General features: G+C 33.2%; 4 protein-coding genes and 1 long non-coding RNA gene across 8 annotated transcripts in view; 3 read left to right on the top strand and 2 right to left on the bottom strand.

Annotated features, from left to right (window-relative positions):
• Positions 1-2,569, top strand: part of LOC106381698 (receptor-like protein kinase 7) — a 16,236-nt gene extending 13,667 nt beyond the window's left edge. Inside the window, exons 1-2 of one of the 2 annotated variants that reach the window (XR_007319541.1) lie at positions 1-1,871; positions 2,029-2,569. The exon at positions 1-1,871 is cut by the window's left edge and continues 8,997 nt beyond it. Coding sequence is in view for 1 of the 2 variants with exons in the window: in XM_048747851.1 (XP_048603808.1) it covers positions 2,029-2,387 (359 nt within the window). In the remaining variant the exon portion in view is untranslated. The remainder of the gene's footprint in view (positions 1,872-2,028) is intronic. The other variant, XM_048747851.1, reaches the window with a different exon arrangement.
• Positions 2,570-17,734: 15,165 nt separating this feature from the next.
• Positions 17,735-20,553, top strand: LOC125581813. 2 transcript variants are annotated; one of them, XR_007319540.1, is made up of 6 exons: positions 17,735-18,066; positions 18,300-18,357; positions 18,550-18,648; positions 18,724-19,055; positions 19,160-19,257; positions 19,354-20,553. It is a non-coding gene; the product is annotated as an uncharacterized LOC125581813 (long non-coding RNA). The 2 variants fall into 2 exon arrangements; XR_007319539.1 differs by having other exon boundaries at positions 17,738-18,066; positions 18,550-19,055.
• A 9,081-nt stretch (positions 20,554-29,634) lies between these two features.
• On the top strand, positions 29,635-31,082 carry LOC125575701 (cytochrome c6, chloroplastic-like). The gene is made up of 6 exons (XM_048747850.1): positions 29,635-29,972; positions 30,071-30,203; positions 30,321-30,418; positions 30,505-30,536; positions 30,666-30,729; positions 30,795-31,082. The coding sequence occupies exons 1-6, from the start codon at positions 29,910-29,912 to the stop codon at positions 30,927-30,929; spliced, it is 525 nt and encodes a 174-aa protein (XP_048603807.1). The 5' UTR covers positions 29,635-29,909; the 3' UTR covers positions 30,930-31,082.
• A 618-nt stretch (positions 31,083-31,700) lies between these two features.
• LOC106381694 (glutathionyl-hydroquinone reductase YqjG-like) lies at positions 31,701-33,597 on the bottom strand. Of its 2 annotated transcripts, XM_013821619.3 has the most exons (6): positions 33,384-33,597; positions 33,032-33,246; positions 32,769-32,945; positions 32,445-32,669; positions 32,228-32,356; positions 31,701-32,145 (listed from the first exon to the last, which is right to left on the bottom strand). In XM_013821619.3, exons 2-6 carry the CDS (start codon positions 33,242-33,244, stop codon positions 31,912-31,914), a joined length of 978 nt encoding a protein of 325 aa, XP_013677073.2. In that variant the 5' UTR covers positions 33,245-33,246; positions 33,384-33,597; the 3' UTR covers positions 31,701-31,911. The 2 variants fall into 2 exon arrangements, with proteins under 2 accessions (XP_013677073.2, XP_022552384.2); XM_022696663.2 differs by lacking the exon at positions 33,384-33,597 and having other exon boundaries at positions 33,032-33,370.
• A 13,594-nt stretch (positions 33,598-47,191) lies between these two features.
• On the bottom strand, positions 47,192-51,732 carry LOC125581812 (transcription repressor KAN1-like). Its single transcript, XM_048747849.1, has 4 exons — positions 48,668-51,732; positions 48,450-48,559; positions 48,287-48,373; positions 47,192-48,148 (listed from the first exon to the last, which is right to left on the bottom strand). Exons 1-4 carry the CDS (start codon positions 48,747-48,749, stop codon positions 47,957-47,959), a joined length of 471 nt encoding a protein of 156 aa, XP_048603806.1. The 5' UTR covers positions 48,750-51,732; the 3' UTR covers positions 47,192-47,956.
• Positions 51,733-72,089: the final 20,357 nt, after the last annotated feature.

Below are 72,089 nucleotides of genomic sequence, written 5' to 3'. Positions count from 1 at the left end.
CCTCCCATAACACCTTCCTCTCTTCAACCGCATTACTAGCATATATGAAAGTGCAGAAAAAAACATCTTCATTCTGCAAACCCACAGAGCAAGTAATAAACTGATCTGACTTGTAAACCGGAGTCATCCTCACCGAGTCTCTCCAGAGTAGCCAAATCCTCCCCCCCTGACTGTATTCGTAATTTACCATCACTGACCAATCACTAAAAACCGAACTTAGTATCTTCCCTGCTCTCCCTTCCTTCACCCTTGTTTCTAGCACACACCCAAACAACATATCACTTCCACGGATCCATTCTTTTACAACGGAATGCTTCAACAACTTATTAAATCCGCGCACATTCCAAAAGAACCCAGCCATACTTAGTTTTGATGACGAGAAGACCTTTTAGTCCCTGGATTTTCATCCCGAGCTTTAGCCTTCTGCCCTTTTTTCCTTCCCCGTTGACCCATTACTTTATTTTTTCCTCTACTTTTTTCTAACAAACCATCCTCAATCTTATCTTCCTCCAAGATTTCCTCTATCACATCCACATTACCTTACTCCTCAATAATTTCTTTCCCTTCCTCTACTGTTTCTCCATCCTCTTCTTCATTAGTGCTCAAAATACTATACTTTGACGAGGATATATGTATCTCACTCCCTATTTGCTTCGGGGTACTTGGTTGTGAACGACCAATTCTCCCCTGTGGCACTTTAGCCCAGTCATCCCCAGTATCATCGCTTATCTCCTCCTTGTTTCTCTCTGGCTGAACTTCTCCTCTTAAAGGTGATGCTTCCCCAGAATCCCCAACACTAACTCCAGCACTGACTCCAGCACTTTCCTCCTTATGTTCTTCCCCATCCTTTCTGACATTATCATCCTTTAGATCAGGAGCAGTTTCCTTTTCTTTTCCCTTTTTACCCATAGCACACACCTTCTCTGAGTGTCCCCATTTGTCACAATGTTTACACTTAGAGAGAAGCCATGGATAATCAAACTCCACTGTAAACTCCTCACCTCTACTTGTAAAACTCATCTCCTTTGGCAAAACTTTTGTAACATCCACTTTTACAAAAATCTTCGCCACTTCAAAGCTAGTACAGGCAAGTGTCTCCGGATGAAGCTTAACTGGGAAACCCACTGGACTCGCCAGGAGACTCAGGCCCTCCCAAGAGAACAAATGCAATGGAACCTTTGTAAGATTGATCCACGTGGGTATCGTATCCTCCTCTTGCTTCTCTTCTTCAGAACGTGGTGTCCATTTACTGACAATCATCGGAATCCCCACAATGTTCCACATCCCACGCCTGATAATCTTCTCCCTTGCTTTAGGATTCGAAACCTTGAACCTCATCATCGTTTCATTAACTTCATAGACCTTTGCTGCTAGATCCCCATATTTCCAGATCTTATTGAGAACCATATGGACTTTTGCTACGTGAGGAGCTTGATCCAAAAACTTCCCAACTAAAAAATCATCCCAAATCGGAGTCGATTTAGTGATTACCTCTTCCGGAATCTCCACAGTTTGTTTCCCCCCTTTTTCCAAGATCTCAACATCGTATTTCTTCAGAGATTTCTTATCCTGCGCCACAACAGCCCAACTTTGATCCATTTTCTTCTCCCCCAACACCTTATCCTCATTCCAAGACTTCCCCCCCCCCCCCCGATTCCCCTCCCGGAGAACCCGGTAAATCCGGCGGATCCGCCGTCGCCATCGAACCAACGAAACCGTCGTCAATATCGCACTCAGAATCGCCCTTTCTCTCTCTAAGGTCGGCGATTTTGGGTTGGCTCGTGTGCTGTTTGACGCATCCGATGATCGTCATCACGCTTCTATAAGCTCCACACATGTCTTGAAAGGCTCCATTGGTTATATTCCTCCAGGTTAGTAACTTATTTTTAAATCTTAAGAGAAACCTACATATGCTAAACTCGTTTACTCATTGTTTTCAATATTTTTTATTTTACTCCTTTTTAAATATTTTATTTTCTAAAGCTGATGTGTTATTTTCTTTTTGATGTGGTATTGTTATATATGCAGAGTATGGGATTGGAGAAAAGCCATCACAAGCAGGAGATGTGTATGGCTTTGGAGTGATGTTGTTAGAGCTCTCGAGTGGAAAAAGCCCAATGGACGAGTTCTTCGAAGGAGATCAAAACCTAATATCTTGGATAAGTTATGGGTTTCAAGGTAATGCAATTATGGAAGTGATTGATCCTAAACTTAAGAGACTCATCGATGTTTCTGGGGCACAACTTCATGCAAAACTTGACTGCCTTAAGAAGACTATTGAAGTTGGCTTGGCTTGTACTGCGTATGCAGCTGGAGAACGGATGAACATGAGAGACGTGCTACGTTTATTGAAAGAGGCCAAGGGCATGCTTATCAAGGGAAACTAATTGATTATATTTTTCTATTAGTTATTTTAAGTGAATATATAAGTTTTCTTTTGTCGGGAATATATGTTTATCTTATCTCTGTAGTTACAAGTTTTGTTTCATAAGGTTTGTAATTTTGTAGTAAAAACTTGTTGCTTGTAATTTTCTGAAAATAAAGATATTGAATAGCAGTAGTACTAGGATGAGATCCGTGTTTTGCACGGGATGAGATTTTTTTTTTTTTATATCAGCAACATAAATAGAATCATTTAGACTCTGCAAACCATACTGGTAGCTCCGCATTCATATGGACAACAATAGACTATTGTTTTCTTGCACTGCGTGCAAGGCTGTCCGTCCTTGAATTCTGCGTACGTGGTACATGAATGAGCTCTGAGCTGTGAAAACCTATCTTCAAAATCTTTATATCTTCTAAGTAACTTGCAAAGGCTGGCCATTCTTCTGGTCCCGAAACCATCTTCACCAACTGAGAACAATCTGTTGCAAATGTAAATGTAAACTGTCTTAGATTCCTCATACACTCCATTGCCCAAATAAACGCTTCTATCTCTGAATGAAGTGGCGATTGACTCGCTCTTGTATTCCTCGCTCCCATTATATCATTTAAACCTTCCGGTGTACTATGCCACTCTTGTCCGGAATGTAAATTCTGATTTTTCCATGATCCATCCGTAAAACACCATCGACCTAGGATATCCGGTACTATTGCTTGTACTGGTAATCGAGTTTGCTCGATTCCTTGTGTTAGTGATACCTGGGATGAGATTAAGTAAACAATATATAATAGATATTGTATTGAAAAGCAATTTTTATATCTGATTGTTTATAATGTACAATTCCCTATCAAAGCGAATGATATTTGATTTTTGATTAAATACTTAGTTTACTTATGAGTCGCCCAAACCTTATTCCGAAAAGTAAGGGACCAAAAATATTAAAATACTTAGTGATACTGTTTTATGATCATTTGTATTTTGTTATTATAAAATTTGAAGTTATTGCTCTCAAATTTTTAATGTGGATTTTTAACATTTATAGTAGTTATAGTTATTTTAAAAATTCAAAATATTACATATACGAAAAAATCTAATTTATAGCTTAATCATCGACTTCTTTCTGTTAGATAATCAACCGAAATATATGAGGTAATTAGGAGTGAAGAATATATCAACACCGTCTCAGTATATTCTGACTATGTCTCGGAATTAATCAAAGAAGTGAAGACCACATTTTGAGACGGTGTTGATATCTTCTTCACTCCTTTTTACCTCATATATATATATTAATCAAAGAAGTGAAGACCACAACATAAATACATTCAGGTTATACAAAGAGAAAAAAAAAGTAAGTTGTGTTTAGTGTTAATTTCTCTTTGTAAGAAAGTAACTTAATAACAACCCGAAATCTCTTGCTCAACAGAAGCAACGTCTGTCTGAAAGGAAAATTTAGGTTACGTTAGGATCTGATAGTAATAACAGTGTACAAATCAGCTTTGATTGAGCTTACTTTCCATTTAAAAATCCATATATAGTCCATAATCACTCCGTAGATTCCTTTATGGGATATTCCATCAAAGACTCTTTGTTGGGTATGGGCCTAACCCTCCCAAAAGGCCTACAAGATAATTGTTCTAACACCTGATCACAACAAAGAGACTCGGCTCGACTCGCGAGCTAGCGACCGGCTCGACTCTGGACTGCTTTAAGCCAACAAAGCGAAAACCGGAAGTAGTCGACTCGATGACTCGAGTTAACGGCCCGACATCCTGGCCCAGCCGTCGAAGAGGCCCACTAGGTCAAGACGAATTAGGTCAACAAGGAACCATCTATAAAAGGAGGAAGATAGGCAACGATTGAGGGATCCGCAAATTATTACATTCGCTTTCGGCTAGGTCTAGGGTTTTACATCTTGACATACGCCGAACTTGTACGGTCCGACGAACCAGCTTTCGCCGAACTAATTTCATCGTTCTTTTCCCCTTTTTGTAACACCATTTCGACTCTTTGGTCTAATAAAACACGTCTTTGTCTTGACCCACCGACGAGAACTCGTCTCTCTCTCTTTACTAGTTTGTCGACAGATCTTAGTTCAAACAGTTGGTGCCCACCGTGGGGCAGACAAAGTAGCGCCAGTAAAAAGATCATGGCTCGATCTGACTCGCCACCCGACGACGAGTCATCTACAACCGAAGGCGCCCCGATAGCGGAAGCGTTCGCAGATACCATACTCGAGAGGATGGCGCAGCAATACGCCATTCAGAAGACGACGAACGAGCAACTAGCCGCTATCGCCGCAATCTTAGCTCCCTTGGCCGGGAACTCAGCAGATCCAGCCACGACGGTTCGGAAACAGCTGTTCGACACCTATCGAACAGCCGGCGTCGAGACCACGGCCAATACAAATGCCGTCCAGGACCAAACACCCGGCGGTATAGATCTCGTAACTGTCCAGGAACTCGCTGAGCTTAAGCAGTCGTTCCTGGACATGAAAGACATGATGCTCGAAGGACCCACCTCGGCGCCGTTAATCGAACGTGTCCTCACAAAAACCCTAAAAGCCCCGTTCTCCCAGCGAATCACCGACGTACGGTACCGACCAGCAGAGAAAATCCGCCTTCCGACCTTCGTCGGAAAGGCAGACCCGACTGACCATATCACCGCTTTCAATATCGCGATGGGTCTAACTAACTTTTCCAATGAGAAAAACGACGCTGGCTATTGTCGGCTCTTCATCGAGAGTCTTCAAGGACCTGCCCTCGGGTGGTTCACTGGATTGGACCGAGATTCCATCAACGATTTTCACGACCTGTCGGCCGCTTTCCTCAAGCAGTACATCATGTTCACGAGACAAGGAGCGACCCTATCCGACCTATGGAATCTATCTCAGGGAGCAAACCAGAGCCTCCGCGACTACATGGAAAAGTTCAAAGCTGTCGCTTCAAAAGTGCATGTCCCCGATAGCATCGCCGTTGATGCGCTGATGAACACCCTCTACTTCAAGTCCCTGTTTCGCGAGGATCTCTATTGAAACCCCACCAAGTCGCTTCAGGATGCTATCGCTAGATCGAACAACTTTATCCGAATGGAAGAAGACACATCAGCGATACTCAAGAAAATGAATGCGACCGCTAAACCGACAGCTCCAAAAGCTTATGAGGCACGCCAAGAGCCTCGACAGCACGCCACAGGCAACAAATCCACCAGCAGAATAACTTCTTCTATGTCGTCGAAGATAAAAACCCCTCGGGATCGACTGTCGTCGTGCGCGAGAAGGGTTGGAACGTCTGGGAAAATGACGAGAAGTCGCAAACCCCAGCGGCGCCTTCAACTTCGAATCCTGGCATGATCGAGCAAAACCTATGGTGCAGCTACCATAAGTCCAAAGCGCACGATACGAGAAATTGCAGGCATCTAGTTGATGCCCTCTTCTCATCCTACGAAAACGGAACAGCAAACGTTGAGTTTTTCAAGCCTAGGCTAAACAACACCAAGAGCTGGAGCAAGAACAAAGAAAAGAAAGCTCAGAAGAATCAAGACAAGGCCAGATCCCGACCCAGACGCGCCGAAGATGACAAGCCAGAAGAGCAAGACGAAGACGAGGGCGAAGCACAAGTCGAAGAAGAGCAACCTCGTAATCATCGACGTGTCCAAGTCATCCTCGCACGACCGAGTTCCTACTCAGACCGAGTTCCTCCTCCCGATTAGGCGTATCCATATTCGTTGTATCCATCATAGCTTCGCGGTGAATTGTCTCGAAAACAGAAGGGGAGTTCGACTCGACGACTCGCGCATGACTCGATTCGGTCGCCCTCGCCACCGCCTTCCCTTTCTGTTCTCTGGAAAGCCTACCGCCCGACGAGATTCTCAAAATCTAAGACTAAGAAGCTAGAGAGAGAAGCAGAGAGAAGGAGAGAGAAAATACCTGAGTCGGATGAAGAATGAAGAAAATGAGAGGCGAGAGGGTATATTTATAAGGGGGGAGGCACCTCACACCCCGAGGCGTCATCATTAGACCCAGATGGGCCTAGATGGGCCCATTTTGGCGCGTGGAGCTCACCACATCTCGCGACGGTTCGACTTCTCGAGGTAAACCAAGACCGATTTAGATCGAGATCGGCGGTCATGACCAAAACCAAGGAAAACCGTCGGTTCAAACCAAACCGACGAAATAACGGATCGCAAGCAAGCTGCTCGCGTAGTCGAGGAGTCGAGCGAGATCGCGAGTCCCGAACAATTGTCTTGCAAACCTTACTTCCAAATTCGCTGAGTCGGCTACGCTATTCACCAGCGAACTGGGGGGACTTACTGTTGGGTATGGACCTGACCCTCCCAAAAGGCCCACAAGATAATTGTCCTAACACCTGATCACAACAAAGAGACTCGGCTCGTCGACTCGCGAGCTAGCGACCGGCTCGACTCTGGACTGCTTGTAGCCGACGAAGCGAAAACCGGAAGTAGTCGGCTCGATGACTCGAGTTAACGGCCCGAGATCCCAGCCCAGCCATCGAAAAGGTCCACTAGGTCAAGACGAATTAGGTCAACAAGGAACCATCTATAAAAGGAGGAAGAGAGACAACGATTGAGGGATCCGCAAATTATTACAATCGCTTTTGGCTAGGTCTAGGGTTTTACATCTTGACATTTGCCGAACTTGTACGGTCCGACAAACCAGCTTTCGCCGGACTAATTCCATCGTTCTTTTCCTCTTTTTGTAACACCATTTCGACTCTTTGATCTAATAAAACACGTCTTTGTTTTGACCCACCGACAAGAACTCGTCTCTCTCTTTACTAGTTTGTCGACAGATCTAGGTTCAAACACTCTTTGCAAACACGTCTTCTAACAGAGACATTGATCACTACTCTAGGAACATAAATTTTATCTTTCAATCTGACTTCATATATTTTATGGGTGTTAAACGTTATCTATAGGTCAGCGGTAATTTGGAAGCATTTGTCAGTATTCTACATGCAACAGTAAACCATAGAAAACTCTTCTGCTAAAGGTACCTAGAAATTCTCTGTTTGGATAGTAAGTAGTATTGAGACTCGTTGGACACAAAAGATTCATTTTAATAATTAAAACCAAAAAAAATGACATCCTAAGACCAACGTATATTGCTAAAACTCAAACACAATAAAGAAGAGAAAACATCATAAAAGACCACTCTCTGTACTATGAAACTATCACAATAATAAATATTCTTGGTCATTTTCAAATCTAATAAGAGACTTTGTAATTATTAAATAAAAAGATAAATACATCCTAAAGCAAAATATATTGCTAAATCTCAAACACCATAAAATACATATTTTCCGGTTAAAGTGCCCAAAACTCTTCTCGTCAACGTACCTACCATTACTATGAATTAAAGATGGATATATCTTTTCTAGGATCATATGTATGTAGTATTGAAAGTGGTCAGATATAAAAAAGAGGCTTTATAATAATTAAAAAAAAAAAACAACTGTCATCGTAAGAAAACATCAAAAACTCAAAGTCGAAAATAGAACTCGACATATTTAAGAAACGACTACAGCTTTTATATTAAAATTTAAAACCTGTTTGGTATCCAAGACCTCTGATATTGTTATCCTTGGAGTATGAATAAAGAAGTCATCCTTCTCCGAGATCATTGATGTTTTAGTAAGAGGTTTAGATTCCACAATAGCCAAAGGAAAACATTCCTTTCGCAACCTATAAAATCATATTTCTTTATCAAAAAAAAAAAAAACCTATAAAATCATATACAGGGTGCAAGGGTCATACTCAGAACAATAATAATATAATTTTATAAGAACGATTATGAATTAGGATGAATCTATAATATTATTTGAGAAGTGAATTTGCTGATTTGTTATATTCTCCATATTTTAGGCAATTTTGCTTATTTTTAATGTTTTTATAGGTTTTAGTTAAGTCAATGATTTATTATTAGTTTTTACCTGAATCACTAATTTATTAATTTAAAAAATATCTGTAATAAATTTTACATATAATTAAAAACGAATTTTAATTCAATAATATTAAATTTATATGTTATATTAAATATTTAGTTAATTTTCTTATTTGTCATATTTTATTAGGTTTTAAGTTTTTATATAGGTAATTGATTTATTATTATTTTTAACCGAGAACTTATTAATTTGCACAAAACCCGTAATGAATTTATAATGAAACACAAATTTTATTTTAATAATATTAAATTTATATTTTATATTAAATAATTAATTATAAACTAATATAATAAAATTGTGAAAATATATTTTAAAAATTAAGAGAATTCTTATATATATTATGTTGCTATCTGAAAACACTATTTTTTATTATAAAGTTAAAAAATTAAGATATAAAACAATTAATAATTAACTATTAGTCAAACAACAATATTCATATAAAGATATTTTCTAGCTATTTTTAATATATGAGTGTTTTAAAACCCTTTAACACAATAATAAATATATACTTTGATGAACGTTTTTTGACATATATTAATAATTTGATGTTTGATTTAACTATTTAAAATCATAAATAATAACTTAACTTGTGATTGAGTTTAAAACAAATTTTCTTTTAATTACTTTTAACTAAAACCAGTTTAAGTTTAATCCGTGAAACATTATGGCTTCAATTGGTGACCATTAGAAGAATAGAAAAAAATGAACAAAATGAAAAATAAAATTTCATTCGAGGAATTGAAAAAATAAAATAAAATATGGATTTTGTTCAATTTGTTCCTTATCAAAATTGCATGAAAAAATTTTTCCTTATAAATTCATTCCTCCATAGGGAATTTAGAGGGAAAAAGATGGAATCCACCTTTCAATAATTTGACTAAAATTTTAACATAACTGGTATAAATTTTGAGGAACAAAGAATTCACTATAATTTTTTTCCTTCAACATGATCACCAATTTGAGTTTTATTATGCCGATTTTTGAATTAATAAAACATAAATTAACAAGTATTTGTAAGATAATTATGTCCGCACATGCGGATGAATATATGATAATTACACTTGGATCAACTAAGACCATTTCAATAATCTCTCCACCTTGCGCTAAATATTGTTTCCATGGGCGAATTTGATCTTCACCTTAGCACATAGATTTGTAAGGTTTCAAATCTGAAACTCGATTAAAAGCTGTCATCGAATACATATGAAATAGGGATTTGTTCGTGCTGTGTTTGTTTGATAGTGAGACTTATGTCGTGTTTTATAGAAATATAATTCCCTAGGGTTAAGGTTTTTTGGAATAAACTTAGACTAGGTAATAATCCGCGCCATGCGCGGAGTGAAATAATTGATTAGATTATTTATTTTACATTATAATAAAAAATTTGTCGTATAGATTTTCAAGGGATGGGCATTCAGATATCCGTTCGGATCCAGTTGATCTATTCAAATTTCAAATTTTTAGATTTAGAAATTTAAATATGATTCGGATATTTACAAATTTTGGTTTGAATTTGGTTTAGATTTGGTTCAAACATCGTAGGTTCAATCGGTTCAAGTTTGGGTACCAATTTTAATAATGTAATGTTTTAACAAAAATCCAAATGTGCTTAATCCTCAAAATTCAAAATTCAAAATACTAAAAAACATAAAATTTGAATAATGTAAGACTAAATAATTAAAATTACATAAAAATAATTCAATTTAAATATTTAGATAGAGAAAAATATATATTTTCAGTATTTTGACCCATTTTATTTTAGATATTTTCATATTAATGAATATCTAATAGATATAAAATTTCAAATAACTAATATATTTAAGTATATAATTATGTTTTAGATATTTTTGGTATCCAAAATATTCCAGTTAAACTTTTAGATCCATTTGAATACTTAATAAATTTTAGTTTTAGTTTGTGTTTAGTATTATTTTCAAATCAAGTTCGGTTCGGTTCTTCGGATCCAAATATTTTACCCAGACTTACTTTCTCCTACTGATATAAAGAAAAATAAATAAATGTAAAATTAATATGTTGGGCTTATTTTTACATACAATACATATTTATTGGACCATACTTTAAGAATACCAATAAAAATAATTGGGCGTCGTGTCAATATTTTTGGGCATGTTACAAAATTAACGTAGTTTAGAACCAATAACATGTACTTTCTTACAAAAAAAATATTGGTAAATATAATAAAAACATGATAAAATCGAGTGAAATAGGTTAGATTTGCGTCGAAAATAGTGTGATCACTTCATTTGGTACATGAATTCTGTTTTTCAATCGATTTCGAGAATTTTCTTTTCTTTTAAAGCTTTTTGATTTCTGATTTTTTTTCTAACAATATGATTATGTTTCTAATTCTTGGTTTGATATGAAAACTCTGTAAAAAAAATAATACTTGGCTAAACTAAAGATCCAACTTTGTGTGTGATATTTTTCACCTCAGTTTCCTTAATTCATAACTAATCACAATTATTTGTTGCTTTCGTATGCATAAACCTCAACCAAGGCAAAGTTCGGAAAAATCCGAAACTTTCAATTTCTAAAAACATTCTAATTCCATCATTTTAGTTGATGTGAATCTTAATGATTTTGTAATTTATTTCTTTTAACAATGATATTATTCAGTTCTTGTCCGGACATAACGTCAATTCACTAATACAAACATTCAAAATCCGAAAACTATAAATGATGTGATTAAAAGAAATTAGTATGTGAACACATTAAATTGTCTGCGATAAAGTTAAGAAAATTAGTATGTGAACACATTAATTGCTAAATGCCTACGAAGATGACACGTAAGCATTCTAAAATTGAAATGATCGTGAGGATGACACGTGTCAATGTGTGTGTGAACACATTTATTGCAAATGCTTCTCTTTTAATATATAAGAGATTCTATTACTTCTTAGACTACGTTACTTGGGGAATAAATTATATTAACTTTAAGAGTAAACTAGATCTCGACCCGCGCAACCGCGTAAATTTCTATTTTCATTTATTTTTATATAAATATTTTGTTTTCTCTCGAGTTTTCAAAGGACTGTATTACGGGAATGTTTCACCCCTGTAACTGATTCGCTCATATTCCCCGTCATATGGCTGGATGAATATTATCTCTGCTAGATCTCTGGTTTGTAAAGGACTAATTAAAAGGGTTGGATCAAGGTCCTCTATTTCGGTATGAAATGATCTCTGGCTCCCATCCACTCGTCCGAGACCAGCTAACAAAAACTTTCATAATAGTTACCCAGACCTCACGGTGGATTCTCTCATTAATTCGGAATCCCGAACATGGAATTTACAGGCAATTAGGAATTTGGTGGATCCACAAGATGAAAAAATAATTGAGAGTATACCATTGAGTAGAAATCAGATGGAAGATAGGAATGGATGACACTTCACCAAAAATGGGAAATACACGGTACAATCAGGGTATCAAGTAGAAATGATTTAACCGGATAAGGAGAAACCACCTGAATTTTATGGTCCCAATGTAGATATTCTCAAAGCATTTTGCTGGAAAGTGAGGTGTCCTCCAAAGTTAAAGCATTTTCTATGGCAGTTGCTGTCCGGTTGTATAGCGGTAAAGAAAAACCTTAAAGCGAGAGGGATACAAGGAGACACTTGATGTGCCCGGTGTGGAGACCCGAAGGAATCAATAAACCATGTGTTTTTCGAATGTCTTCCAGCACGTCAAGTGTGGGCACTATCTAGGATCCCATCAAATCCAAACCTTTTCCCAGTTGGCTCTCTTTTTGCTAATATGGACCATCTATTTTGGAGAGTTAACCCAAAAATGGAGGATCATCAGTTTGCCTGGATATTATGGTATATTTGGAAGGGCTGAAACAACAAAGTGTTCAGTAACCTTGATGTTGATCCGAGGGAAACGCTTCGATTAGCAGAAGTTGAATCAAAACTGTGGACTGATGCACTGTTATTAATAATCATAGGTTGGCTCCTGAAGTACATGTAAGGCCGGATTTAGGAACCACAGGAAGATGGTGTGTCACAAACGGTTCTTGGAAATATAAGGACCTATTTTCAGGACAAGGATGGTTGAGTACGTTACCAGGGTTTGATGGTTTATTAGGAGCAAGGAATGTAAGGGCATGCCTCTCACCTCTTCATTCGAAGATAGAGACTTTAATTTGGGCAATGGAATGTATGAAAAACTTAAGGCAGTTTCAGGTTACGTTTGCAATGGATTATTCTCAATTGGTGAAGATGGTTTTCTGAACCAGATGAATGACCAGCATTTGAAAGCTACCTGGAAGATATTAAGCTTTTGCGACGAAGTTTCGTCAACTCAGATATTATTCATGTTCATAGGGCGGAGAACATAAGGGCGGATAGCTTGGCACACGTAGTACTCAGAAACAACCGTCTTTCGTCGTGCATATGGACGCAGAGTTGCCACATTGGTTTACAGAGTCTACATGAGTCTGTAAATATTTGCTGTTAAAATAATAATAATAATAATAATAATATATATCTGTCTATCAATTTTTAAAACACAATAAGTTTACGGTATATTTTTCATTGAATAGATTGTTTTCAACTTTCACATGTATTTGTATCTTCTTCTATATATATATTTTCAGATTATTATTTCATTATTAAAATCGTAACAATATGTATAAAAATTAGTAAAATATTGTTTTGTTGTCATATTCAAAGATATTGTAACATTTCACAAAATTAGAAAGTTTTTTAAAAAATAAATTTTTCGCTTCATAGATTTATATTATCGAGTAAATAATAAAACATTTATTTTTGTTTAATTTTTAAAATAAACTATATAGTTTAAAATTTGTTTTCATTGGTTCAAGGTAGTAAAGATTAATCATTGTTAGACAATATGATTTTTGTTATTTAAAAAAATCTTTATAATTTTAAAAGTTAACATCGACAAATATTTAAATAATTAGCATATGGATGTATAGTATTACAACATTAAATTATATCTATTTAATTTATAATATCTATAAATCCAATGGATCATCTATTGTTTAAATTCAATTATTGATAGTCCAATAAAAAATTTTGTCAAAAAAAAGTACAACGACCAAAACACCTAGCCCTGACATTTCTCGCCCCCAACAAACCATCAACAATATAGTATATAACGAATATACATTATGATTTAAACAAAATTAAAAATATTTTAAAATTATTGAATAGATCCATTAAGTTCATTTTTTAAAAAAAAATCACACATGAATCAAAGTTGTGACTTCTGTTTTAATATATAAGATAAGTAAAATTAGATTTGAATGACAAATAAAAATTAAATTTTCTGATATTGTTATCATTATTATATATTTTGATTTGTCAATCAAGCCAAATAAAATGCACACCAAGTATAACGAAAATTATAACTTTCTTTATTTGTAATACGCGACCTATATATGTAAATTATTAATGGTAATATTGCCTAACAATACGCAACTAAACCGGATGGATGATTTTGTCGGTTACACAAAAGCAATCCTTTGAATTAAAAAACGGAAATTTCATAACAATAGAGCCGTCACCACTTTTAGTTGAGTGAACCAAACATAACCAAAGAAAATACTTCGGTTCACACTAAACCATGTTTAGAATTATCGATATGCAGTTAGTTAATCCAGAACACAGTATGAACATAGTGGAATTCTTAAACAAACTACAGTGATTTGTCTTGTAATTTTAACCCTTACAGTGATTTGTCAATCAAGCCAAATAAAATGCACACCAAGTATAACAAAAACTAGATACGTATCCGCGGTAAAGCGAGAATATTATTTGGCAGCTAATCTTCAAAATATATTATTGGGATTGGATTATATGATTTTCAAATTTATGGTTTATAATTTGTGTTATATAATATGTGGATAAAATATAGTTTTGTCTTTGTTTTGTTTTCTTGACACATATATAATATATTTTATTTACATGTAAATAATTAATTTGTGTTTAATATGTGTTGTACATAATGTTACCTTATATAATGTATAATGTTTAATGTGCAGTAATTAATTGGTTTGGCCTATAAGAAAATTAACCTATACAATATTTTTTATTCTTTACATAATCAGATTTCTTTACATTTTAAAATTTGTGATTATCAAAGTGTTACTGAAAATTATATATGATTAATTGTGATGTATACATCTATTATATTAAACATTATAATTAAAATTTATCATAAAAATTAATATGTAAATTTTATTAAATATATCACAAAATTTTAAGAAAAATAATTATTTACACGTTTTTTTTGTTAAAACCATAATGTAAAGAACTTTGGCCCATGTCATAATAATCGATAGACTTTTAGATATTTGGCCTCTTTATCCGTTTGATGGTTTGAACACAATCTCATATTCTTATTAAATTTTAGAATTTTACAATATTCTCTGAAATAAAAAATTAACTTTTTAATATAACAGAATAAGGTAAATAAATGAAAATGAATTAGGTAGATAAAAAGTTTTTTTTTTTTTAGTTGACATGTTAGTTTAGATTTGATCTTATCGATTCTTAAGTTGGTTAGAATATTCTGAATAAATTAATGTATTTAGATATTTATTGAATACATTTAAATAGCTAAATTACAAAATACAATATATATAGATACACTATAAATTATAGCTAATCTGATATATTTGTATGAATTGTATGTTGCGCAACAAACAAAAGTCAAAACCTAAGTAACGTAACCGGTGAACTGGATGTAATATTATATGATTTAAGTTATTTTAAACATATTGTGTTAATAATGGAAGTTTAATGTAATTCTAACAAAAGAGAAAGTGATATTGGTTTGGATGTCATCGTCTAGACTATATTTGCGAAATGATTTTGCCACATGTTCTCTCTACAATCAATTTTACAAAACAAATATAACATAGCTACTGAAATTGATGATAAGGCTTCCAGAAAAATATGACATAGATAATTTCATTTAATGTTAATTTATATTTTTGGCAAACTTATTAGAATATGGTAATAATTCATATATTACATTTAATATTAATATTTTTTTTTGGTAAACTTTTTTTTAAATATGGTAATAGCTCATACATCATCTATAAAATAAATATATTCATATATAACATTTAAAATTTCGAAATATTATTATTTTGTATAAATATACAATTTGTATTACTAAAGTTTTTAAAAATTTCTACAATTTTTAAAAAATTTAAATATCTAATCGTAAGATCATTAGTTTCTTATATATCTACAAATTTTATAAATATTGTTTAGGCTAAATTTTTGATAATTATACAATTTTATATCATTTTATTAGTTTTATACAAATTGTTTTAATATATATCAAATCTATATTAAATATTAGTAAGAAAATAGTAAAATCTATAATTTTTAATAAAATTTATCTATACTATTATTTGCGAAGTAAATTTTCGGAATCGAGCTCTCACGTTAAAAGTTAGAGTAGTTAATATCGTTTATACCGTTAATGAATAAAATGTATAAATAAATTAAAAGCTAAAATGAAATTTTAATTTATTTGATTAGATAATTGATTCAAATTAATAATAGTAAGAATTATCCAAAATCTGAAAGTATAATTTTTAAAAAGAGATAATTTATATATATATATATATATATATGTATATATATATATATTGTATTGTTATCTGAAAAAGTCTTTTAGTGAAAATTTAAAAACATAAGTTATATAACTAAATATTAATCAAACAAAATTATTAATTATGTAATTAAAAATAGAATATTGAGTTATCCAAAAACTAATAATATAATTTACAAAAAAATATAATATCTATATATATATTGTATTATTATCTGAAAAAATATTTTAGTAAGAAGTTAAAAAAACATATATTATATAATTAAATATTAATCAAATTATTATTTTTAATTATATAATTAAAAATAGAATATTGAGTTATTTTAAGATTTATTTTAGTGTAATGAATATAGGGTACAAAGAACTTTTCAAAAATTTATGAAAATGTTTAAGCTTGCGTCGCGGGCAAAACACCTAGTATCTTCTTATATAAAGGAGTGTTTTACTCCCTCCTCATTGTGACACATAGGATTCCAGCTAGGAAAGTCGTGCATCCAACAGCTGACACGTGTCCTCTATCCAAAACTAGGTGTTTCATTAAACTAAAGGAAAATGATTTTGTAGGCTTATGTTAATCATTTATATTATTAACAGAGAAGTAACCATTTGAAAATATTCTTACTTCATTAATTAAATTCCCTTATTTTTGCTTGCCTTTTTCAGTTGTATTTATGAAATATCCTAAAACGAATAAAACTGCATAATATATTACTTGTCTTTTCAGTTACATTAATGAAATATGCTTAAATAAATTTAAACTTCCTATTTTATTGTTTGTTTTTTTCAGTTACCTTAATGAAATATCCTTACAAAAATCTGGACATAATGTCATTTAATCAACCAAAAAGACTCATGGGTTATCCTTACGTGCATAATTTTAATAATGGAGATTTTTTAAAATGTTCATCATTAAAATGTTACCTAAAACATGCAGCACTAATAATATAACATGCATCAATAAAACTAGAATTTGACTCACACAATTATACGGATATTATTTTCAGTTGATTTAATTTAAAAATAATTATTTATTCAAAAAATATTTAAGAATGACTATGTTTTAAAAAATTATATGGTATTATTTGCTCATAACTCATTTGTCATTTGACAAATTGTTAGAAAGAAAATTTTAGCATAATATAACTCAGTTGTCATTTGCTAAATTTATGGTTTTTATTTATATTTTTTATTATTTAATTATAATATTTTTCATTTTATTTTTGAAAGATAAATGAATTTTCTTTCAAAAAATATTTTTGTAAATGTATTTTTAAAAAAATAATAAATTAAAATTGTTATTATCATTGAATATCATTATTTTTGACATAATTTGAGTTTTCGTTTACGTCAAAACTTATCATATTTTAGGATAATTTTAATTTAAAATGTAATTTTCATATTTTTCAAACAAATTCTAAAAATATTTTTTAAATATTTTGTTATAATTGTTAAAAAAAATATTGAGTTGCATTTCAAATAAAAAGGTAAAGATATTAAAATATTCTAATTAAAATATGTAAAATTTAATATAGTTTTAAGGAAATGGTCAAAATAAAAAAAATTACACATAAAATAATCATGATTTTTGTTAACTGGGCGGATCATTATTTATATGATATCGCACACGAAAGATAAATTTCTGTTTTTAAAATTATCTAATTAACTCTATACTCATTTTTTTTATATGATATCACACATTCGTAAAAAAAATAGATAGTTTAAGATTCAAAAAAAAATATTTACTTAATGAATATAATATGAACGAATATTACAAATATATCATTTAATAAAATAAATAATTAAAAAAACTGAAAATTCATCAGGATCTAGTAAGAATTATAGCCCAAAACCTGAAAAGCCCTTCATTCTTCATCACCTTCACGTGTTCGTGTTCTTTCGAGACCTAAAACAACGATTTTGCGTTTATACAGTCAATGGCGTCCGAGAGGATTGGATGACTGAAATTGAGATGAAGAATCTGTTTGTTTGTTTCCACTCCTGTCGTTTAGCCTTCTACTCTATTTAACAGAAACGGTCCGAGTTACAGATTCAACGTCATTATCGCCTTCTTAACTCCATACACCGACATGAAGTACGATCTAACATTGATTGTAAGTTATCCCTCTGCAAACTAGTTTATTCTATAAAAAGATTAGCTTTTTTTACTTGAACATCATCCTTAGAAAAGCTCTCTTCCAGTTGTTATCACAATCTAAGAAAGTTTAGATTTTTCTTGATTTCTTGCTGTTCTTCTTCAGTTAATTTGTTTGTTTATAATTTATGTTCTTATGATCTTTGTGTTACTGTTGATTTCTTATAACCGGATCGGTTATGATTTTTGCAGGATCTTCCAACTCTTATGCCAGAAGATACAGTTTTGGATGTTCGCAAATTCTTAGTTGGTAAGGAATCCAACACTCAACAGGGTCTTTTGATTTCTATAAGCTCTCCTTATATGTTGTTACATGATGTCTTAAAGTAAATGTTCTTTTTCCTCTAGATGTAAAAAAACCATCCGATTCTCATACATTGCAAAGCCGAAAATGTAATATAGAGACATAAACTCCTTCTTGCTTTTCATCTTCTATTTTTAGGAGAAGTTTTTAAAGGAACATTCTTTGGTGGTCTTTTATGGCGAGAACTCAATATGAATACAGCATAGGACAAGTTGTTCTCTTAGCGGATACGACTTGGTATCCTACTGAGCCTCTGGTTTCTTTGTCAAATTCAGACAACAACATAGAATGTGCTTTTTCTCTCTAAAACAGGCTGCAAGGCAACTTGAATTTCTGGTGGGAAAGAAATCTGGTGGTCCAAACACTTGCAGCCTCTAGGAATAGCGCAGCACCATGATTGCGTCACTGGAACTGCCAAGCAGTATGTAGCAAATGATTATGCCAAAAGACTAGCACTTGCTGCTTCTGAGGTAACAAACGTACTATTCAAAACTTTTCTAGGTAATTGATTTCATCGTTTATTCCCTAGGCAGAATCAGTGGTGAATTATGCGCTGGCACACTTACTGAGCAAGGCACGTACAAAGCCTGACATATCATTAACCCACGTTCAAAGATCCTTCATCATCATTCTTTCATGGTTATGTGCGTAGAACAACTTGCTTAGCTTCAGTTTCTTTTATAGAAAGCAAACTGCTTTGTTAATCATCATTAAAGCTTATATTAACATTTGAAACTTTCTCTTTAAGGTGGGATTAGTATAAACGTGGTTGTGGGAAGTGAAGTAACCACTCTCAAAAGCCTTGAAGAAAGCAGCAGCATTATCATCACAGAGATGCCAATCAATGTATAGTAGATTTAATCTTGATAAAGCAATAAACTTTGTTCTGTCTTTTTATCTTTGATGATTGACTTGGAATGTGATTTTTCTTTTTTTTTGCAGATTTCGAGATCTTATAACTACTCAGGGCTCCTGCGATCTGAAGGATACCATCAAAGTTCGTTTGTTGGCTCTTATGCTTCAAATTATGTTACAGGAGCTTCTCCGTAGCGATCAAAAGTTTGTGTTAAGCTACAGAAGATGATCACTGGTCTACAAATCTGCGTTTTTTTAAGTGGAGACAAAGGGAGTTGAATTTCATAGAGGCATTTTATATCGTTCTCTCATTCCTAATCATCCAAGCAAATTTAATAAAAACTTCGCCTCTCTCTCTAAACACCAAAATGAGTTAAAATAATGTGTAAAACAAACAACTTCCACATAGGATTAAACAATTGTAGTGGATTATTTTTCTATTTACATTATAAAATAATTATTGTTGTGATAAATGTTTTTCAAATTCATAAAATTCAACCCAAAGAAAAAATGAATGAATCCAATAGAAGTTTATCCTTTTCCTCACCAAATTCGAATTCAAAATTTTTTTTGGTGACATTTGATAGATTAAATATTAAATAGAAAACAATAATTTTTGAAAAATATATTTTTCGTAACATTTGATAGAAAACAATTACTGTTGCGATATACTTTTTTCAAATTCATCAAATTCAAGCCAAAGAAAAAATGAATTAATCTAATTGAAGTTTACTCTTTTTCTCACCAAATTCAAATTTAATAAATTAATTTTTTGTAACATTTGTTAAATTAAATATTTAATTGGAAACCACAACTAAAAAATAACAAACAATCAAAAATTAATTTTTTAAAAATTATGTATAATAAAATATAAATAGCTAGGACAATTACAATTTAATGAAATACACAACATAACAAAATTACATAATATAACACAAATATATAATTTAACAAAAGTATATAGGCGCACCTGACTGGAGAAAACACACACAATGTATTAGTTCAGGCAACCGATAAATCGTCATAAGCCTCAATAACAACCGGTGAAAACGACTATTATTCTGTTTAGACACCGGAAGCAATGTCAACTTGAGAATAAACGGTTCTGAATGAACCATTTAAAACAGCCAAGGAGAAATATTTTCATTCAGAATCAGTTTTTTGGGTGTCACTACTCACACCTTAAGCGACACGAGAGGCTAAATAAAATGAAAGCTTAGAAGCACTAGAATTATTTAGTCAAAACTTAAAAAAAAAAAACATATTAGTCATAACCTTGCCGGGTGAGAAAATGAGCCTTAGTTTTGATTATCCACTTGAACCAAAAGGAGAACAGAAAGAAATAATAACTCAAATGAGAAAGTTGAGAAGCTTCCATGATTATTTAAATAGCTTATCGTGGTTTTCTATATTATTTTGTTCTAATAAAAAAACCTCATTACATATTCTGATTTAGTGCATAATGGTTTGACATAACAACTGCAATATTAATAAAACCACAATCCATTTTTTTATACTTTGGTGATAACTTTTTTAATCCACAACAAATTTTGAGATAAAATTACTATTATCATTGTTCAAAGTTGATTATATATATATTATATAAATGGTACATTTACATCAAAACAAACTTTGGACAAAGTGGAACAAAAATTTGAAAAGACAAAATTTCAAGCAGTTGTGAAGGTAAGATAAATAATATTTGGATAATGGGTCCGATGAGTTGTGTTGTAAATGCAAAACTTTTATTGTAAGAACTCTGACTGTAATTTTTAGTGAAGTAGTTGTAAAACTTTTTGTTCTAAAAAATATTAGAATTTTTAAATAGCTGATTTAAGGAAAAAAAACATAAAATATATAGACTGCAAATTTAAGGGGGAAAGTCCATTAAATTACTTAGAGACTAATTTGAAACAAACGTTATAAATAATTTTAAGTGAACTGAAATATGTAAACAATTCATCCAATTAAACAACATAACTACAATTTAATTAATTTTCATTCATTCTGTTTTTCACCTTATATATAATTTTCAATGACAAAAAATATTGAATTGTATAAGACAAAATCATTGAATAATTTAAAATTATTTTATATTTGTCTATAACTACTTATATTTTTATATTAAAATAAACATACTGAATATATTATCAAAACTAAAATTTAAACAAAAAACCCGGGCATAGCCCGGGCCTGCCCTAGTTATAAATACAAATGTGTCATTATAAAGAAGAGAAGAACATGATATTAATGTATGAAAAATGTATCATATGAACTGAAGAGAAGCAAACACAATTTTGTATACCCATTACCAACCTGATGTCTATATAGAGTCATTATTGAAGAATTTTTATAATCAGAATCGTGTATTGACCAGGCCTAATCTAATTTAATAAGGCGTTGGTTTTGTAATAAGCGTTTAATGTCGTTGGTTTAGTTTATGTTACCATGTTGGTTTAGTTATAGTTCTGATCAAATTTATATAAGTAGCATTAATTAGATGGTAACATTTGTGAAAGGTTCAAAAGTTAATGACAACTTGTATTAGTAGATAAAAATAAGATCCTAAAGTAATAGATTAGACTAGATTTTGACCCGCGATTAAGAAGCGCATATATTTTTTTGTTGACCGTAAAGCCAAATATTAAATGAATTTATGTCTACTATTAGATATATATAGTATTTAAAATTTGTTCTATTATTATTATTTCGTCCGGTATAATGTTTTTATTGAGTTTTTATATTCGAGCCAGACTTGTGTTCGAATCGAGAGATCTAGTTACTCATATATAGTGAGGGTAGGATATAATAAAATGAATATGGTAAAAATATCTTAAAATTAAAAAGACCGTTGTTAACCCACCGAGAAGAATATAATTTTGATTTTTTGTTTTAGAATTTTTGATATATCAATATATATTTGACTTGCATAACATATATTTTTTTGTACATAAAATTATAAGATTAATACCAACATGTTTATTATTAAATAACAAATGTTATTAAGTTTATTTGTAAGTACATTAACTATCAATGTACCAAAATAGTGAGCCAATTATTTTTTTTTCTTTCTAATTTTATTAATAGTAACTATATTATAAATCTTTTAAAAATCAGTTTGAGACAAATGTTTTATTATTAGAAATATATACTATTTAAATAATGTTCCATTTATATGTATTTATGTATAAAATGGTCTTGATGATTTGGGTTTTTTTAAAAAAGAATTGAAAATGGGTCTGAAGTTAATTGGGTTTGTAATAATTTTTTAACTTGAATGAGTTTTTACGGTTAAATTTGCTTTGTTTAAGTTAAGGGCCCAAAGTTCACACTAATATTTTTAATCTTCCAACAACAAATAGATAAGATCTTTTTTTTCTGTGCAGCAAATATCGTGTCTGTTTTTCCAAATTGAAACTCAAAAAGAAAATAGTTATCTCTGATGGCGATTCATGATTCATCGGCATTGACTCGTTCCTCTCCAATTTTTAATGGTAAATCTTCTCTCCCTAATCTCTTCTTCCTACAGGTTGAAGAAAGCTGAACTCTTCCATATTTGATTTTGTATACACGGAGATCTAACTTTCAAAATAATTTCAGGTGTAGTTTGCATGTATTTTACGATGCCTTCTGATTACACATCGGTCAGATTGAAATACTTTTGATGTGTTTGAAGAAATACTGAAAGTAATATATTTGTAGATGTGTTTTTTTTTTTTTTTTTAATTTTAATGCTGGTCAAAAGCATGGTGTATATAATATGTTTAGGGTTGGTTGAATAAAAAAACTCCTAGAGGAAGTAATATAGATTTTTGCACGTGATTTTTGGTAAGATAATAGTCATTAGTATATTCTCCATATATTTCGAGATGTGTTTGTTTTTTATTTTAAAATTTTAATGCTGGTCGCATGTTATAACATATAAGGGATGACCAAAATATAATAAAAAAAAGGTTTAAACAATTTTCGTAGGTAGATTTTTTGGGACTTATTTCTTTTTAATAGTATTGATTATAAATTTCTTTATTTGTAATACGCGAATCAATCTATATATGTAAATTATTAATGGTAATATTGCCTAACAATACACAAGTAAACCGGATGGATGATTTTGTCGGTTACAGAAAAGCAATCCTTTGAATTAAAAAACGGAAATTTCATACGAACAGAGGCGTCACCACTTTTAGTTGAGTGAACCAAACATAACCAAAGCAAATACTTCGGTTCACATTAAACCATGTTTACAATTATCGATATGCAGTTAGTTAATCCAGAACACAGTATGAACATAGTGGAACTCTTAAACAAACTACAGTGATTTGTCTTGTAATTTTAACCCTTATATTGATATTCAGAGGTGTGGTTCTTCATAGAGATTTTAATCATGAACGTAGTACGAAATAGAAGGGCCTTTTGAATTTTCGATATGGTTAAAAGATCTAATTGTAAGACATTTATCGTTTGGTTGTGCTCCTAATATTTCTAGATTAAGTTAATTCGTTATTTTCAGAGGTGTGGCTCTTCATATAGATTTTTAAATATGAACATAGTATGAAAATAGAAGGTCCTTTTGAATTTTCTATATGGTTGAAAGATTAATTGTAAGATAATCGTTTGGTTATGTGATGCTATATATTTCTAGATTAAGTTATTTGGTTTATAAGCCCTTTTACAAAAAAAAAGTTATTTGGTTTATTTTTCTTAGAAAGAAGCAAGCCATGACAGAGCACAGTAAAGAAAAAAATCTAAGCAACGATGGTTTGTAAGGAATGATTTGATGACGACGAAACAGAAGACCACATGTTCTTTGTTCAGGAAAAAGGAAATAATGTAGGCGACAATCTTAAACTAAACTGCTATGAGCATAGTTTGAAAATTATATGGCATTTAATTTTGTTGGATAAGCTTCAAAAGAGTTACTTGGGTGTTAAGTTATTAAAGATAAAAATATATAACTTAATAGGTTTAGGATAAAGATAAGATTTCTAGATAAACATGTAATAGGATAAGTTAAGAAGTTCCTATATAAAAGGATCTAATGTAAGATGATCTCTACAAGAAAGGGAGACGAAATTTAAGAAATAAATAAAACGAAGAAACAGTTTTATAGTTTTTGTGGCTTTGAATACTTTATTTGGTATCAGAGCTTGTGGTTATCAATTGATCGCAGAATTTAGATACAAAATCTATGGGGGATTCGAAAGCACTGGTGAAGATAAAGGATGGCGTACCTGGTGCTGTGGTGTGTCCGATGTTGACAACGTCGAACTACACGGTATGGGCAATGAGGATGAAGATGCTCTTGCGCGTGCATAAGGTTTGGGAAACAATTGAGCCATGAACAGATGATGAAGAGAAGAACGATGTAGCCACAACTCTTTTGTTCCAGTCAATACCTGAAGGGTTGGTCTTGCAAGTTGGTGACCTAGGTTCCCCTAACGTGATTTGGGAAGCTATTCGATCAAGAAACCTAGGTGCAGAACGTTTTAACCAGCTCGTCTCCAAACGTTGATGAATGAGTTTGATCGTATGAGGATGGACGACTCGGATACGATTGACACGTTCTCAGGAAAGATATCAGAACTTGCATCAAACACGACTTCGTTGGGTCAGAGCATCGAGGGACCTAAGGTTGTGAAGAAGTTTCTTAACAGTCTACCTCCAAAGTTCATCCATATGACAGCATCACTGGAATAACTTTTGGATTTGGATACAACTAGCTTTGAAGATATTATTGGAAGGCTTAAAGCTTATGAAGAACGAATAAAGGGTTTTGAAACTTTTGAGCAACAAGGAAGTCTTCTGTACTCAAACTCTGAGAAGTCATATGATCATAGAGGATCAGATAATGGAGGAAGAGGCAGAGGACATAACAAAGGACGTGGTCGAGGTAACAGAGGAAGATGTCGTGGCAGGAGCAATAATGGCGAGAGAAGCAAAGAAAAAAGGGACTACTCTCAGATTGTATGCTACAACTGTAAGAAGAAGGGACACTTTGCTTCGGTGTGTACAGAAAAGAAAGATGATGAAGAGCTCAACAAGAAAGAAACAGAAGTTACGGATGCAGCACTATATATGCATGAAGTAGTCTTTCTCAACGAAGAAAAGGTTACGCCTAAGAAGCTTGAGACTGACGAGAAAGAAGAAGGTGTGTGGTATCTAGACAATGGTGCCTCTAACCACATGACTGGAGAAAGATCTTACTTCTCTGAGATAAACGAAAACGTCAAGGGGAAAGTAAAATTTGGAGATGGATCATTCGTTGACATAAGTGGAAAATGATCAATTCTCTTTGAAGCTAAGACATGGGAGTAGAAGCTGTTAATGAATATCTACTTCATTCCTGAGCTAAGGAGTAATATCCTAAGTTTGGGACAAGCAACCGAGCAAGGCTGTGATGTTCGAATGAAAAACAACTTCTTGACTCTTAGAGATCTTGAAGGAAGATTGCTCGTGAAGGTACTAAGATCCGCAAACTGGCTCTACAAGTTGAAGTTACAAGTAGGAAGAGCAACATGTTTGCATGCTAGAATGGAGGAGGAACCATGGAGATGGCATGCCAGACTTGGCCACATTAGCTTCAAGACAATAAGAGCTATGGCAACTCAAGGAATGGTTTATGGCTTTCCGGATATAAGTGAAGAAAGACGACTCTGTGATTCATGCTTGGTAGGCAAACAAACGAGACAATCTTTTCCAAAAGCAACAACGTTTAGATCTTCTCATCCTCTTGAGCTACTACATGCAGACCTTTGCGGTCCAATCTCGCCGGCAACTCTCTCCCTCAACCGCTATATTTTTTGTCATCATTGATGATTGTACAAGGTATATGTGGTCGATATTGTTGAAAGATAAAAGTGATGCATTCGACAGGTTTAAGATGTTCAAGAAGCTTGTCGAGAAGGACTTCAACAGAGAGATAATGACGCTGCGTACAGACAGAGGAGGTGAATTTACTTCACATGAGTTCAATAACTTCTGCAACAACAACGGAATAAGGAGACATCTAACAGCACCGTACACCCCGCAACAGAATGGTGTGGTGGAACGTAGAAACCGCACACTCATAGAGATGACACGAAGCATACTAAAAGCAATGTGTGTGCCTAACTATTTGTGGGGGAGAGGCAGTTCGTCATGCCACATACTTGATTAACAGAGTACCTACAAGGGCTCTATCTAATCAAACTCCCTATGAATGCATAAGAGGAAAGAAACCAAGTGTGTCTCACATTAGAGTTTTTGGGTGTATGGCGTATGCGAAAAAGGATGCAGGTCAGCTAAGAAAACTCGATAATAGATCAGAAGCTGCTGTTCATTTAGGTATTGAACCAGGATCCAAGGCGTATAGACTTTACAATCCTACTTCGAAGAGAATTATTGTAAGTAGAGATGTGGTTTTTGACGAGAAGACTCGTTGAAATTGGAAGGGAGAAGGTAAGCAAGTCCAAACTGAGCCTGGAATGTTTCATATGGCATGGGGACCTACAGAAGACAATGGAAGTGGTCCTTTTGTCGTCAGAGCTACTAGTGAAGACATTGATGCAGAAACCGTGACTAACTCTAATGAAGAAACATAGGAGGTCAGTCCAGAGTCGAGAGTAGAAGAACAAGATCCTATACAAGAAGTGAGACGTTCATCTCGACAAGTCAACAAGCCTGGATATCTTAAGGATTACGTTCTGCTAGCTGATATAGAGTGCAAAATATTGCTACTTGCATTGAATGATGAGCCGGTAACTATACGAGGAGCACTCAAAAACAAGACATGGAAACTGGCATGTAAGGATGAGATCGACTCTATAGATAAGAATGAGACTTGGGTCCTCGTGGAGAAACCACACGGAGTGAAGTTGATAGGACTCAAATGGGTATTCAAGATCAAGCGTAACGCAGACGGAAGCATCAACAAATTCAAATCAAGACTCGTTGCAAAGGGGTATGTTCAAGAGCACGACATAGATTACGATGAAGTCTTTGCTCCAGTGGCTCGGATAGAAACTATAAGGCTTCTTGTAGGTCTTGCTGCTGGGAATAGATGGGAGATCCATCATCTAGATGTAAAGACAGCCTTCTTGCATGGTGAGTTGATTGAAGATGTGTACGTGACACAGCCGGAAGGGTTTGTGAATAAAGGTGAAGAAAAAAAAGTCTACAAACTCAAGAAAGCTTTATATGGTCTGCGACTAGCTCCTAGAGCATGGAACACGAAGCTCGATCAGATACTGAAAGGATTAAGGTTTAAGAAGTGCACAAAAGAAAGCTCAGTCTATCGCAAGGAAGAAGAAGATAAGTTGCTTATAGTTGCTATATATTTCGATGATTTGTTCATCACTGGGAATTCTTTGAAGGCAATAAAAGAGTTCAAAGCATCGATGTCTGAGAAGTTTGAGATATCAGACTTGGGCTTGTTAACCTACTACCTCGGGATAGAGGTGAAACAGAGCTCAGAAGGTATTATGATCAAGCAAGAAGCATATGCTTGACATATACTGGAGGAAACAAATATGGATGACTGCAAATCAGTGTGCATACCGATGGAGTTTGGTCTGCAACTTTCAAAAGCAACGGATGAACTTGAAGTGGATGCAAGCGAATATAGAAGGAAGATAGGGTGCCTAAGATACTTAATGCATACAAGACCAGACATGGCGTTTAGTGTTGGTATGTTAAGTAGGTTCATGCATTCACCAAGAGAGTCGCACGGGAAACCCTTGAAGCAAGTGCTGAGATATTTGAAGGGCTCTTGTGGTTACGGTTTGAAGTTTAAGCATGGAGGATCTCAAGAACTTATAGGGTACAGCGATAGCAGCCACAACACTGATCCAGATGATGGAAGAAGTACTACTGGACATATTTTTTTCCTCGGTGACACACCAATATCTTGGTGCTAGCAGAAACAAGACTTGGTGGCTCTATCCTCCCGTGAAGCCGAATTCATGGCAGCGATAGAGGCTGCTAAACAAGCTATCTGGCTTCAAGAGTTAATGAGTGAGATCACTGGAAGAAAGGTTGAAAGAACACTGATTCTCGTGGATAACAAATCAGCGATTGCACTTGCCAAGAATCAAGTCTTCCATCGACGTAGTAAACACATTCACAAACGGATTCACTTTATCAGAGAATGTGTTGAGCGAGAGCTAATAGATGTGGAGCATGTACCGGGAACGGAGCAACGCGCAGACATAGTAACCATGGCACTAGCAAGGATCAAGTTCAAAGCGATGATGAAGCTGATCAAAGTACAAGACTTAAGTGAAAATGACTTGAAGCTTAGAAGGGAAAATGTTGGATAAGCTTCAAATGAGTTACTTGTGTGTTAAGTTATTAAAGATAAAGATGAATAACTTAATAGGTTTAGGATAAATATAAGATTCCTAGATAAACATGTAATAGGATAAGTTAAGAAGTTTCTATATAAATGGATCTAATGTAAGATGATCTCTACAAGAAAGAGAAAAGAAAGTTTAGAAAGAAATAAAACGAGGAAATAGTTTTATAGTTTTTGTGTCTTTGAATACTTTAAATTTCGTGTGGACCAAAACCAGTGGCATAATTTCGTAAATACTCTAGTAATTAAAGGATAATTTATAATTGAGGCTGAGAAGGCTTCATATAGCGACACGTTAGCTGGTATTCTTGTAAATAACTTACAATGACAATGTTACTTTCTCTCAATGTTTCTCTATTAATAAATAAGGGATTGTGGCAAACTTCAAAAATTCGCTGTCTCAACTAATGTCTATAAATCACGTTGTCGTGTGATTTTTTTTTTTGAAAAAATGTTAAATTAATTCAAACAAAAAAGTTGTTTTATATTTTTTGTTATATGAGAATTTATTTTTATTTTTTATAAAATCAGACATAAGCTTCAAGAAGCTATCTCGTGGCAAACCATAAGGCTAAATCACCTGTGTGCGCTTGGGCACGGATGGAAGAGAGCCTGTCGCGAACGTTCTTGTCCACCATCTGGATTAGCTGACTCGGTAACATTGGTCTTTCTCCATGTTTACGTTGGTTTCGTTCCATCCATATAGCATACAGAGTTGCTTGGAACAAATATCTCACGATGTAAAACTCTGTTTTATCTTTTGATAGAGCAGCAGTTGTATAAGTTGGTCCCACTGGTAGGCATAGCGCGTAGATAGCAGCTTCTGGGTTAATCCTTTCCAAATCTCCTGGCAACACATACAAGGGACATGCCAACTACATAATTGCATATAAACAATAAATTCAGCCCGTAAAAACATCTTCCCAAGTCTTTTCAAAGGCTCCACACTCAATTGCATATACATTTTCTAAATTTTAAAGTTAAATACATAATTAGACTATATTACACATATTCTTATTATATTAGTAAAATACAATTATTTCAGTACTGACATCTTAAAAGTTTCTAACAATTGACAAATAAAATGAATATAAACAGATTGAGTGGTTGGCGAAACAAAATGGATTGAGTGAGAGTATATTACAAAAATTAATAAATATTTCTAACTCCTACATCTAAAGTCACCCTATACTGTAACTTGTAACCATTCCGGTTTTCTCAGCTGTACCAAATCGGTGACCGGTTAAACCGTCTAAAAAGATAAGACGGGCTATTCCACTTCATCATCCATCTACAACTGCAAAATCAAAAGATGAGGCTTCACTCATCTTCTGCCTCTGCTCGCTGCTGCAACTTATTTTGTTCCTCCCACAAGGTTCTCTGTCTCTTTCGTCTATTGTCCGTATATTTGACATAAGTTGTTTTATAAACACGACGCTGACATTTATATTCATATGCACTACTGTTTGAAAGGCCAACGCAAGAGAAAGCGAATGGAAGTTTCAAGTTCCTGTAAAGCACAAAGATTTGGAGTTTCTGATCAAGAGGTTTGCTCCTCCACTCACGGCGGTTCTTCTTGCGGTTTCACCCATCTGTAATCCTCCAGGTAACACTAATAAAGAAGTTTAGAGCAGTCCTCTGCTTCTGAAACTGAACAAGATTGGGAGAAAATTCTAGAATGTTTTGTTGCTGTATTGGTGATTTCTTGTTTTGTGATATGTAGAATCTCTAGGCCAAACTTTGGATATACAAAGAGGAGCAACAGTGTTTAATAGAGCTTGTATTGGGTGTCATGATACAGGCGGAAACATTATTCAACCAGTGAGCTTTTAACACTTTTAATGAAAAAATCAGTTATGAATCATTCTTTGTTCTCTTCTTCTTGTTAATAAGTCCTTTCTTCCCAGGGAGCAACGCTTTTCCCAAGTGACCTCCAAAGGTAAGAACAACCAATGCTCTATGCTCCCAAGAGATGTCTTGTGTGCATCTATCAGATTCTGACAGGGAATAACTGGATAGACAGTTATTTGTCTCTTATGGTTTGCTATGGTTTTTACCTCTTTCACAGAAATGGAGTTGATACTGAGGAAGAGATATACCGTGTTACCTACTTTGGAAAGGGAAGAATGCCGGTGAGATCTTCTTTCCATTTAGCTAAATGATCTGAAGAGATCTATGACTGATGGTTTACTTACAGGGATTTGGGGAGAAATGCACGCCGAGGGGACAGTGTACCTTTGGACCGCGGTTGCAGGACGAAGAGATCAAGCTTCTGTCTGAGTTTGTAAAACTCCAGGCTGACCAAGGTTGGCCAAACGTATCTACCGATTAGCTAGTAGCAACAAAGATTAGTACAGTTTAATACAGTAAGAACATGCATCATTACATTGATGTTTATGTGTACCTTTCATGTCTAAAATTCAATGTATGGTGGCAAATAATATAACAAATAATATGAGAATTGGGACGCTTCATTGCAAACAAATGCTTATGCTCCAAGATATTCCATGAAGTACAACAAAACGAAAACATATATGTTCATAACTTTTTGCCTATTCTTGGCATTACAAAAATTATATTCCGAATATCTTGCCTCTGGAGAAAAATGTAGTGGAAAAGAATAGTGATTGTACCGTTGAATCCTCTGGTATGTTGTGCAGTGAAACTGTGAGAGCAAGCATAAGTTCACTCCTTTCATGGAGACTCACTCCGCTTTCGTTTCTTTGCATCGGATTCACCTAACTGCAACAAAAAAAAGCCATTCTCTGGTTCCTTAGTGTTTTGATGGAGTGGGGATCTGTTGTTGCTTGAACTTGGAATAAACTGATGTTCTTCAATCTCAGCCGCTGAGTCCAACACGGCTTCTATTTTGGATGAATGTTTAAGTTGTTTTCTTCTCTAAGAACTTGCTGGACATTCAAGTTAATAGGCTAAAAGTTCTCAGCCGTTTTACACCTCGAGGGTTTGGACACACTGGGAGATCGTGGAATAAATCGCAGCACACATTATACCGTTTCTCTGTTCTTGCACAGTTGGCTGCTTTCAACAAGCTTCCACAAACGTGGTTACATCATAGAGTGTAAAGGGCCAAGAGATCAATGCATTATTGACTTGCGGCACACACACACAAGTATTACTTGTCTTTAAAACTAATCTTGGAACATACAAATCAATTTGCAAAATTCAGACATAACATAACTTGCAAAACACACACACACATAAGTATTATTGACTTTAAAATTGAAGTACAAAAACATGTTTCTTTGAAGGATGTTATTTTTAGGACAGGTGATAAACATTGATATTTGATCTTTTCAGGAGGAGAATCTGTCACGGTCATGAGGCGAAGAGTAATCGATGTTTGGTCCATGAGGGATGATCCCAAACGGGTTTAGCGTAGGGTGGCTTCCGTAGTAATGTTGCTTGATGTGATCCATTTTCACAGTGCTGCTCATTCTATTGATTTGGTATACATCTTTTATGTAGTTGAAGATATTGAGATACTCTCTTAAGAGTCTCTTGTTGCATTTGAAGTGAACCGCGTAAACCTGCAACACAACAAAAGGATAACGTCAAGAATCTGAATGGATTTATGTAATTAAGAAAACAACTAAGAAGATTCAAAAATACCTCATCAAATCTTATAAGGGTGACGAATAATCGAACATCTGCTTCGGTGAAAGTGTTCCCACAGATGTATCGTTGTTTTCCGAGTACTGCCTCACATCTATCTACTGCTTCAAACACTTGGTTCACTGCCTGCAGAAAGAAAAAAAAAAACCAACATCTATTAGTTATATTCTGTTTTTTTCTTTCTACTTAAAATAAACATTAAAGGATCTTATACCTCATCGTAGGGTTCTTGTTTCCTAGCAAACCCACATCTATAAACACCGTTGTTTATCCCGTTGAAAACCCATTCATTAGTCTCATCAATTGCTTCTCTAAGATGACAAGGATAAAGATCGAGTGACGGGTTTTTGGCAACACCATTGAACTCAGTGTTGAACATCCTGATTATCTCTGAACTCTCATTGTTAACCACAGTCTTAAGCTTCTTATCCCACAGAATCTGAAACAATAATAAAAAAAACAAAAAAACAGAGACTTTTAACATTTTCAAGAAACATAACAAGAGAGAATTCAACAAGAGAGAATTCAACAAACTTACGGGAACAGTGTACTTTCCCACATAGTTGGGGCTAGCAATCTCATAGAGTGCTCTAACAGTCTTAGCACCATTAAGATAATCAGGCTCAGCTCCAGGGAGCTCAGAGTTCGAATCAGGGAAAACCCATCCTCTATGGTCATCAGTTTCATTAGTTCTTCCCCAAATTGTGTGGCACGACTAAACCAAAATTAAAAAAAAAAAAAAATGCTTTTTAGGGAAAGTATATTCAATAAAGCGAAACAAAAAGGGTGATTAGTACTGACCGAGAAGGTGATAGCTTCGTCAAGACCTTTGAGCATCAAGAAAGAGAGACATCTACAAGCCCATGGACAAGCGTAGGAAATGTAAAGATGGTATCTTCCGGATTCAGGTGGGAACTGAGAAGCAGGATCTTGTGACACAAAGCTGCGGAATGTGGACGCTGTTCTCACAAAAGCTCCTGATTCTGATGTCTCATCTACCCCAGACCTGGCCATATCTGTGCTTTACACAATTAAAAGATGATTCCTTTTTTAAGTTTTCAAGAAAAGTCACATGATTAAATATCAAATCGAACCTATAACACAATTAAAAGATTGATTATTTGCTAACAAGATCGGAGAGGTTGGAGAAAACCTGATAGAGAGTGAAAGTCGCTCTTTTTGAACGATGACTTTTTGTGGCGATAAGGCTAGAAAAGGATGTGTTGACTCAGCTGCTGCTTTTGTAGCGAAAGAGAAGGAAGGAGAAAATGACTTTTGCCTTTCGTTAGTCATTGCTTTTGTCACCCTCCCCCCCAAACGAGTTGTTGACTCAGCTGCTTTTGTCACGCGTACCGTGTTAACTCAGTTCTAGAAAAAGCGTGCCGACTTTTCAGAACGGTTTATACGTCATGGATGACCGGGTCTTTTGTAACAGTTTGAACTAGGTCCGGGCATTTCGGGTATCCCGTATCAGTTCAGTTCGAGTATTTTAGCTAACGGATAGTTTAGATAAAGGTTAGAGGATCCATTTACTATCTAATCTACTTTTGGTTCGAGTTCGGTTCAGATAGTAAATTAGAAACGGGATTCCGGTTCTCATTTGGTTTTCAGATTACTTTAGATATTTTGGATAAAACTATCTGGATACTTTCAGATACTTTTATGTAGTTTGGATACTTTAAAATAATTTAGTTTTCTTCAAATATTTTCGGATATGTTAAATAGATTTTTAAATTATAAATAAATAAATATATATATATATCTATATAATATATAATATATAATTATTATTTTTATACATTTGGATACACGTTCGGTTCAAGTTTGGTTCGGTTAGTTCTGATATAGAAATATAGGAACCATTCGAGTATTCGAGAGTTTCGGTTCAGTTCTTTGGTTCCGTTTTTTTTTCCTTGGTCTAGTTTGAACCATAAAAATGATTATCCAAAAAAAATGAAAATGAGAAAGATCTGAAAAGAAAAGCAAAACCTGAAAAGAAAGTTACCAAGGTACATTTTCAAGACTCTATATTGGTTGGTCAGATGAGAATCATCAAGAAAAGGACTGATGAATTAATGAGTAGTTCCACAATGTCATATAAACCATTCATGACATACTGTTTCAGTGCACCGTTGCTCGACAAAGTATAGGTGATCTCTAGTGTTCTTTTCCTTGTTAAAGGTTTTGGAGATTCTCTTTTTGAGAATATCATTCAAACTGGTTACTTCTTGTTTTGAAGCAAAGAGAGAGAAAAAAACTTGAAATGAGCACCTAGGAAGGTGCAAAATTTTATATTTAACTGAATAATCTTTGACCTTAAGCATATATAAGATCATGCACACATATATATAGCGAGAAACTTAAATTTTAAGTGAAATCTGACCGCAACTTAGAATTGTCTTCCATTTAGGTCATTTTTGCAATGGCAAATTTACGAAGAAAGACTTCTAGAGAAGTCTTCTATGATAAGCAAGTTATTTTTGTAATTGACCAAAATATTTCAGATATTTGACTTTTACAAAGAAAACTTCGTAGAAGTATCTTTTCTTCCCATCACATGAAGTCATCGAACTGTCGGCAACAAGTCTTTGTATGTTAGTTTTCTAATTAACCAATAGAGAAGACTTCATTGAAAAGTCATATCTGCAAAACTTCGGTCAACAAAACTTGTATGCTTATTAGAGAAAATGCTATTATTATTTTTTTCAAAAAATGAGATTTTTACTCAATCATCCTCATCTTGATATTATCATTTTCATCAAGTATTTACAATATTGTCAAATTCTCATTTTTGAAAAAATAATAATATCATTTTCTCTAGTAAAACCTTCAATTGAAAATACTATTATTCATGAAAATGCTATTATATTTGTACCCTTTTCTTGGTAACAACCTTCAATTGAATTTAAAAAAAAAAACTAATTAGTAAAATAGTAAATAAGATTAAAAAAGTATGTGTATATATGAAAATATTATTATTACCTCTTCAAAGATCTTGTCCTTCTCTTGTGTGGTCAACTGGACCGGTGAACCATCTGGAGTCTATTGCATTAACTGGGTCTGACGCTCTTCGATTTGAGCCTTCACATCGTTGTAGATCTTTTCAGATATAGGATCCACAAAATTGCCAGCTTGGGTATGGTGTGTCTCCTTGAAAAGTTGGGAAAGAGATGGTACTTCTACTTTACGAACGGCCTAAAAACGTTAATTAAATATATTATAATACTATATAAGTAGATATTAATTAACTAATAGAAATTAAATGAGTTATACGCGGACGAGATCCCCGCCATGACAGAAGAGGGACACCAACACCTTCTCTCCGATTCCCAAATTTCTCTCCTATACCAGGGACAAACTCAAAAACCCATATTAAGAGCGCATGAACACAGCCATGAAGTGTGTAACTCTTCTTTCCATCATAGGTGAGTACTTTAATAGACCTCAAGAAAGCTTCTGGATCCATCACTCTTTTAGCACAATGTAAAGGGATTCTGTTGTTGCTTGAAATTCCAAATATCCCAATGCATAGCAGACACAACAAACCTATCATCACTCGCTTCTCTCGAGACTAATTTCTGCAAATAGGAAAAAGGGCTTGGCTCTTTCAATGTAGGTCCTTCTAATGTCAGCACGTTCATCTCTAGCCATAAACTTTCATGCTCCACATCCCAAATCTCATTCTTGTCGAAAGGATCACAATTTAGCCCCGTAATTTCTCCAAACTCGTACAAAGAAAACCGCAGCGGCATACAGTCTATCAAGGACCACATCTCATGAATGCTCTTGATAGCCAATTGATTGGCGAGAAAATGGTGAACACAAGAAGCAGACCAAGTGTATTCCAACTCTTTTAGCTTCAGAATCACTCCAACAGCTGATTCCCTCAACTCAGACACAACATCATCCCCGACAGCTTCTAGCACTGTTTGAATGTTGGCCAAAAAACAACTATGGTTCGTGATCCTACTCTGAATTGGGGTTTTATCAACATCATACAGCCTTTTCAGATAATTTCTTGCACCCGAAGAAGAAGCCATACCTACTAAAAAGAAGAAGCAATATTACTATCCAATGAAAACATCAGGCCCAAAAAGGAAACAATTTCAAACAATCAAATAGAATCTTTCACAATTCTCACGTTTTTTAATTAAATTGATTTGAAATTTGAAGTTTAGAAGAAATTGAGAATTAGGGTTCCAATTTTTTTACTTGGAATCAACTAATAAACAATAACAAAAACTCGAATAGCATAGATTAAAGACTCACGTATAAGAGTAAGCTGCAACTGAAACCAGATGTGACTGAGCCGAAATCGATTTGGGTTTGTCCAGAAACAAGGAGACGGAGACGAAGGCCGATGTGACTGAGACAAAAACGATTTGCTTTTCTCGTGACGGAAAAGAGAGGGTCGGAGATGGAGATGACGGAGACGACGGAGACGACGAGGAGAGGTTTTGTGATGGAAAAGAGAGGGTCGGAGATGGAGATGACGGAGACGACGAGGAGAGGTTTTGTGTTTCTATCGTTGTCGAACTCCGACAAAAAGTAAATTCTTTATTCCTTTTTTTCCAATTTTGGTATAATTATTAATAATGGCAAAATCGTAAATTTCAATGTTCTGAAAGTAACTCTAGTAGTTTCAAATTTATAGGAGTTACTCTAGTTATTTCATGATTGTTTAGAGTCATTCTAAGTAGTTTCTCTATAAACATTCATATGTTCCAATACCCTATTTGGTCGTCTCTTGCAAAACACGAAAATGAAGGATTTTCAATCTCTAGGTGTTTTCTCTTAAGATAGCTGTTTAAATTTTTATTACTAATTGGGTTTTCGATGTAAGTCTTTTGTTTAGTTGAGTACAATATACTTTATATTCGACGATTATTATGTTTTAAATTATAGGATCAGATACTACCAAGAAGATGGTGTTGCCATTTCATCTTTTCCTGATTCACAGATGGAGTTTGTTAGTTCTGGCGTACCAACCATGACTCTTTCCAAGCTCAAATTCATATCAGGGATGAAGTGTAATGCTATTTATCCAGATGCTGGGGGCTATCTTTATGCAGAATTTCGTGCTGCTTTTGTCTGGGATAATAAGATACACGATTGGAGACCCCGACCTAGGACGTATACACGTGTGGATCTGTCATTGCTAAATATCCTGATGTTTTCCATGCTCATACGCTGATCTTATGACTGTTAATGGTTTTGTTTATCGTACCTTTAAGGACGCTTACATGACATTCGTATTTGATAACAAGCATTGATCACATCATTTCTTTAACTATTGTTCTACTATTTAATGATTTACCTTTTTAATTTAAATGCATAATAATTAATAAAATAAAACAGCTGGGTGACAGATTTTCATCATTGTTAAGAGTTATATTTTGTTATTTACCAAACTAGTTTTAATATAAAACATCATAAACGATTCGCCAATTTTATATACCTTCTGAAAAACTACATAAGATCAACTTTGCCTAAAAATTTTATATGATGTTATTGAGATAACTTGATAACATCATTTCAAACATATGCTGACATTCATTATGTCTCATTATTATTAAATAATAATTTTGTAAGCAATTATATCTTTTTTAATACAAAACATGTTAAACCGCGCGAGGGGAAGCAATTCTCAATTAGAATTAGATATTTTCAAGTTGTTTTCTACTTTTGAGTATTGTTTTCTTCTCTAAATAAACACGACAACTTATACATCTTTGTCCTCACTGAAGCCAGATCAAGAAAACAAACAAAGTATTCAAGTTAAGCTTTTACGAAGATGGAAAATCAAATTACCATCTCCTGGATTGTACAACTTGAAATTGATTTTGGTTGATTTTGAGGTTAGTTGTTTAACTTAATTTTTAGTTCTCTGTTATACATCCTTATCGATTTTGAATTATTAGATTGCATGTACAAATGAATATCGTTTATAGTTATGTTTATTCGATGGGATTATATATATGGTAGCATGTTCAAATATATGTTTGTATAGTTGTACCATGTCCATTTTAGGGGAAAAAAATCCAAGCAACAATTCCTCATAAATTTGTGATATACTTTGTTGATGAATTTCGGGAAAACATGTGGTATTCTATCAATGATTTCAAGAGAAAAAAATGTTGGTAGAACGAGGACAACATATAACATCTTTAAGCTCAAATTCACTATATCAACCATGTTAAGAACATTCCTTATGTATCAACTTCGTTGTTTTTCTATCCTTAATAATTCGTTGATATTATCAAGAGGAGGCTTGACTTCAAAACTTATTTTGGTAAGTAATCATAACTTACCTTATTCTAAAAGTTATTATCATTTTGTTTGTTTAATTAAATATTTTTCCAGATGTTATTGGCATGGTAATTAATTGTACACCACTCTAATTCCTTTTGAATGACAAAACTAAAAAAAAATATCTTGCATTTCTGAGTTTCTTGATTGAAGATGATAGGTGTGTTCATTGTTACTATATAGGTCTATATATTAGTATATATATACTATTTAATAATAACAAATTTGTTATACATAGCGAACCTATAATCGTATGTTGTTATTACGTTTTTGGCATATTAATCAGTTCCCAGATGGTATTTTTGTAGTTTTTTTTAATATTAGTTATTACCCACATTAAAATTTAGTATGTCATTTACCTCCAAATTTAGTTATTTTTACAGGATTCAACGAATACAACCAAGTACAGTGGGACCCTGACGTGCCTGAAGTTAATGTGCTACGATCAATGTATGTTTGTATATACTTATTGGTTTAATTATTTTATAAATTTATTGTTTATTTTTTTTTAAACTTCTACTGTATATACTATTTATCATTAATTTATAATTTTTGTCTTTTTAGATATGTGATGAATTGGTCACAAGCAGTTGAAACTATGCATCAATGTTCAGTTTTCAGTTCAGTTCATGTTTGTTTTTCTCGGTTTTTTGTCTTTTTGGTTCTAGAAATATAGGAACCATTCAATTATTTATGAAACTTTCTTTAGTTTTGGTTTGGTTATTTTGGTCATCGGTTTAGTTCGGGTACCAATCATAAGAACAACTAATATCCAATAAACTTTTGGTTCCAATTTGGTTCTGATTTTTGGTTAATTTTGGATAATTCGCATAAAAATCAGATCTTTTCAGTTTTGAGATTTAATATCGGATAATCCAGATAAATTCTAATATTGAAACAAAAAATATTTGGATAATTTTATTATTTCGGGTAACTCAAATAATTTTAAATATTTTGAATAAATAAATATGCGGGTATTTCATATTTTAGTAATATTATTTTTGGTAATTTTAAAACTAAATATAACTTATATTTTAAGTACTCATTCGGTTCTAACACGGTTTTAGTTTTTCAGTTTCAGAAATATATGAACTGCTCGGTTATTTGTGAAATATTTCAGTTTCAGATTCACCTTTTTGTCGGCTTCGATTCACCTTTTTCTTCTTAATTAATATACTGAGGCATAGTTGAAACCATAGTGATAGCACATGTTTTGTTATTTTTTGCTCGCACATTTTTATTGTATTTATTTGTTGCACATGTTAAGTGGTGGCACATATTTGTTTTTTTTCAAATTTTTCGGGTATTTGGTTTATAAATAATATTTTATTTTTTTGGTAATTTTATAAATAAATAAAATTACTATTTTTGGTTTTTATTTGGTTCTATGATACGACTTTGATTTTTCAGCTTCAAAAATATATAAAACGCTCGATTGTTTGTGAATTTCTGTTTAGTTTTGGATTGTCTTTTTTGTTGCCTTCATTTCGGTTTTTGGTTCTTAATTTTATATGCACGCATAATTGAAATGTAAGTGGTGTCACATGTTTTGTTATTTTTTGGTTGCACAAGTAATTTTTTCTTTGTTGCGTAATATTGTTATGGAAATAGTGTGTGTTGAGAGGCACGAAACTTAACCCTCATTGTAAATATGTTTTGAGCAATTATGTGTGATTGATTTTTTTGTGTGTGTTGTGCCATCATTTTGAGAGTGAATGTTATATTATGATATCTAGGAAGTCGTGTTATGGAAATAATTTTATGGGGGTTGATGTTATTTCATGTGATATTTCATTCTTGCCATGGTCCATGAACTGCGAGTCACCAGAGAGCCTCGTGAAATTATCAACCATCCATCTCACCTTCTTTGCGTTTACCTTTTATCTACCAAGAGCATGTTGACACTCATGAGTTCACTTTCTTTCTTCGCCTTCCAAGCCTCCCCAACAGGAGCAATCACACCTCGACTGGTTTAGGACAACGTTTGGCTTTCAATTCAATTAAAAGTAGGTCATTGTGGGCATTGAAGATAACTGAACTGCAGAGAGTGGATGTGAAATTTTTTTAATAAGAAGAAAGAATGTGAAATGATTTGATGGGATTTGTGATTTTTAGTGAATCCAATTATTGTATATATAGTTATAGGTGTAGTTTTCAGATATTTCCATGGCGGTGTGAGTGAACTAATGAATGCGACAGAGTGGAGGTAGTGATGGAATCATTATAGTGGTTGATTGAATTCAAGGGGAAGGGGTTATGTAAACCAACAGTTGTTGTTGGCTAATTTGTTCCGATCATACATGATCGAAGAAGAAAGACTTCTGGGCAGAGATTCTGGAATAATGATAAGTCTAAACAAATAAATGAAATGCAATATGAGGCTTTGTAAGTAGACAACCCATTTTTCAGAAACAAAGAGTGAGGAAACAACGCCACGTGTCACATTTTGGAATAGCCTTCACTGAGATGGCGCATGGTTGAGCCTTTCTAGTCAACTTTATTAGTATATATATATATCAAGTATATAAGTATCAATTATACAGTGATAAAAATGATAACATTATAAGCAGATTCTTCTTTGCAAAGGAATCCGATTAAGACTCATCAGACTGGAGTGATGTTTTTATTTGGAAACTGAAATGGGATCTATGATATGTTTAAACTCTTTATAATTATTGTTAAATAATTAAATCAATATATTTAATTTCATTATACTTAGATTCTATTTACTCCTATATTTTTTTGATCACCAAAACAAAGTATACAGTCTGGTTATTACAAATCAATATGCATGATTTATTTATTTCAGATACCTATATATGATACAAATTTAAACGAAATATATATCTTATTAAAACAGAAACATTGTGTTGGACCTAACATTTATTTTGTAAATTAAATACACTTTTTTACTTTATAGTTAAACCTACATTAAATCGTTAATATTCTTTTTTTATATTACTATTTATATTTTCAAAATATCTTTATATTATTATCTATGTTTCCAAACAACACTATAATTAATCTTGTGTCCAAACAATATAAAATATTAGATCTCATATTTTTAATAACTTCTAACAATTCTTTCAAATTATTTAGCTGAATTACACAATTAAAAAAATCAAATAATTTATAAAACAACAAAATAAATAGAACTTAATTTTACAGGTTTAAATACTACAAAACATTTCAATCAATAATAAATCAATTAAATTTATGTATTATTTTATTTATATTTCTTAAATACTGGTTATATCATTTATTTAAGTAATATAATAATTTAATAATAGCCATTTCATAATATAATATATATATATATATATATATATATATATGTTGTACATTGTACAATGAATCACTTATATTCCATGAGCGCAAAATAAGATTTCTGAATCTTTCCTTAGAGAGCTTTATTTTTTTGGTTGTTCTATTCCGGTCTGGTTACTCAGACCACCTCAAGTTTGAGTAGTAGAACAGTTGTTCGTGTTAAAAAAACATTATACAATAAATATAATAACAAAAAGAATTATAAAAAATAATTTAAAATATATGTTATCTAAAGATAAATGCTTAACACTAATTGTTAACAACAAATTTAAACCGATTATAATATAAACCAATTTATTAAGAAAATAAATTATACAAAACAATTTTAATAAAATTAATTAAGTTATATAAAAATGAGTAATATGATCAAGACATATTTATAGTTCTTAATTATTTTATATCTATCATTTCTCTATGTATGTAGTGTGAATCATGTCGAGTTTAATAAGAGAATAAAATAGTGTTTTTCGCTGACTCCACTCCTAAAGCACCACACGAAAAACATTGAGAAAAAACTATTATATGTCAATATTAATAAAACACTTTGTTATATGTAAAAAGAAAATATTTGTATATAGCTAACAAAGAAAGGTCCGTAGCAATTTGTTAATTGATAGATGATATATAAATATGTTTTACATCAAATATATTTTAGAAGTTTTTTAGAAAAAATTGTATGTATATAGAGTTACAAAACAAAAATTGTATGTATTACCTTCTAAGGAAACAATTACGAGAAAAAATATATAAAAATCTAAAATAGTTAATAACAATCAATGGGAGTCAATACAAAATATCTGATGAAAATTCATACGATATTTGTTAAATTTACTTGACTTAAAAATCTCTCAACTTTGAGAATTATCAAACTCCACAAAAATTTTGGTTCCAATAACCCCTCCTTATCCACTATAAGGTAATTTTACATGCATTGCACCACTACGAATTTGCAGTAAGTTTGGCTGTTACATTTTCGGGGAATCATATAATAGATTTTTTAATAAACTTTATATTCTAGACTTTTAGTTTTATCGTTTTAAATAATATTTTGTCAAACTCTGAACTAAAGGGATTCCGCTTACTTAGAAAATATATTAGTAAGTTGCACATAAAGGTTGCACAAAATTAAAGACCGTATATTCGTACTCCCTCCATTTTCAATAAATGATGTTTATGAAAAAAAAAATTGTTTCCAAATAAAGTTTTCACAAATTTTATGAAATTTTAAATATCTAACTTTAGTAAGTTTGTTTACATTTATTTCTTATGATCGGTTGAATTGGTTTTATTTAACGATGTCTTTCTGCAAAACCTAAGAGACCAAGAAAACATAGCGTATATATTTTTTGTTGCATAGTAGAGGCCAGAGGGTCATATAGATAGTCTCCTTTATTAAAAGATTAAAGGGAACCAGCTAAATAAACAATAATTAAAGATAAAACGTGGACTACAGTTGCTACTTCTGGTCAAGGTTTCCATTTTATGCATGTTCCAAAAATGGATAACCCAGAATATATCACATTCATCTACCTACATTAAGCACTCATGAGTAATCGTGACATATAAAGAACTGCTGACCGCTAAATGAAATCAACATCACGGTCAGGAAACATGACTTGAATGTTAGTTTCGAATTATTAAATTGAATGGTAGACTTTGAAAATATATTTTTACAGGATTACTTGGAATAATAGATGATTTTTTGTCTTATGTAATATGCAGTCGATGCAATGTTTTTTATATATCTTATTTTATGCAGTCAGAATGTCAGATGCGTTGATCGAGGAACTCTACAACAAAAAGTTCACCCTAAAAGAATTAATATTGATCTAAACTTGGGCAAGGGTTTTCTCCTTTACACTTTTTCTTCTTTAGATTCTATAAAAAAGTTGTTCAAAATAATAAAGTAAAGTTCAAATAATAAAAGTAATTTCGATTGTTTAAATAGAATATTCTAACTCAAGTTAACTAACTATCAATATTGTAATTGAGATATCATTTTTTTTTTTAATTTTAGCTCTATCGAAATTGGAATAATATCAATTTATTACTTACTAGTAGAAAGAAAATGAGCAGTTTACTTTTATTATTTTAAACACATGAAGAATTCTTATCATTTCTGTGGCACCGGCTAATTGTTGCTTAATTGGCATGTATTATTTTTCTTTTTGTTAGTATTATTTTTCTTTTTGTTACGACAGTTTGTATTTTGATTGAAGTTTTATTTATTACATGTAATTCTATATTTTTACATTTTTATGGTTCCACCATTTAAACTTTCTAGCATACACCAGATGATAATATCTTGCATTTGCCATTAGCATTTTCAGATTTGATTTACCATAACTTCTACAACGTGTGGTTTATATGCATATGTACATTTTATCTATGCAAACTTGGTATTCAGGTTAAGATTTTTGTATTTTTGTTAGTTTTAGTGTTTTGTCATGTAGACCAAACAATATTGTGCCCCCTTAGACAAATTCCACTTCATAGATACTCTAACTCTAATAAGAGTATTCAAGTAATAAAAGAAAATAAAAAAATTAAAGCAAAAAAATGAAGAAAAAGACAATGTAAATATCTCATTGCGATATCATGTGACACTCCTAACCACACTTGTCAACATTTAAATTTAATCAGTTAATTCAATTAATATTACAATAATAAGTTTATTTGATTAGCACCATTTTTAGATACCAGTGCAATACAGTTGCTTTTAAAAAGAAATGAGCCTTATGAGGCAAGGAAAACAACAAGTCACCAACTAAGAACGTAGCCAAACAGAGCAATAAGGTAATTAATATACATAAATTAAATTTTTTTTTGTGAAACTATTCGATTACAGTATGTTAATTAATAATTGAACAACCACCATTAACTTTGTTTGTTTGAACAACAACAACACTTACAAGGTTTTCTTGCTCATGACCTTACAAAACTCACTTAAGACCAATCCCTCTTTATCAAAACTCTCATCATCAGACCCCTCTGTATTTCCCTTTTGATCCATCCTCTCTACTTCCCTCTTCCCTCTTCATGCCTGTTTCGTTTACGCGGTAGAATTGCTCGAGATTTCAAGCTAGGAGAAGCATGACAGCTCCTTGGCTGCGATGGACCACTACTCTTCATGCCTGTTTCGTTCACGCAATCGAATTGTTCGGTGTCCTTGAAAGTATGCTCCATTTAATAAGATTAAAACTTATATCTTTATCTATTCTTTAACTACCTTTTTAAACTGTTTAATGGGTTCTTGTTTTCACTTGGATCAAACGTTTACTAGGAGCAAATGGAGCAACACCCAAATCAGTTCTTGAACTTGTTAAATATCTCACGTTGGCCCACGGTCTCATGTCTATTTGTGTCACTGTGGCCATGTCTACTCCAGTTTTGACAATCAATGTAAGTATCATAGTTTGATTCTAGGTTGACTATACACAGAATATATTTAACTTTCTATATGTTTTTGGCTGAACAGAGTCCGGACGGGGACCTGATCGACTGCATACTATTATTGTTTTAGACCAAAAAGTACTAATCAGCAAGCGAATAACATTACATGTATATCACTAACAGATTATTATTTGATTTAATATTTTTTAATTATTTGTTTAATAACATATTGGGTATATAGATGATCCGGGATGATTTTAAATTTCCTTCTAATCTCCTCTAATTCAGTCAATGATTTTTGAAATATTAAAAAATTCTTTCGTTAGACCTAGTTTTTGTTAAAATTGTTGGAAATCTATTGGTATATACAGTATTGCGCTAGTCATTTATAGAAATTCTATAAAATACTGCAATATGTATTTTTTTAATAAGTTAAGTCAGTAATAATTTGATACTATTTGAAAGAAGATTTATAGTTAAAATTCAATTGCTAAGAACACCACCTCATATCCGAAAATTCTAATTATATTCTCATTTCAGGGGCATACGTACTTTCTATGAAGGGAGGCAGCTCCCCCTACAAAAAGAAATCACCGTGTAATTATTTAGCTCACATTGCAATTACGTTTGATATTATTCTTGCTCCCACTTATACTTCTTACATTTTCTGTTTATCCTGGCCTACTTGTTTTGGCTGCGTTAATTAAAAGTTTATATCTTAGTAGTATTTTTGGGTAAAGACGTAAAGTTCCATTTGAACAAATTCAATAGCTTTATTTTTCACTCCCTTTCTTTGAACCTATTTATTTAATTGTTACATTTTTTTCATTCCCTGAAAGATATTGCTTAAAAAGTATGCGTATTCAATAACAATGAATATATTTCTCAATCACATGTTTTTTTGTGCCCTTATTTGTTTAATAACATATTGGGTATATAGATGATCCGGGATGATTTTAAATTTCCTTCTAATCTCCTCTAATTCAGTCAATGATTTTTGAAATATTAAAAAATTCTTTCGTTGGACCTAATTTTTGTTAAAATTGTTGGAAATCTATTGGTATATACAGTATTGCGCTAGTCATTTATAAAAATTTTATAAAATACTGCAATATGTATTTTTTTAATAAGTTAAGTCAGTAATAATTTGATACTATTTGAAAGAAGATTTATAGTTAAAATTCAATTGCTAAGAACACCACCTCATCTCCGAAAATTCTAATTATATTCTCATTTCAGGGGCATACGTACTTTCTATGAAGGGAGGCAGCTCCCCCTACAAAAAGAAATCACCGTGTAATTATTTAGCTCACATTGCAATTACGTTTGATATTTTCTTGCTCCCACTTATACTTCTTACATTTTCTGTTTATCCTGGCCTACTTGTTTTGGCTGCGTTAATTAAAAGTTTATATCTTAGTAGTATTTTTGGGTAAAGACGTAAAGTTCCATTTGAACAAATTTAATAGCTTTATTTTTCACTCCCTTTCTTCGGCCCTATTTATTTAATTGTTACATTTTTTCATTCCCTAAAAGATATTGCTTAAAAAGTATGTGTATTCAATAACAATGAATATATTTCTCAATCACATGTTTTTTTGTTCCCTTATTTCTCGATCACATGTTTAATTATAATATGTAAATATTAAGAAAAAATTATAATATGTAGATATTAAGAAAAAATGATAAATATTAAATATTAAACTAGTTACTAAAAAATTTATATTTTGGAAAATTGATGTTATTAGATGTGTGAATGAACTGCACAATTACTATCAAGAATACTAGATTTTAAACAATACGTTTTTTGTTCAAAAAAAAAAACGTTTGATTTATAATTTTAAATGCTGAAAATATTATATATTTATGGATCTAAGATGGTACAATATTTCTTAATGTATATCATAAGAGTATTGTTATAATTTAATCAAATTTATATAAAAAGTAACATGACCCTGGTAAATTTTTCTTCTTGATTTACCAATCTTTTGATGATGAAGATTTTAAATTTTGAGCAAATTAGGTGAATACCTTAAAAGAAGGGGAATACCATAGAAGGGAGGGAAATGTTTATGATCGGGGGGTGGAAAAAGGAGGGGAAATAGGGTATGCAGTTAAATAGGATAGATTTGGGGTGTAGAGGGTATAAATTTTCTTAAATTTTTAACTTCTTGATTGTGGGAGCAAATAAATTGACATCTGTCGCAAGCTAGGAACTCAATGTAGATACGTAAATACGTAGAACAGGTTATGCCTCTGACGAGGAAGAAGATACGATTTAATTATCGTCTTTGATTTCCGAAATAAAGAAGAAACAAAAAAGGCTCAAGAAGTGAGGCAAAAGAAATCTATGAATTCAGATTAAGTTTTTTTTTTTAATTAATTTCAGATTAAGTTAGTGATTCCTATTAAGAGTTTTGATGAGGGAAAATACTAAAGTATACGCCTTATATTTGAAACTTATGTTTTAATTTCTATAAATAATTTTCCTTTTAAATTATTCTCAAATGCTTAGAAATGTTATTAATCACCCACTAAATTCGTTACGGTAGTTCTGAAATTATTTCTTAAATCGTTCTAATTTTTTTTTTAAACTTCAAACGATTAAGTAACGATTCAAATAAACGGAAATAATTTATCTAATATGTTTATCATCCTTCATAATTTTGTGTATATATTTGGAAAACTAAATTAGTATTAGGTACTCGCCTGGTGTCCACGAGTGGCCCTATCTGCAGCGGCATTGGGAGTAACTGTCTCATTCTTCTGAAAATTTTTGTCTTCAGACCTTCTTACAGGAATAGATCCTCGGGGACACGCTCCACTCCTGTGCCATACTTGCCAACCAGAATTTTCTCCTTTTTGTACCATATGACCAGTTGGTGTTTCCTGCATCATAAAATCTATAGTTTAGATGACAATGTTTTTTTTTAAAGCACAATGGAATGTGTTTAGGTAGTGGTTCTTAAATTGCATATGTTAAAGTAAACGAAAAAATGGATTGGAAAAAAGAAAGAAAACAAAAACCTGGATTTTGTGGTGTTTCAGGAGCGGGTGTTGAAGAGCCAGTTGATCGTTTATCTTCATGCAGTCGATCAGGTCCCCGTCCGGACTCTGTTCAGCCAAAAACATATAGAAAGTTAAATATATTCTGTGTATAGTCAACCTAGAATCAAACTATGATACTTACATTGATTGTCAAAACTGGAGTAGACATGGCCACAGTGACACAAATAGACATGAGAACGTGGGCCAACGTGAGATATTTAACAAGTTCAAGAACTGATTTGGGTGTTGCTCCTAGTAAACGTTTGATCCAAGTGAAAACAAGAACCCATTAAACAGTTTAAAAAGGTAGTTAAAGAATAGATAAAGATATAAGTTTTAATCTTATTAAATGGAGCATACTTTCAAGGACACCGAACAATTCGATTGCGTGAACGAAACAGGCATGAAGAGTAGTGGTCCATCGCAGCCAAGGAGCTGTCATGCTTCTCCTAGCTTGAAATCTCGAGCAATTCTACCGCGTAAACGAAACAGGCATGAAGAGGGAAGAGGGAAGTACAGAGGATGGATCAAAAGGGAAATACAGAGGGGTCTGATGATGAGAGTTTTGATAAAGAGGGATTGGTCTTAAGTGAGTTTTGTAAGGTCATGAGCAAGAAAACCTTGTAAGTGTTGTTGTTGTTCAAACAAACAAAGTTAATGGTGGTTGTTCAATTATTAATTAACATACTGTAATCGAATAGTTTCACAAAAAAAAATTTAATTTATGTATATTAATTACCTTATTGCTCTGTTTGGCTACGTTCTTAGTTGGTGACTTGTTGTTTTCCTTGCCTCATAAGGCTCATTTCTTTTTAAAAGCAACTGTATTGCACTGGTATCTAAAAATGGTGCTAATCAAATAAACTTATTATTGTAATATTAATTGAATTAACTGATTAAATTTAAATGTTGACAAGTGTGGTTAGGAGTGTCACATGATATCGCAATGAGATATTTACATTGTCTTTTTCTTCATTTTTTTGCTTTAATTTTTTTATTTTCTTTTATTACTTGAATACTCTTATTAGAGTTAGAGTATCTATGAAGTGGAATTTGTCTAAGGGGGAACAATATTGTTTGGTCTACATGACAAAACACTAAAACTAACAAAAATACAAAAATCTTAACCTGAATACCAAGTTTGCATAGATAAAATGTACATATGCATATAAACCACACGTTGTAGAAGTTATGGTAAATCAAATCTGAAAATGCTAATGGCAAATGCAAGATATTATCATCTGGTGTATGCTAGAAAGTTTAAATGGTGGAACCATAAAAATGTAAAAATATAGAATTACATGTAATAAATAAAACTTCAATCAAAATACAAACTGTCGTAACAAAAAGAAAAATAATACTAACAAAAAGAAAAATAATACATGCCAATTAAGCAACAATTAGCCGGTGCCACAGAAATGATAAGAATTCTTCATGTGTTTAAAATAATAAAAGTAAACTGCTCATTTTCTTTCTACTAGTAAGTAATAAATTGATATTATTCCAATTACGATAGAGCTAAAATTAAAAATTATCAACCAGATAGCAAGAATTTAGAAATTCGTGGAGTCACCTCCTTTCCATGTAAGTCGTGTGGAGTTATGGAGGATGAGTTACATGTATTTCTTTGTTGTTCGGTTGGTATTGGAAGTCCGGGAGTTGAAACCGCTAGTGAGTATTCTCTACATCCGTCAATCACAACCTCTCTATCTTCTTGTCGAGACTGGTTTCTCTTCCTCCAGTTGGCATCTCAGTTCCATTCTTGCCTTGGATTCTGTGAATCTATGGAAGGCCCATAAAAAGAGATGTTGAGGATTGAATTTTCTTGACAATGAAGAGAGTGAATAAGGTCATCTCTGATAGAAGATACTGGCATAATGCCAAACTTTTTCCAACGATGAAAATCTCAGCTCCATAAGTATTCTCCTGGCACATCAGAGCTCCTCAGCTACCCTCAGCTGCTACATGATTCATAAAATTCCATGTTGATGTGGCTTGGGATTCTTCTTCTGGCAATTGCGGGTTGGGAGGTATGTTGTCAGGTTCATCCTATGCAGATCGCCTTCTCAGTAATCTTGCAGCTTGTGTAGTTGGTGTTAATGGCTGAGGCCCTGGTTGTCGGTTTAGCGACAATATGTGCTGCTTTTTCAAATAAATCTCTAGATTATGTTGGATTTTCTCCCCCATCAACCTCGTTAAATGGATAGAATCTAGATCAGCATTGTTTGGTATTTTGATTGATATCTATCAATTCAGATCCTCTGATATCTTTTGTTTTTATTCCCCGTCTGCCTACGGTGAGGCTGACTATGTGGTGTAGTCATACCTAGCCGTGATTAACAATCTCTCATCTAGTGAACTATTTTATAGGAAAAAAGATCTGAAGTTAAATTTATTTTGTTTAATTTAATACGTAGTCACCTAACCGTGTTAAAAATTGCAGGATCCTATATCTGGTAACTGGTGGTTGGCAATCGGCGTTGACACTTTTGAACCGGTTGGTTATTGGCCCGCCCAGCTGTTCACCACTATGTCCAACCATGCAACAATGGTGGAGTGGGGTGGAGAGATCTTATACCGAAACACCTCTGGCCTGAGCACAATAACCCAGATGGGTTCCGTGGAGTTTCCTGAGAAAGGTTACAGAAAATCTGCCTATTTCTGTAACCTCAACGTCGCTGAAGAACACAATTCCCTTCAACCAGTGGAAGATTTCAACCTGCAAGCAGACCACGAAGAGTTATATACGATAATGAAGTCGAACACAGAAGCTTGTGAGAATCACTTCTATTTTGGGGGTCCTGGTCATGGACCTGTGCCTTCGACAGCCGTTCGGGCAGCAGCGACTTTTGTTTTCTTGTTTTCTGCAGTCTTGTTAGTTTTATAGATTTTTGATAATATATCTCTATGTCTGTTAAATAAAAAGTTGATAATAACAAACCATAGCACTAGTTTGTGTTTGTGATGTTTTTTATTGATGTTTGTGATGGATGTTCGAGACAATTGATGTTTATTATTTTTTTCATCTTTTGTGATATATCTCTTCTATAATCTGAATGGTAATAAAGTATATGTGTCTACCTAGTTCTCTCTTCCTCATTGAAAATATACTTATCGAAAAAATTTCACCGAAATTGAACTTGTTGTCTGAGTTCTCAATTCAATAATCTGATCTGACCATAATCGAGCACCAAAACCAAAATCGAACCGGTAAACCTGATTGTATAGTTAAAACCATAAAGAAAGACGCTATGCAATAAAAATTGAATATATGCCCTACGACATTCTCTACAATAGAAATTTTATCAAAAGCAGTAACACACAACTCTATGGAACGCTGAGTTTAGAAAATTGTGATGCAAGTCACGTTAGATAAAGAAGCTCTGTTTAGACTCTGTAATAGTTATCAGCTTAATGCAATGCGTTAAAAGCCTTAGAACATCAGATTCAAACCTATCCAAACGCTTTAAATTGCCAAGCTTTGACAACCCTAAATTCGACCCCCACCCCTGCCCGCTCATTTTATTTTTAAGCACGTGATCAATATAAAGGGTTTTATATTTACTTTTAGAATACTATTATGTAAAAAATTTTGGATAACATAATATAAGATCTTTTTAGATAATGATAATTATAAATTTAATAAAATTTGCTTTTAGTTTATGGATAATATGTTAACAAATATAATATAATTATTTATTAATAGTAATAAATACTTTAAACGCTCTAATTTTTAAAGTGAGAGTAAAAAGTCACGTCGTAAATAATAATATAAATATTTTTGAATTTTTACCAACTTTTTTTTAAATTTATTGAAATTATTTTTGATTGTCCTAAGAAATTATCTTAAAAAATAAATGATTCATTCTATCTTATGTGATATATATATATATATATATATATATATATATATATATATATATATATATATTAAAATAGAGTTGGGTTAATATTACTAAACCAAATACAATATAAACATATATATAATATATATAATATTTTAATATTACTAAAGTAAATATAAAATATAAATTAAATTATTATATTATCGTTAGAATTTTTTAATTTTCTAACATAATGATAAAATACGACCTAAATCACTTAACTTCTTTACTAAGATTACTAATTGACCATAAAATATAATAAACCTAGAATTATAGAGATCATGACAAATGAACAGATTCACTTAGCGAATAATTGTATAGATTCTTTGGAATATTTCCTAAATTAATTGTCAGGTCAAAATTATTTATATTCAAAGAATAGAATTAAGGAATTACATAACCATGTCGAAAATATTATTAATAAACAACACGATTTTTATTGAAAGATAGGGACAATTATTGAAAAAAACCCGAAGTGTATCATGTTTTAATAGTATAAACTAGGTGACCGGTCCGCACCCTGTGCGAACATAACAAAATTCAAAATATAGAATAAATAGTGTATAGTTTTAGAAGTAACTGATTTTACATCTTAATACCACCGTCTTTGCGAGAAAGCATCAGTCATGAAAAAAAGCTGATACTCAATATTTGACATGGACGAGAGCGAACAAAGTAAATTCAGTATCAAGAGGCAGTTATTGTGTATATGTATAATTGCAACGTCCCAAAATAATTTGTGTGTTTAAGAAGAAAATTTCAAGAGGAATTTTATATTGTAATAAGGTAAGTCATTACAAACGAATTAAGAATTTAGAAACATTAAGGTAAATTGACATTTAAAATTTCAATAAATGTGATAATAACTTGGGCAAAAAATGTTTAAAATAAATAAAGTAACTTACATTTAAACTATTCATAAGTTACTTTGCAACTTGCACATGTCAAATCAGAAAACGACATGTGCAATAGGAAAAGAGCTAAAGAAAAAAAAAGATGATATAGCTCACCATCCCAAAGAACATATAGAACCTCTTATTATAATTGAAAACATATGATAAGCCAATATAAATAATTTTATAAATTTATTTATTATTTAATAAATGATTTATAAAGCATGCATGGAATTTATTAGATATTAATAGTTATTATGATACTTTATATACAAATATAAGACTTTCTATACGTATATAAAATCATTATATCAATTCAAATAAACATTTTTGTTTCTTATTTTATGTAATTTATAAATATATAAAAATATGATCACATTATTACTCTTTCATAGTTTCAACAATTAGTTACCATAAATAATTATTTCTAAAATTATGTAGATTATTTGGAAAGTGGTAATTGAATTATCCTTTCTTTTTAGATATAATTATAATAAATAAAATCTTCAAATCATTGGCCAATCAAATTATAACAATTTGAAAAGTTCATTTATGATCGACACGTAATAAAAAAATCACTTATATGACTTCTCAATCAATATGTAGTAGGTTTATATTTTTATAAATAATTTATAAGATTTTATAAATTATTTTAAAATTCTGATAAATTTATTCCTTAAACAACAATAAATAATTTATAAATAATATTAATAAAAATGTTTGGATTTTTTTATATTTAAAATAGTTATTATATAACTATATTCGAATACAATTCATCAAGTAGAGTATAAAACTATTATAATTATCTTATATAAAATTTCGTTCATTATATTTTATAGTTTATAAATATTGAAAGTAATAAATAAAACAATTATTAATCTTTCTATAATTTAGAGAATTAGTTTCCATAAATTATTATTTGTAATATTCTTTAGATTATATGGCACGTGATGTTAAATGATTTTAGACTTACCTTAAATTTATAGATCTAAATTAAATTAAAAAAAATTAAGAAAAATCGACCAATCAAATTATAACAATTTCTTGAAACTTCACCTATGAGCGACACGTCACCAGAAATCACTAAATAGTGCATAGTTTTAGAAGTAACAGATTTTATATTAACATTAATTAGAATTGTATTGTATATGTGTTGTAATTCTTCATTTTAGGTGAATAAAATTATTTTTACATAAATAATATCGAAAAATTTATGTAGACATATTAAAAGAAAATATAATAAAGTTGAAAATATTATCCATAAATAATATAAATTATGAAGTACAATTCTCGATAAAGAAAACAAAATCCATTAAAAACCTGCAAAAAATTTCTTAAATTTTGTAAGCAATTGGACGGGTTAACATTATTTGATAGATCTATAAGTTTCTAAATTTTATTGAACAAAAATAATATTAAATTGACATACTGTCATCGAAATAGTCAAAATACTTGATTCGTAAGCTGTGAAGGTATACCGCGCATCCGCAAAATAATCGAAATATTAAATTGAAATAGTCGAAATATTAAATTGACATACCGCGCATCCGCAAAATACTTCTCCGGAACTTCACCAGCTGTTCCAACAAAATTTGTTTGAAAGAAGCCACTTTTGTACGGATGCGCGGTTGTCCGATGATCACCAATAGCATCGTACAATTTGAATAACTGGACGACCTTCGCATCGTCCTCAGTTAGTTTCCCTTCAAATTGTTTGATGAGCTGTTCACCAACTGAAGCATGAATTCTTGTCCCCTACACGAAGATGAGATAAAGTTATATGAGTTGGATTGAGAAGAAAAGACTAAAGACGATTATGAGTTGTAAAAAAAGTAGTAATCTACTTACTTCTTTATCAACGAAAACCATTTCGATGGTGTTTCCGGAATCTTTGTTGTAATTTCTCCACAAGTCAAAAATCCTAACCTCAATATGTCATGTATCTTTACATGGTTTTAATTGCCTCATAAAAGACACTCGGATTTTGGGAGCTTGAACTATTGCCATACTATTTTAAAAAAATTGATATCTTCACAACAGTGTATTGTATTATATGTAAGACCTTGGGAGTATCTTTATATTTAGTCGACTTTTCATTATAAATGACGTTTAAATATTTATTTTCCGCAATAAATATTGAAATAGATTAAAGAAAGATATTAACACTACATTGTCATAAGCTGGTTTGCATTTAATATATATAAGAACTTGTGCAAGTAATGCATATTTAAAACAAGGTAAGTCATTAAAAATGAATTAACAATTTAGAAAGATTTAAAAGTCGAATTAATGTGATACTAACTTGCGCAAGAAATGCTTATTCTCAATAAGGCAATTTTATATTGTCGACCTTTCAAAAATAAATGCCGTTTCTATATTTGTTTTTCACAATAAATATTGAAATAGATTAAAGAAAGTTATCCCCCTATTAACTATTTCACCGGGAATTTTATATTGTAATAAGGTAAGTCATTACAAACGAATTAAGAATTTAGAAACATTAAGGTAAATTGACATTTAAAATTTTAATAAATGTGATAATAATTTTGGCAAGAAATGTTTAAAATAAATAAGGTAACTTACATTTAAACTATTCATAAGTTACTTTGCAACTTGCCAAAGAAAAAAAAAATTTATTCATAAGTTACTTTGCAAAATAAATAAGGTAACTTAAAATAGTTATTTTAAAATTTTGATAAATTTATTCTTTAAACAACGATAAATAATTTAAAAATAATATTAATAAACATGTTTGGATTTTGTTATATTTAAAATAGTTATTATATAATTATATTCGAATACAATTCATCAAGTAGAGTATAAAACTATTATAATTATCTTATATAAAATTTCGTTCATTATATTTTATAGTTTATAAATTTGAAAGTGATAAATAGAACATTATTAATCTTTCTATAATTTCGAGAATTAGTTTCCATAAATTGTTATTTGTAATATTTTTTAGATTATATGGCAAGTGGTGTTAAATGATTTTAGACTTACCTTAAATTTTTAGATCTAAATTAAATAAATAAAAATTATGAACAATCGACCAATCAAATTATAACAATTAAATTGAAACTTCACCTATGAGCGATACGTCACCAGAAATCACTAAAGTGACTTCTCTTTTAATATATAGGGGAATCATAGCCCTTTAATTTAATATTACTTTCATATTAATTTAATTCAATATACATAAATTATAAGAAAACCATTGCACTTTTATTTGATATCATTTGTTCTTCTTGACAATCTGCACTTTTTTTCGTGAACGACAATCTTTACTATATCTTATAATCAATAGTTTTATTCCGTTGACATTGATTGGTTAAACACTTTCATTATAATGAAATAGCTTTATTTCGTTGGGTTCATTAGGAATTGAACTTATACTCAGGAAATTGTAATACAACGCTCAATTCATTCATTGGCACAACAACAACGTAACGGAGAATTGGGAGGAGTAATACAATCTCCGGTTAGAAACCCTTTAGAAACACAGTCAACGAAGCACATACGTGGTGAGTACGAGTCTGTACACAGACTTTTAGCGCAAAACGTATACTTATGTTGGACCTTCTCCATTTCTGCACCTACAAACCCACATTAGAACAGTATATGATAGGCTTCAAGAAAAAAACATAGTATATGATCTGGTCTACAAAAAAAAACATAGTACATGATCTTTGTCTGTTCTAGATTTTCATAAAGTTATTGCCACTAAATCATAGCTAACTGAAAAAAAATAAGTTAAAACAAAAAAAAATTACACATACCTGAAGTCAAAACGTTGTGATTTGACAACGAAGACACTAAAATTATTGCGAGACAAAAAGTCACCCAAGTTTTTGTGATAGCCATAGTAATATTTTTTATACAGCGAACAATTGTTCTTGATTCTTTTGATCTGAAAAGGATCTATTTATATTGCTTTTAGTCTTGGGAAAAGTCAACTTTACTCCTTTTATTTACCTTTCCATTATTAGATCTTCCATATTCACTAAATTAATATTGGGTCAAAAATGATTTGTTTGTATATTTCAATATTTCATTTTATAGACATTTGGTAAATTGAATATATTAAACTTTCTAGTGAATCTGGTCAAAATAATTTATTGCCCAAATTAGAACTTTGACTACTTGCAAACCGTTAACACAAAGAAAAGCAACAAAATAAAATTTTTTGACTAAATGCAAAACGATCCTTTTATTTAGTTAGAAATCTTTGACTTTTGATCAAAAAAGAAAAGAAATCTTTGACAAAGGTACTATGAACCTTGACTACTGTATTGTGAAATTTGACTAAAGTTATTACTATAAGATCTTCAAAAATCTTATATATTAAAATAGAAGTCACAACATTGATTCATGCGTGATTTTTAAAAAAATAGATCTAATCAACATATTCCTAGAAAATCATGTTACAATTAATCTCTAATCTTATTATTTCAATTTTAGACATACCAGATATTTTTATTGGGCTATCAATAATTGAAATTAAATAATAGATGATCAATTAAATTTATAGATAGTATAAATTAAATAAATATAATTTAATGTTGTAATACTATACCTTCATATGTTAATTTTTAAAATTATAACAAAAATCATATTATCTAACAATGATTAATCTTTACTACCTTAAACAAATGGAAACAAATTTTAAACTATATAGTTTATTTTAAAAATTAAAAAAATATTAATATTTAATTATTTACTCGATAATTTAAATCTATAAAGCGAAAAGTTTAATTTTTTAAAAAACTTTATAAATTTGTGAAATGTTACAATATCTTTGAATATGACAATAAAACAATATTTTACTAATCTTTATATATATAGTTACGATTTTAATAATGAAATAATAATCCAAATATATATATATAAAAGAAGATACAAATACATGTGAAAATTTAAGACAATCTATTCAATGAAAAAATATACAGTAAACGTATTATGTTTTAAAAATTGATAGACACGTATATATTATAATATATACCAATTTAAAATTAAAAACAAAATGTTTATGTAAAAATAAATGAAAACAAAAATTTTAAATAAAAAATCATATTATCTAACAATGATTAATATTTACTACCTTAAACCAATGAAAACAATTTTAAAACTATATAGTGTATTTTAAAAATTAAACAAAAACTAAATGTTTAATTATTTACTCGATAATATAAATCTATGAAGCGAAAATTTTAATTTTTAAATTTTTTTCTAAATTTGTGAAATATTACAATATATTTGAATATGACAATAAAACAATATTTTACTAATCTTTATATATATAGTTTCGATTTTAATAATGAAATAATAATCCAAAAAATATATATATGGAAGAAGATACAAATACATGTGAAAGTTTGAAACAATCTATTCAATGAAAAATATACCGTAAATTTATTACGTTTTAATAATTGATAGACACATATATATTATAACATATACCAATTTAAAATTAAAAACAAAATGTTTATATAAAAATAAATGAAAACAAAAACCCGCGAGGTTGCGCCTGTCGAGATTTAGTTAACCTTTAAATTCCTCTACCCTATATAGAGAAATTTACGGCATATGAGATGACACTTTTCAAGTTCTTATCTATACTATTAAATAATTTTACATTTCAGTTTTTTTTACTCTAATTGCCCTTAGTTTTTAGTCTTGACATCACTTTCATTAAGCGTAATTAAGACTTTTCGCGCTATTCTGATACTGCATCGTTTTCACTTAAACCATTTTCATGTCTTGGCATTAAACCTAATTTTCCTAATTCAAATCCGGTCTATGCTTATTTCACTGTTTTATACTGCGTCGTTTTAGCACTTTTCGAGCCATTCCTGTTTAATACTGCATCACTTTCCTTAAACCATTTTAATTGTTAAACCGCTTTTTCCTAAATCTAATCCGGTCTACTATTATTTCTTGTTTAATATTGTGTCATTTTCCATAAACCATTTTAATTGTTTGGTTTTAAACTGCGTTTTCCTAATTCTAATCCGGTCTACGATAAGTTCCTAATACCAAATCCCAAAATGGTTAGGGTTCCAACCCCTAAACGAAATTACATGACGTCGAGTGAAACCACATAACCTAAACCCTGAACCCTTTTTCTCAAAGTATTCTTGGATCAAATTTATTAACAATGAAATGTTACTAACTGATAATATTATGAATGTTAAATACTTAAATCATTTCATTTCTTCCATCTAATCCCATGATCTAAACATTTCAGCATAGAAATGAAGTCTTTCTTTCCCCTAAATTTGAACATTTTCTAAATAGATAAGTACACACCCATAAACTGTTTAAATAATGTTTATAAAATCCAGAATATTCCATACAATGCTAACTGATGTGATTATTCGTTTTAAATAATGTGGGAACCGAAATTCGCACTGTCGATTTTCGTTTAAATAAGGAAAGTAGGAGAACCCTAATTTCCCAGAGGTCCCGGATACCTGCTAATACCACACGCCAAGCAATCAGAACACAAAATAAAGAAAAGAAAAGATAATAAATCGAAACGGGAGCAAAGTATATCTTATTCCAAATTTTCGTTTGAGCGTTACAACAAGGTAAGAGCTTGGGCTACGAGAGCTGTCGGCGAGAATCCTAGTTCTAAAACCCTAAAGCTGCTAAACCTAATTAAGTCGCAGCTCGAATAACAAAAACGGAAAATTGCCTAAATTGCTGTAAGTGCTAAGTTTGCTGTATCTCGCGGATCCTCCTTTTGCCTCTCGCCTAGGACTCCTTATATACTTGCTCCTAGGTCGGTTTGCGCTTTCCCCTTTCTGCCCTTAAGCCGTCATAGCTCAAAAATGGAGATATTCCATTTTTTCCGATCTTCGTGATTATCTTCGGAAACTATACATTTATCCGTGGAAACTCGACATTTATCTTGTCTTACGAACCAAGCATAAACCGTCATAAGGCTTATGGGTTTTCGGTTAAGAAATCGTAAGTGGGCTTCGAGCTGTGTTTTAGGTCTCTTTGGTGTGGGAATCGAAATTCGCACTATCGATTTCCGTTTAAATAAGGAAAGTAAGAGAACCCTAATTTCTCAGAGGTCCCGGATATCTGCTAATACCACACGCCAAGCAATTAGAACACGAAATAAAGACGAGAAAAGATAATAAATAGAAAAGAGAGCAAAGTAGGTCTTATTTTAAATTCGCGTTTGAGCGTTACAACAAGGTAAGAGCCTGAGCTACGAGAGCTATCAGCGAGATTCCTAGTTCTAAAACCCTAAAGCTGCTAAACCTAATTGAGTCGCAGCTCGAATAACAAAAACGGAAAATTGCCTAAACTGTTCTAAGTGCTAAGTTTGGTGTGTCTCGCGGATCCCCCTTGTGCCTCTCACCTAGAACTCCTTATGCACTCCTCCAAAGTCGGTTTTAGCTTTTCCCCTTCTGCCCTTAAGCCGTCATAGCTCAAAAATGGAGATATTTCGATGTTCCCGATCTTCGTGATTATCTTCGGAAACTTCACATTTATCCACGGAAACTTGACATTTATCTTTCCTTAAGAAATAAGCATAAACCGTCATAAGGCTTATGGGTTTTTGGTTAAGAAATCGTAAGTGGGCTTCGAGCTGCGTTTTAGGTCTCTTTGGGCCGTTTTTGATTGGAAACATTTTTTCACGGTTTCTTCTATAAAAACAAACTTCCCGCGGTTCTTATCGTAAAGTTTGACTGATGACTTCGAGTTATGAGAAACAAAGAATGGTTTAGCCATGGCTTATGGGAGATAGCATTAAAGAGTAGACAAGAATGCATGGATTCGTGTCGTATCGGCGTTTTGGGAGAGTTCGGTCGCTACGTAGCGATCGGGCTGTGTTCGTGCTCGATCGCTACGTAGCGACCAGATTTGGTGAGAGCTTGGTCGCTACGTAGCGACCGAGCTTTGGTGAGAGCTCAGTCGCTATGTAGCGACCGAGCTTTGGTGAGAGCTCGGTCGCGATGTAGCGACCAAGCTTTGGTGAAAGCTCGGTCGCTACGTAGCGACTGTTGGAGTTCAAAACGGATACGACGAAGTTAACATTCAGATATCCGTAAAAATTAGCATGACCTTTTTTACGAGAAATAAATCTTCGAAAAGATCTATTTTTACGAAGAATCTTGCAGAGAAAATACGTTCACGAAACATCGGAGAAATATCAAGGGCGCTAGCTCGGTCGCTACGTAGCAACCGAGCTTGGTTTGAGTAGCGACCGAGCTTGGCTTGTGCGTGGTCCAATGGCCATACTTTAGCTTCTCCGTGGCCGATTTGGACATGTGTCCGTTACCTTTGGACAATCGGTATTTAGTACTTTGATTGAGATTGGAACAAGATTTTACCGCAAGGGTCTTTGTAAAGTAACTTTCGTAAAACATTTTCATGCTGATTTTTATGGAGATTTGGATGTTAACTTTGTCGTGACCGTTTTTGACCCAACAGTTAGCTCCCCAGCCCCTTAGAATCGTGGATCGTTGATGAGATTCTAGCGTGCGGTTAGGCAAGTTAGGCAAGATAGGCATGTTGGATGAAGTTCGTATCCGAAGATTCGTAGACAAACATTGATGAAGAAAAACTCATGCATATAAAGAAAAGTATTTTTTATTGGGGCTGCGTTATGAAGGCTGCTTACGTGTTTGATCCAAAATGGTGTTTATATTTGTGATGTTTGTTGAATCAATACAATAAAAGAATCTAAAGAAAATGAATAGATTCTTTGAGGTTTAAAGAGAAATCAACATAGAAATCAAATAGAAAATGAACATCAAAAGAGTTTATTCATTTAAGATTGTATTACATGTAGGATTACAAGTGTAAATAAATTTAATAATCTATAAACCCTTTGTAAGAAGTGTTCTTAGTATAAAATGGAGAAGAAGAGATCCTTTGCTAAAGAGAAATGTCCCCTTATTTATACAAAGATATGTTTAGGGTTTTATAGCCAAATGGGTCTAGTTCCTTGTCTTATGGGCCTTGCTAGAGGATCAAGATCCACCCCCAAAAATCTTGTCAGTCTATGATAGCGTTGATGAACGCGCTGTGGAGTTGCGAGGGCTGTGGTGAGCTCGGGATTGGCGACGATGAAGTCAGCAGGAGTTGTGCGGACCGTGATCACGTCAGCTAGAGCTTGTACCGGAGTCTGAGCTCGTCATATGTCTGCCTCGCAATTGATTCTGGTGAACAAAGAAAAATATGATGATTATCATCCGATCAAGTTTATTCAAAAAAGATAATCAAAGTTTTGTGTAATTGATAAGCAAGCAATGATGATGATCAGATAATTGCTCAGCTCTTGCATACGATGTTAGTACGAGGCAGCTCACGTACGGTTCGGGAGCCGAGCCCCTGCACAGGGGCTTAGGTCAACACTTATATAATAGCCAGTCATCAATTAGAAGCAGGCAAAATGGTGATGAATTGCGATTGGTCCAAACCTTCGACCAGCTCCTTCTCACAATCCGCCCAGAATGACCATCCTAAGCCGGCTTATTGTTGAGGGTGGATCTTGATCCTCTAGCAAGGCCCGTAAGACAAGGAACTAAGCCCATTTGACTATAAAACCCTAAACATATCTTTGTATAAATAAGGGGACATCTCTCTTTAGCAAAGGAGCTCTTCTTCTCCATTTTTAGACTGAGAACACTTCTTACAAAGGGTTTATGGATTATTAGATTTATTGACACTTGTAATCCTACATGTAATACAATCTTAAATCAATAAAATCTTTTGATGTTCATTTCTCATTTGATTCTTTTAAGATTTCTCCTAAACCTCAAGAATCTAAGCTTTTATCTTTAGATTCTTTATTTGATTGATTCCAACTAATATCACAAAAATAAACACCATTTTTGGATCAAACGATTGGCGCTAGAATAAGGAGGGGGGGGGGGGGGGGGGTTTAAGGAGAACTATCTTGAAATCTATCAAACTTGAGAGAAAAAAAAAGTCTTCTCATGAAAGCTTGGTTTCTGATGTCGCAAAAAGATCCACCGAGGAGCCCAAGACACTCAGGTTGCCGTCTTGTCCTTTTGGGCTCATAAGAATTGCAGCAAGGCTCAACACTTTATGTGAACTTTCGCGTTGCTGATGAAACTGGTCACACTCATCGCCGAAGAAAGAGGACGATCTCAAAAACCGGCTTACGACTCCACCGATGAAGCAACGACCACCTACCCTGACGCGGAGAGCTCGGACGGCTCAGGTGTGTCTGACTCCGCACCAAGACCGACGGCTTTGAGTGAGAAGAGAGATGGCGACGACCATGATTAGATCCCAGAGAAGCAGTGATGAAATCGTCTCAAAAATGGCTTTGGTTAGGAAAAAGTTCGAAGCTTTCCGACAAGGAGAACACACGGAGTTCATCGTCTCTACTTCAAAGGTACGAGATTTCCGGCAAACCATGGTGGTCTTTGATTATCTTCTCTAGAAAGACTCTGTTCTCGGTGTTGTTTCCACCATGGCTGATCTCAGAAAAGGCGTTAAGCTCGCCTGTGAAGATTACAATCACAGACTTTACCTTGGCAAACCTCAAGTCTGTAGCTCGCCGTACACGCCAACAACTTGCTCGGCAGACACGATCTCAACACGAGACTTCGGGATGGCAATAGTTCGGTAAACATGTATTTTAGGGACAAGTTTAAATTGAACTTTCTTTTTATTAGGCACGAGTTTGTGGTCGACTCGCTTATTGTTAGACACGAGTTTACAGAAACTCATCTTTGGCTAGGCATGAGTTTACAGAAGCTCTCCTTCTACTAGGCACGAGCTCTCAGTAAACTCGCTTCTGTCTTAGCATGAGTCAAGTAAACTCGTCTTTCGCTAAGAACGAGTTTAAAGCAAACTCGCTTATTACTAGACACAAGTTTGAAATAAACTCGCCTAAACCGTCATAGGCATGAATGTGTCTAGTTCATTGTCTAATAAACCCTATTCATAAAGTTCGCAGAGATAGACTTCGTCTCTCTCAACGAACTTTGGGGGGCTTATTGTTGGGCGTGGATCTTGATCCTCTAGCAAGGCCCATAAGACAAGGAACTAGGCTCATTTGGCTATGAAACCCTAAACATATCTTTGTATAAATAAGAGGACATCTCTCTTTAGCAAAGGAGCTTTTCTTCTCCATTTTTAGACTTAGAACACTTCTTACAAAGGGTTTATGGATTATTAGATTTATTGACACTTGTAATCCTACATGTAATACAATCTTAAATCAATAAACTCTTTTGATGTTCATTTCTCATTTGATTCTTTTAAGATTTCTCCTAAACCTCAAGAATCTAAGCTTTTATCTTTAGATTCTTTATTTGATTGATTCCAACTAATATCACAAAAATAAACACCATTTTTGGATCAAACACTGCGTACCCTTGTCGAAGGGATCAAGCCTTTCGTAGTCCTTCTAGGAGTTAAGATGCTTACGATCTGTTTTCCAATGAGACATTTACGGTTTAGTTAGGTGTCATGTAGAGATTATCAGGCATGTTGCTGTTGATGGCCTTTTATATCGGACCTTTGTCGGCCTTGAAACGGATCGCTAGTCATCTCACCGCTGAACCAATTCAACACCGGACTTTCCAGACTCAAAGAAACCAGATGCATTTTCTCTTCTTCATTGTAGTTTCCAATTCAGAAGAATCTCTCCACCCTGGAAATTCAATCAAACGGCAAAGGACCAGCAAACACAGGCATATCCACTTTCCTCAACATTTTTTCTGGATTCGTTAAAGTAGTTTGAATTCCCCGATAACCTAACTGAGATTGTTCCAGTTCCAGAGTTGTAAATGGTACCTGATCATGTCGATCCGATGAAGCAGACGCAACTTATTTTCCCGGTCGTTGATTAATCACCGAATTACCTTCAATTCGAGCTAATGTTGCTGTTATCGAAAGCATATGACTCCCCAGTGCTCCCAATCTTATGTTTGATTCCGAACTCAGCGTCGTGATTTGATTCTCCAACAATCCAAGACGATCTGAAGTAGCTTTATTAGATCTAGAAAGCTTATCGCAACCGATTCTCATAAACTCAATATCGTCCTCCATCCTTCGTAATACCGTCTCTCTCTGCATCATGGAGCTCGGTGTCACCTCCGAATCAGCTCCAAACCACGATTCATGCATGTTGTCAGCTTCCCATAGACCTCGATCAAGTTTTACCGCACCAATGATAGATTTTAGAAATTCTTGTAAACAAACTCAAAGAACTGAATATAGTATTGAATCAAGCTTGTAAGTACAACTCGTGAATCAATCTCATAGCGATTGACCACTCGTCATCGTCCTCGTAGCAAACGAGAAGGAGAGACTCATATCGTCTTCTACACTTGACAATACAAGCATAATCCTCAAATGAATAACGAGTTGTTATTTAAAAGCTGTAACAGAAAAGACTCTAGATGAAACCGTAGCTTTCATCCCTTTCTCCTTTATTCAAATACTTGGAAGACTCTTTTTGAAACCAAAGCTTCTCTACTTCTTTATTTGAATCATTCTTCTGTGGCCAAAGCCACCTCAGAAGTATCTTCTCTCCCTCCTTTGGTCTTCCTCTTGCAATAGTACACTCTCTTGTATCTATCAGTCTACCACAACATCCCCTGAAACCCTCATAATTTTTTTTTTTGGAAACCCTCATAAATTCTGCAGTATAACCATCTAGACTATGAATTTTCCACACTGGCATAGGGAAAGTATTGCAAATCTCTTCCTCCAAGAGAGCAAGTTTCTGGGACACAGAAAAACAGTAAATAAAGCTTAGTAGTGTAAAGTGTAAACACTGATACAGGAGAGAGGTAGGAAATTAGTCAGCAAAGTGAGCTTTGATTTCTCCAAAAATGAGTAGACCCTCATTTGAATCTTTAAGAAAGTATATGTGATTCCTTGTAATCCTTTGAACCACAACTCTATGGTAAAAAGCAAGTATCCCTATCCCCGGACTTCATCCGCTGAACGTTTGATATGTGCTAGTAAAATTTTCTTTTTGAAGTAAGGAGAGTCTGCCACTTTTATTTTTCTACCTTTTCTTCTCTAGATGTAGCCTTAGAGGGGTAAGTAATCATCGATCTATGGAGTTCACACGCTATATCTGCTTGCTCCTTAACTCGCACAGAAATACAACTAAAATGTCATTTACTATAGTGCCTCATAACTATTTAAGCAGCTTTAATGAGTGATGGAGTTTAAACTGACATGTGCCTATAATCACTTCACAATTCCAAGCGTTCATTATGCTGTTGTATTATTCTGGGTGGTTGACAAGATGGTTGACGAATTTGAGCGTCCTACCTAGATTCATAATTGCAAAGTCCGAAAGAAGCGTGGGGAATGATCAGATTATATAAGTTACATGAACTCTGAATAAGCATTCGGGAACCGATCAGCCCAAACATGAGTAATAAAAGCATGTTCAATCTTAGTTGAGATTGGATTATCGGGCTGATTATTCCACCAATGTTGGCTAAACCCTTTCCTTGTGTTTCAAACAACTCTACATCCCGAAGAGCTGATTTAATTCATCTATCCCGTCTGTGTCAAATTCCAAAGGAATTTTTTTTGAATAACATGAAACATTAAGTATTTGGTTTTGGTTGGGACAAGACGATGCATAAATATCCTCGGACCTTCTCTTGTGCAGTTCGCGTTAACAACTAAGCATATGATTATACCCATAGCAGGAACATCACCATGAAACTTAGGGAAGATAAAATCGTTACAGTACTCATACTTTTTCAATGTAAGATTTTCATCTGGGATGAGAACAAACAGCGGCCACATTAGAACAAGGGATCACTTAATTTAGAGTAGTTGTGTTTGTGGTAGAAGAAAATTAGCTTCAGGATCGCAAAATGAGAGACATCCTTCGAGAGAGAAGGACCTTCATGAAAATAAGACACAAAACCCAAGGAAGCTATACCATTTTTAAATGAAGAATCCTTTGATGCTAATATTGGTTGATGGTTACTGACATTGGATCAGCATGCAAAATAGATTCGTAGATACTCGAAACTTCGAGATCTAAAGATGGCGGCACGGAATCCAAAGAAGAATCACCATTGATATCTGAATAATTAAACAAAGTTTATGTAAGAGAAAATTTAACCAGCAAACTATAGGCTATACCTCCACCAGATGAACATACTCTTAGCGGAGGTACCTTTAGTTTCCTGATATTAAGTTATTAACTGAGTGCCCCGGAACCCGTAAGACTTTAGGCGAAGCATTTATTATTACTTTTTTTCTTATCCATAGTAATCCATATACTCTATAAATCTGATTGAATACAAAATTATATATCTGTATCTATATATATATATATATATATATATATATTATTTTGTCAAAGAAACTTTTTTTGTGTTCGAACAAAGAAACAAATAGTAAGTTACATTTGTTAATTTTTTACAAAATAAAATTGCAGAGCGATACTTATTACTCGGGATGCTATAGCCTCCGTTGCCCAGGGTTTCTGCAGACGAGTAGCAGGATCGCATTGGAGGCTGCCATTAGCCACACGTCTACCTATGGAGGCGACCAGTTTGCTATCACCATCCAGATTTGGAAGGTTAGGCAGTATAAATGTCTTTTATTAACATTATAAATATATTAACTAAAATCAAAATTGACAGATAACAAATAAACCGAAAAACCAGTTTAAAATATTGTAACTCGAGAACGAAAATATAGCGATAAATAAAAAGATAACTAAATTTAAAGATAATCTTAGATATCTGGAAGAAAAATTTGTTATATATTATATAAGTTCTGGTGATATAAAGAAATAACTAAATTAAAAACTCAATAAAATTTGATTAACTTTATAAAGAATTGAACCAATAAAACTTGGAAGAAGTGAACAGCCAGTCGAGTTAAAGTAAAGTGTTTGTTCTTATTAACCAACAAGAAGAAAGACTAGGTAATAAGTCATATCCCAAAGAAACTTTGAAAGCTCCCAAACACGTTCTCCGAGAAAGTCTCGAGTTAACTGGTATTAAGCCGCTGGTTTTGCTTTTCTACTTGGTTTTCACGTTTTTGCTCGTTCCTCCACCGGATTCAACCACTGACACTTGTTGGTGGATCAGCCAGTCGTTCCTACTCTTGTTCTTCCGTTGAGACCTCATGGTGTTGTTCCTAGCTTCCCGGTGTCTCGTGTCTCATAGGTTGGAGCTACTGTCCTATAGTTTTTCAGTGTTGTTGGATACTTACGGTTCTCTCCTCTTTGGGTTGATATTACCTTCTATACACACACGATTCAAACTCTTCACAGTGGTATATTGGCCGGTTTCTCCTTCAGGTTATGAGTAGTATAATATTGACTAAAACTCCTCTACTTTAGAAGCCGGGTTTTCTCCTGAAGCTCGTGTATGATGTCCTGCTCTCTTGCTCTGATAAGGAGCAACCGGTTTCCATACTGTGGGAACCAAAAATTGCACTGTCGATTTTAGTTAATGGAGGAAAGCCAAGATTCTCGTTTCATGAGGATCTGGATTACCTGCGGAAACACACAAATACGAAAAAGAAAGAAATAACAAAATATTGATGTTAAATTGCATAGAGGTGTTTTATTGAATAAGATGAATTGAGATACAGAGTTTCACTGAAAACAAGATGTACCGAAAATCGTATACAATGGAGAATCGCAGAAAAAAGCGAAAAACATTCTAAGTATGGAACTTGCTAGTCAAGCCACCTAAGTTCTAAGTTATCCTAAAGGTAACAAAAATATCATAGGTCTAAATTTTTTGGATCCTTTGGCCCTTTATCTTGGCTCTCTTTATATATGCATCCAAGGTCGGTCGTCCGTCCTTTTCTACCCCCGATCCGAGTCTATCCCTTCACCGGAATCTTTCTTATTTCTCTTGCTCTTTATGATTATCCTGGAAACTTGACATTTATCTTGTTTTTCCATTTATCTTCAGCGAGAATTAAATAGACCGTCATCGTAGTTGGGCTCATTCTCATTTCAGAGTGATAAGTGGGCTTTTGCCGCGTTTTGGACATTTTCGGGCCATTTTTTGACTTCTAAGCGTTTTATGATTTTTTTCGGAGAAATCATCTTTCATACGAGGCCTTTTATATGCATATTGTTAAACTTTTACGAAAACGAGTTTTTGCGGTTTTTATCGTAAAACTTCAACGGTAAATCCAACCGAGAAGAAACAAGGACCAATTCGATCAAGACTACGAAAGATTAGACCGTTCCTTCCCTAGAGTGGGAAAGTGAGAGTTATGGATCGTGCCCGCCCTACGGTGGGGAGGGCTGATCATGGATCGTTCCCACCCTAGGGCGGGAAGGTCTTGTATCACAACGAAGGAAACTTAAGTGTTCTGAGTGTAGAGGTGTTGGACACACGACGTAAATGTCCAAACTCAAAAGGAAGAGGTAAATCATCGCAATAGTCTGATGATGATGGAAAAGGGATGAAGAATCTTGTTGCATTCGGTGCACGCAAGGTTGAATCAAGTGAATCCTCAAATTCAGATGCTGATACAAACGTTGAGGAGTGTCCTTAGCTGTATGACAAGTGGTTGAAATTTAAGGACGAGAATCTGAGATTTCAATGCGACCTAGTGCAAAGTCGTGAACATAATGTAGCTCAGAAGCATAGCAAGTTGGTTGAAGAACTTGCTGCTGTAAAGGCGATGAACAAATTTCTTGAACATGAGGTTAGCAAGCTGAGAGACATTGCTACCGATGAACAAGAGATAGCAAGGTTTCTGGAATGTGTTTTTGCTGATAATTGCAAGCAGATCAGGATGCACAACAGTTGATCCAAAGACTTGGATCAGATTTTATCGATGGGACAACCAGCCAAGGTGAACTGGGGACTGAGAATCGAGGACCTGTGAGTAATAAGGAAGTACCACAGAAGGGGCTATCACACTTCGCGCGGAGGAGCACATCAAAAAGTGGAGCCAAAGAAACTCGTCAGGAAGTACATCGGGATGTACCTCGAGGAGTACGTCAAGAAGTTCAACAACGTATAGCTGTGAATAAAAAGCCGACGGTAGTACATCAGTGCAACAACATGAAGGTCAGACAGGAGGTTCTGAAGTATGGTTGTGCATCTGGTACAAGTGAGGAGACTGATCGGTGCATCATCAACTGTGTCAGGTCAAACAAGAAGCAACATTGTCTGTGCTGTTGGTTCTGTGGAAAGGTTGGACACAAGAAGGTGGATTGTTTTGCTCATGAAAAGAGCATAAACATGGCCAAAAAGGTGAATAAGACGTTCATTAAACCCAAGAGGGTTGAAGAGATGTTCTTAGCCAAGAGTGGCTTACTTGATGATCAAGGATGAGACATCAGAAGAAGGGGGCATCTCTGTTGGGCGTGATCTTGAGGTTGATCAAGAAGCATCAAGTCTGGAGCCAGGAACCGGAGTTGTTTGTGGTACAAAGGGGAAAGAGATCGAAATGCAGCAGAAAGTGATGCAGGGTGATCATCAGGAGGGTGATAGTAAAATCACTCCAAAACAATATCAACGAGTGCAGAGTGCACTCAGTGTGGATGAGGAGGGGCTCATGGTAAAGATGATGACACATGAAGGAAGCCAGATTCTCAACAGAAGTGGCTCGAGAGGTGATTCGACAGGTGCGTCATAGCATGATGCATCACTTGTTATTCCACTACAGTAGGAGTTGTGTCATGTTTATGCATGAAGAAGCAGACGGGTATGTCTGTAAGTCTTGACATCTAACAATCTATTTAGCTTAGTATGCAATCAAACATGGGGAGAATGGTGACGTTTTGATACATAGGATGCATATCTCGTGGGGGGGGGGGGGGAGAAAAGCATGGTGTGGTGCGAATCTCGTGGGGAGAGAAAATCACATTTAGTATGAAAGTTTTTAAGTGATGAACGTGGTTGTTGAACTAGAACGAATGTTATGCTTGATCGGAACACAAAACTAAAAAAGGGAAATTGAAGATGCAAGATGTCTGCATGATTGGTTAACATAGATGTCCGCACAGAGTCACGAGTCCTGCTCCTTCCTTAGATATATAGTCTCTCTTGGCTTCTTGAGAAACCTGGAATTTATTCTACAATATCAACATATGGTATTGGTATGAACATGGTTTTTTAGGGCCACAGTTAAACCTCCTTTAAACTGGTTGAAGAATGTATGGAACATCCACAATCTCAAAGCTCAAAGACTTCCTCTAGAAAATTATCAAGAAATCCATTCATGTTAGCAAGAATTTAGCAGTTCGTGGTGTCACACAACCCCAAAGCTCAAGAATTACTCTATAAAATTATCAACCAGATAGCAAGAATTTAGAAATTCGTGGAGTCACCTCCTTTCCATGTAAGTCGTGTGGAGGTATGGAGGATGAGTTACATGTATTTCTTTGTTGTTCGGTTGGTATTGGAAGTCCGGGAGTTGAAACCGCTAGTGAGTATTCTCTACATCCGTCAATCACAACCTCTCTATCTTCTTGTCGAGATTGGTTTCTCTTCCTCCAGTTGGCATCTCAGTTCCATTCTTGCCTTGGATTCTGTGAATCTATGGAAGGCCCATAAAAAGAGATGTTGAGGATTGAATTTTCTTGACAATGAAGAGAGTGAATAAGGTCATCTCTGATAGAAGATACTGGCATAATGCCAAACTTTTTCCAACGATGAAAATCTCAGCTCCATAAGTATTCTCCTGGCACATCAGAGCTCCTCAGCTACCCTCAGCTGCTACATGATTCATAAAATTCCATGTTGATGTGGCTTGGGATTCTTCTTCTGGCAATTGCGGGTTGGGAGGTATGTTGTCAGGTTCATCCTATGCAGATCGCCTTCTCAGTAATCTTGCAGCTTGTGTAGTTGGTGTTAATGGCTGAGGCCCTGGTTGTCGGTTTAGCGACAATATGTGCTGCTTTTTCAAATAAATCTCTAGATTATGTTGGATTTTCTCCCCCATCAACCTCGTTAAATGGATAGAATCTAGATCAGCATTGTTTGGTATTTTGATTGATATCTATCAATTCAGATCCTCTGATATCTTTTGTTT

The sequence above is a fragment of the Brassica napus genome, chromosome C2, assembly GCF_020379485.1.
Source record: "Brassica napus cultivar Da-Ae chromosome C2, Da-Ae, whole genome shotgun sequence".
NCBI classification, from domain to species: Eukaryota; Viridiplantae; Streptophyta; class Magnoliopsida; order Brassicales; family Brassicaceae; genus Brassica; species Brassica napus.
The sequence above is the reverse complement of the archived record's forward strand: the minus strand, read 5'-3'. Positions and strand labels throughout refer to the sequence as shown.

Excerpts from the sequence above, each read along its gene's own strand:
- LOC125575701 (XM_048747850.1), top strand. The coding sequence starts at position 29,910 with ATGAGGCTTCACTCATCTTCTGCCTCTGCTCGCTGCTGCAACTTATTT. Across the intron at positions 29,973-30,070 it reads TATTTTGTTCCTCCCACAAG|GCCAACGCAAGAGAAAGCGA; the intron begins GTTCTCTGTCTC and ends ACTGTTTGAAAG. Across the intron at positions 30,204-30,320 it reads ACCCATCTGTAATCCTCCAG|AATCTCTAGGCCAAACTTTG; the intron begins GTAACACTAATA and ends TGTGATATGTAG.
- LOC106381694 (XM_013821619.3), bottom strand. The coding sequence starts at position 33,244 with ATGGCCAGGTCTGGGGTAGATGAGACATCAGAATCAGGAGCTTTTGTG. Across the intron at positions 32,946-33,031 it reads ACGAAGCTATCACCTTCTCG|TCGTGCCACACAATTTGGGG; the intron begins GTCAGTACTAAT and ends ATTTTGGTTTAG. Across the intron at positions 32,670-32,768 it reads TGGGAAAGTACACTGTTCCC|ATTCTGTGGGATAAGAAGCT; the intron begins GTAAGTTTGTTG and ends TTATTGTTTCAG.
- LOC125581812 (XM_048747849.1), bottom strand. The coding sequence starts at position 48,749 with ATGACAGCTCCTTGGCTGCGATGGACCACTACTCTTCATGCCTGTTTC. Across the intron at positions 48,560-48,667 it reads ATTGTTCGGTGTCCTTGAAA|GAGCAACACCCAAATCAGTT; the intron begins GTATGCTCCATT and ends AACGTTTACTAG. Across the intron at positions 48,374-48,449 it reads CTCCAGTTTTGACAATCAAT|AGTCCGGACGGGGACCTGAT; the intron begins GTAAGTATCATA and ends TTGGCTGAACAG.